The sequence below is a fragment of the Miscanthus floridulus genome, chromosome 3, assembly GCF_019320115.1.
Source record: "Miscanthus floridulus cultivar M001 chromosome 3, ASM1932011v1, whole genome shotgun sequence".
Lineage (NCBI taxonomy): Eukaryota > Viridiplantae > Streptophyta > Magnoliopsida > Poales > Poaceae > Miscanthus > Miscanthus floridulus.
In genome coordinates, this window is record NC_089582.1 from 104,562,042 (window position 1) to 104,634,130 (window position 72,089).

The window sequence follows — 72,089 nt, forward strand, 5'->3', positions numbered from 1 at the left end:
AAGGTAGGAGCTAAGGCTCATGGTGAGGGGAACTGTAAATTTGATTATGCTAGTGAACAAAGAACACCGTAGCCGTCGGGGCGTAGGTTCTGGCAATTCGTCCAGTTGTATTTAAAGTTTTACACCACACACCGTGGTTCCGTTTTTTAGACGTAAAGAGGGGTCATGCTAAGAGGGTGTTTTAAACAAACAGGCACCCTCAGCAACCCCAAGCAATGTCCGTGCCCCTATCGCTGCTGGGGTCGGAGGCTCGGTAAAGAATTTAACACTCAAAGTAAGTAAACAGGGGTGCTTATCTTTCAATTGGTCGTTCGTTCATTGTTTTGCCTGGGCCGCCCGATCGACCTAGGAGGCCCGTTGGGCTCCCCCTAGAGGGGGGTTCCCTCGTTGGGTTGTTCCGTGGTCCTGCCTAGGGAAGCGGAGAGTTGCCTACAGGTGAGTGTGCCCCGGTTCTCGCGCTCGGGGCGTATTAGTGGCGGGCCACGCCTGGGCGACATTTTGACTTACCAGGCGATGTCCCATCGACCAGAGCGTGCACCATCATTTCTAGTGCGTCCCCTCAGATTTTTGTCAGCATTGATTTCGCATTTGTATTGAATAGGGAAAGGCAGAGAGTTTTTTGTCCCAACCTTTTGCCTTTCCTCCACTACTGTGCCCCTTCTTTAAATAGGGAGGGGGAGAGGAGTTCTCGTCCCATTCCCTAGCCATCCTTTGAGCCGCTACCACTTCTTGTTCCTTTCCACCGAATGCGGTGGTTCCTGAGTAAGAGAGGGTGATGCGAGGGAGAGAACAACTCATAGATCTACTTGTGAATTCAGAGCGCGATGTCGAGCTAGAGGTTGTCCAACGTAGATGAGATGGTGTGAGCCACTCTTGCTGTGGAGGGACCACCGCCGCCGATGGAGGAGGGGCACTAGAGGATGCCGAGCGTCGTCGACCTTGTCGTCGTCTGTTGCGTCCTTCCTTCAGTGGGAAGCGCCCCTTGCCCAGACGCCATTGTTGGGGTCAGAGCTGATGACGATGGCATAGTCCCTGGTCGCCCCGATAGAGGGGCACCGCATTCGCCAGCCCGGTGCTCGACATTGTAGATGACAGCACCTTCGAAGATCCCGCGGAGCGGTGGGAGTTCGCCGATGGAGAGCGTGGTGCGGTGGCCATAGTAGACGAACTGGCCCGTGTACATGCCTAGATGTTGCCGATGGAGAGCGTGGCACAGCGATCACAGTAGATGAACTGGTCTGTGTACATGCCCGGACGTTGCCGATGGAGAGCGTGGTGCGGCGATCGTAGTAGTACTTGTAGTAAAGCTAAGTAGAGACTGTAATTGAATAAGTTTGTGGGGGAGCCCCCAAGTGAATAGTCCTTTGAATTTTTAGGAGTACATTAGTCCTTTGCGTGATGAAATCACTTTGTAAGTGGTGAATTTGTGCAAAAATGAACAAATTTTCCATCTTTTGTTACGGCAAACAGCTTTTCAGCTTCCACTCTTTGTAGAAGAGATTTTGATGCCTTCCCATGGCTCAAGGTGCAAAAAACTAGGAGTGTGGGTGAATTAGTTCTGATTATGCTGGTGAGCAAAGAGGTCATAGCCGCTAGGGCGTGGGTCTCTCGTAGTCCTACCAGTTGTACTCAGAATTTGTTCCCAAAAACTTAGTCCTTAGGACTTGTTATGAGAAGAACGAAAAACTTAGAGAAAGTTTGCAAAGATAACACAGGGAGTGTTTGCAAGATAAACGTACTTGTATTATTTGCATCAGCCCCCGAGTGAGGTCCAACCCCTCACAATTTGCAGGGGTTGGATGTCACTAAAGATCGGGGATTTGTAAAGACATAAACTGATAAGAAAAAGCATGTGTTTATTTAAGGGTAAAAACGACGTAGCTGCTCAATGTTCTAGGCGTTGGTGAAGATCTCGCCGTTGATGGTTTTCAACTTGTAGGCGCCTGGACGGAGTACTTCTGCGACGACATATAGCCCCTCCTAGGGCGGGGAGAGCTTGTGGCGGTCCTTATTGCTCTACACGAGGCAGAGGACAAGGTCCCCTACATTGAAGCCTCGGTCCCGCACCCGTCGGCTGTGGTACCATCGCAACGCCTACTGGTACTTGGCCAAACAGAGGAGGGCGATGCCGTGGGCTTTGTCTAGCTGGTCCATGGCATCTTGGCAGGATGTCTCAGCCCCCTGTTCGTCGTATGCTCTAATTCTTGGCGCTCCATAGTCAAGGTCCATTGGGAGAACGGCCTCGGAACCATAGACCATGAAGAAAGGTGTGTAGCCGATGGCCCGGCTTGGAGTTCCTTGGTGGTCCGTGGGCCCCTACATCCTAGTTTATGGACCAAAGACTCACAGGTGGTCTCGGATAGGAAGGCTCCTATTACATCAGCATCAGCGATGTTAGGGAGCTCGTTGCACTACCGGGAGAAGCACCGGATGTACCCGCGAAGGGTTTCATCGGCCTTCTAGCGATAGTTCTTGAGGTCCCATGGGTTCCCAGGGCGCTTGTACGTGCCCTGGAAGTTTCCCACAAAGATTTCCCTCAGATCCACCTAACTCTGAATGACGTTGGACGGTAGTTGCTCCAACCATGCTCACGCCGAATTGGCCAAGAATAGTGGGAGATTGCGAATAATGAAATCGTCATTATTCGCGCCACCGGCTTGACAAGCAAGCCAATAGTCTTTGAGCCAAAGCCCGAGGTTTGTTTCTCTAGAATATTTAAGGCTGTTGGTAGGTGGTCGATACCTTGGTGGGAAAGCAGCGCTGAGGATGTGCCGGCCGAAGGCCTAAGGGCCTAGCAGGCTAGGGCCTAGGCTCCGGTCCTCGCTGCTATAGTATCGTCCGTCGCGCCGAGGGTGGTAGCCGCGTTTGGCTTCTTCTCTTGAGTCATTGTAGGCGCATCTATGGGCGTCGATGGTGCTGCATGCATCGCGGTTGTGGCCGAGACGTTGATGCACCAGAACAGCGGTGTGCCGCCTACCGCCTGGCGGTGTCTGGTGAACCAACGCATCCTTGGCGGGGTGCACCGAGGGCATGCACTAGCTAGTGTCGAGCTCGCATCACCAAGACAACTAGTATAAATCATGAGTCTCCTTGCATAACCGTTGAGTTCCACTATTTGCCGAAGCCCGAACAACAGTCCCGGGTACCCCCGTGGCAGGCTATCGGTGATAAAACATCGATAGCTGGCGCGCTAGGTAGGGGATTTCGACAAATTTTTTCTCGAGAGCTCAGCGGACCTCGACCTCAAGATGACTTATTCAGTGGGAACAACCTTCATCTTCGGATCCTGGATCTATGAGGTAGGTGGCGACGGCAAGCTGCGTACCAGTCTCCAAGAAGAAAAAGAATTCGATGACAAGAACAATCCCATCGAGTAAGAACTCACCAAAAAAATGATGAAACTTTTGAATTCGAATCCAACTAGGAAAGGAGAAGAAAGCGGATACGAAACTAATTCTAAGAAGGAGATGGAGTATGACTCTGACTCGAACAAGGAGATGAAGCGCAATTCCGACTTAGACAAGAAGATGGGGCACAATTCTGACTCAGACAAGAAGATGGAGCATGACTCCAACTCGGATAAGGAGATGGAGCACAAACCCAATTCGGATGCAATTTTCAAAACAAAGGAGCCACACCTAATTGGACTCGAAGACACAACAATGATCATGAAGGAATACAACCCGTACAACTCCAAAAAGAACTTGGGAACATATGTACTATACAACACGGCATCAATCTACCAACACTTTACCCAAGACAAGATGAACTCAGCAAGAAAAATACTCCAAGAGGGAGCACAAGAAGGGATGATCATGACAGTTACCCCACAAGACTGTGTGGTGCATTGGCCGGGTTCTTTCACCTCAAGCAAAGCCCAGACTAGCACGTACATTGAAGAACTACCTTATCAAGAAGGAAAAGAACTCGGATCCAGCTCAGAAACTACTGACAGCTCAACCAAACAAAGGATGAAGTACCGTACAAGAAGAGCTCGGAAGAAGTACACTGTATACATGGTGGAGTAGTTAGAACAACCTTTGGAACCAGCATAGATACTAGATATAAAATCTTTAGACGAATTAGAAGGCAACATCTCACTGGATGAGAAAAGCGACAGTAACAAAAATGATGAGCAAAGGCTAGCAAGACTAAAGAAGAATAAATTGAAGGCTGGAAGAAGGAACAGGGCTAAACAAAGGAAGCAAATCTAGAAAAAATATAAGGCGGAACTAACGGAATACAACAGAAAGAAGGCAGAAAGAGAAGCCACAAAAAGTACAAAAAGGGAAAGAATTGAAGAATTAACAAAGGAGTTGCACACCCTCACAAATAATGGAAAAACAAAGGAAGATCAGAAGAAAGAAGCCGGGGGATCAGAAAAACAACCCGGTGAAGAAGTTCCACAGGAGCCACAAGGAGAGCAACCACCTAAAAATCAAGTTTTCAAAGGCTAGGACTAGTAGAGAGCGCTGATGTTAATGGAAGGTAGGAACATTACTTAAAGCAACAAGAAAGAGGCAAGCCAGAACTAAGTCAATGATACCTGGAAGCATCAAGAAGATTTGACAAAGAAGATGACTATGGAGAATCCGAGTTTAAAGAAGATAGATCTTATTACAGATGGGCAAGATCGCTAGACTATGGAAGAATGGAACCATACGACAGATTCCCTTGTTTTGCAAGAAGACTACAAACATTGAAGCTACCACACAAATTTAAACCAGCAAATCATTCCAAATACGATGGCAAAGTAGAACCAAGACAATGGCTAAGAGTTTATTCCCAATCTATTGAGTTAGCCGGAGGAGATGATGACATCAAGGCTCTAGTTTTCCCAATGGCCCTCGAAGCAATGCCACTACAATGGTTTGACAAATTGAGGCCAAGATCAATCAGATATTGGGAAGACTTGCAAGAAGCTTTCTGCAACAACTTTGCAGGCATTATTACCCATCCAATGACCGTAGCCGAGTTGAAAGGATTAAGGCAAAGGAGAGGAGAAAGTCTAAGGGAATACTATAGAAGATTCAGAGAATTCAGGGCTCAAGTCCACGACATTACCGATAGAGAAGTGATAGAAGCCTTTGCGGAAGGAATCTTAGCAAACTAGCAATACAAAGACTATTTCAATGAGAACCCAAGAACAAATGAAGATTTCAAGAGGGTTGTTGAAAAGCTGATTTCATCAGAAGAAAGAACCCAGCATCAGTTTGCTAGGGACAACCCAGAAAATAGAAGACCTGATTATAGACAGCAAGACAAAAGGCCAAGCAGGACAACATGGTGGCAACCACAGACAACAAGAGAAGATACAATGACAATAGCAACGGTGGCAATTACAATGGCAACTACAACAATAACAACAATAGTAACAACAGTGGGTACAACAGTAATAGCAACTATTGGAGCAACAACTACCAAGGAAAAGCACCAGAAAACATAGAGAACATGCCATGTCACATACACCCAGGAACCAGACACAAGTTAGTTGAATGCAGCACTTTTCAGTGGCAATTCATGAAGAGAGAAAACAGGAATCAAAACAACTCAGAGCAAAAGCAAGAAGAATCCAAGAAGGAGGAAAAGAAAGCTGAAGGGGATTATCAAGAACTCCAACGCCAATTAGCAGTAATATTCTCAGGTGTTCCTAACACACAAAGTAAAAGGCAAGAGAAATTAGCTCACAGAGCCATCATGGCAGCTGAACCAGCCACCCCAAGGTATTTAGATTGGTCAGAGTACCCCATCCACTTCACAAGAGAAGACCAATGGACCAGTGCAGCAAACGTAGGATGCTACCCATTGGTACTGGGTCCAACTATCGCAGGAGTGGCGGTAACTAAAGTACTCATCGATGGAGGAGCCAGGCTCAACATAATTTTCGTAGATACTCTCAGAAGGATGAATCTAGATTATGAAGGACTAATGACACCAACAAGCACACCATTCTATGGAATAGTACCTAGCAGAGCAGCTATGCCACTCGGACAGATAACCCTACCAGTCACCTTTGGAACACCAGACAAATACCGGACATAATTCATCAAGTTTGAAGTTGCAGACTTTGAATCATGCTACCACGCAATACTTGGGAGACCAGCTTTAACAAAATACATGGCAGTGCCACACTATCCATACCTACTACTCAAGATGCCAACAACAAAGGGCATATTATCATTGAAAGGAGATCTAAAGAAAGCACATGATTGCGACGTACAAGCAGTACAAATATCCGAAAGATTACAAGACATAAAGGAAGGAAAGGAGATTGCAATACTAGCCAACGAAATGAACCCGGATGAGATTCAAATACTGGCTAAGAAGCCAAGCAACTTTGCACCACCAAAAGAAGCCACTACCAAGACTATTGACTTGTTGACTGGTGACCCAAAGAAGACGGCAATCATCAGTGCAAATCTCGATCCCAAATAGGAACTCGCGCTCACCAACTTTCTTCGGGACAACAAAGATATCTTCGCTTGGAAGCCAGCCAACATGCCAGGGGTCCCAAGAAAGTTGGCTGAGCACATAATTGATGTGAACAAAGGGTCCAAACCCGTTAAGCAGAAGCTACAAAGATTCGCTCCAGACAGAAAAGCAGCAATAAAAAAAGAGATCACCAAGCTCATGACAGCAGGATTCATCAAAGAAATAATCAACCCGGATTGGCTTGCAAACCCGGTCCTAGTTGAGAAGAAGAATTCAAAAGAATGGTGCATATGCATTGACTACATAGACCTCAACAAACATTGCTCAAAAGATCCATATGTTCCACCAAGGATTGATCAAATCATCGACTCAATAGCAGGATCAGCTCTATTATCCTTTCTGGATTGCTATTCAGGCTATCATCAAATATCTCTAAGAGAAGAAGACCAAAGCAAGACATCGTTCATTACACCATTTGGGGCATATTGCTACAAATCAATGCCTTTTGGGCTAAAGAATGCAGGAGCAACATATCAAAGAGCAATTCAAACTTGTTTGGGGAATAAAGTCGGAAGAAACGCAGAAGCATACATTGACGATGTGGTAATCAAGACAAAAGAACCTAGATCATTGATAGAAGACCTCGAGGAGACTTTCAAGAATCTAAAAGCATGGTAGTGTAAGCTAAACCCCACAAAGTGTGTTTTTGGGGTCCCATCAGGACAACTACTCGGATTTCTAGTCAGCAACCGAGGAATTGAAGCAAGTACAAAGCAGGTTAAAGCCATCATGGATATGAAACCTCCAAAGAAAGTTAAAGACATACAGAAGCTTATAGGATGCATGGCGGCACTCAACAGATTCATCTCCCGACTAGGAGAAAAAGGGCTACCTTTTTTCAAATTATTGAAAAAGGCAGGAAATTTTGAATGGACAGAAGAGGCAAAAGAAGCATTCCAAAAGTTAAAAGAATACCTGGCATCATCACCAGTAATGACACCACCAAAAGGCAAAGAGGACATGATGCTATACATTACATCAACCAAGAACGTTGTCAACACAGCAATTGTGGTTGAAAGAGAAGAACCCGGACACGCTTACCAAGTGTAGAGACCAGTCTATTACATAAGCAAAGTACTAACAGAATCAAAAGTGAGATACCCACACATGCAAAAACTACTTTATGCGGTGTTGATATCATCAAGAAAACTGAGACATTATTTCCATGAACACAAGATTACAGTGGTAACCAATTTTCCACTTCAAGACATTCTACGCAACAAAGATGCAACAGGTCAGATATCAAAATGGGCAGTAGAACTCGGTGCTCTCAACCTAGACTTTAAACCAAAAACAGCAATCAAATCTCAAGCATTATCCGACTTCATTGTTGAATGGACAGAAATCAGTCTAAAAGAGCTCGAACCAATACTTGATCATTGGAAAATGTATTTTGATGGTTCCCTAAAGTTAGGAGGAGCTGGAGCAGGAGTGCTATTCATATCACCAGAAGGAAGACAATTAAAGTATGTGCTACAAATACTTTGGCAGGCAACTAACAATGAAGCAGAATATGAAGCATTAATACATGGTCTAAGAGTTGCAAGCTCACTTGGGATCAAAAGGCTACTTGTCTACGGTGATTCAGCTATAGTAATCAATCAAGTCAACAAGGATTGGGATTGTACAAAAGACAATATGGATGCATACTGTGTAGAAGTCAGAAAATTGGAGAAAATTTTCCAAGGGCTCAAAATCCATCATGTACTAAGGGATTCCAACGTTGCAGTAGATGTGTTAGCCATACTAGGATCAGATAGAGCAAAAGTACCACCTGGTATATTTGTAGAAGAACTCGCAGCCCCATCTATCAAACAACCTAGGAACACAGAAAAGGAGAAGGAGACAACGGATCTAATGGAAATAGATCAAGTAGAAGAACCAGACCAATCAAGACAAATCATGGTCCTACAAAATGATTGGAGACAAACATAAATTGATTTTATCAAAGAGAAGAAACTACCCAAAGACAAAGCAAAAGCAACCAGGGTTATATGAAGAAGCAAAAACTATGTTCTGGTGGGAGACAAACTATACAAAAGAGCAGCAGCATCTGGAGTACTGCTTAAATGTGTTCCAACAGATAAAGGAAAGGAAATCTTGGATGAAATCCACTCAGGATGTTGTGCAAATCATGCAGCCTCTAGGACACTGGTCGGCAAAGCATTCAGAACCGGGTCCTATTGGCCAACAGCACTCAAAGATGCAGAAGATCTTGTCAAAACATGCAAGAATTGTCAAATGTTTGCCAGACAATCACATGTGCCTGCTCATAATTTGATATGCATACCACCAGCTTGGCCGTTCTCATGCTGGGGGTTGGACCAAGTAGGACCACTAAAAAAAGCAAAAGGAGGCTTTGAATACATATTTGTGCCAATCGATAAATTTACAAAGTGGATTGAATATAAACCTTTGGTCAAATACAGTGTAGAAAAGGCAGTGGAATTCATACAAGACATCATGCATAGGTTTGGCATACCCAACAGAATAATCATGGACCTTGGTTCACCATTTACAGCAAGAGAATTTCAATATTGGGCAAAAGATTGTGGGATAGAAATCAACTTTGCATCAGTAGCACACCCACAGGCCAATGGACAAGTCAAAAGAGCAAATGGACTCATATTACAAGGCTTAAAACCAAGATTATACAAAGATTTGAAAGATTATGGTGGAAAATGGATCGACGAACTACCAAAAGTAGTATGGGGTTTAAGAACCCAGATCAGCAGAGCCACCGGCTACTCACCTTTCTTTCTGGTCTACGGATCAGAAGCAGTACTACCAGCCGACTTGATATGGCTATCTCCAAGAATAGAACAATACGAAGAAGGCGAAGCCAAAGAAACAAGGCAGTTAGAAATTGATTCAATAGAAGAAATAAGAGATAGTGCAATAATCCAAAATGCAAGATATCAGCAAGGACTATGAAGACATTATGATAAAAGTACTCAGCCCCGATCACTAAAGCCAGGGGACTTAGTATTACGACTAATCCAGAAAAAAGATGGACGACACAAACTACTCAGTCCGTGGGAAGGACCCTTCATCGTGAAAAACACAACAGGACCCGACACATACGAGTTGATGACTACAGATGAAATACCAGTGAAGAATACTTGGCATATCAGCCAACTCAAAAGATTCTACAATTAGTACAACATATTGTGCTCAAGCTTTAGAAGAAATAAAGCAGAAATTCTTCAAGAAGAACGACTTCATATATAAGCACTATCCAATGGACAGAACCAACCCGTAATTAGGTTGGGGAAAAAGGGGCTTCCCTGTTAACAGCCAACCTGGAAATGATTGTGCTACATGGGCAATTTTGTCACTCAACCATATGGAGATGGTTTGACTGACGGCCAACGGCCAAATAGCTTCTTGGGTAAGGAGACCCAAGCTAGCATTTGTCACTCTACCATAAAAAGAGATGGTACGACTAACAGCCCTGTCCAACGGACAGAACCAATCCGTAATTAGGTTGGGGAAAAAGGGGTAGCCCTACAGACAGCTCAACCCAGAAATGGTTGTTGCTAAACGGGCGCAATCGCTTACCCCAAGAGCCGGTACGATTGCTTACTTACCCTACAAACAGCCAACCCGGAAACGGTTGTGCTATACGGGTTCGATCGCTTACCCCAAGAGCTGGTACGATCGTTTACTACGCCCAACAAGCGGCGCTATCTACAAAAACAACTCGATCGCCTACCCCAAGAGCGGTACGATCGACTACTTCGCCCAAGGAGCGGCACAAGCAATACAACAACCCGGTCACCTACCCCAAAAGCGGTACGATCGACTACTTCGCCTAAGGAGCGGCACAAGCACTACAACAACCCGGTCGCCTACCCCAAGAGCGGTACGACCAACTACTTCACCCAAGGAGCGGCACAAGCACTACAACAACCCGGTCACCTACCCTAAGAGCGGTACAATCGACTACTTCACCCAAGGAGCGGCACAAGCACTCCAACAACTCGATCGCCTACCCCAAGAGTGGTACGACCGACTACTTCGCCCAAGGAGCGGCACAAGCACAAAAACAACTCAGTCGCCTACCCCAAGAGCGGTATGATCGACTACCTCGCCCAACAAGAAGGCATCTATAAATTTACAACTCGGTCGCCTACCCCAAGAGCAGTACGATCAACAAACTTCGCCCAACAAGCAGCATGATCAAAGTTAACTTGGCTACATATTCCAAGAACAGCATGACCAACTGCCTCGGCCTAAGAGCAGCCGAAACAATTGTACAATCTGGCAAGAATGGCCAACCAACTCGCCCCAAAAGCGGTAGGAAACAATCCTACAAGGATGGATATCTACTCAAGAAAGTAGTATGATCAAATCCCACACCCAAAAGGGTGGCAAAAACAACTCTACAAACCGGATATCAACATGCAGTCGATTATTGTTATCCGAAGAGCAACAAAACTAGCTTGTTCTTCGCCACCATCTCAGAAAAGCAAAGACAAGATTTGGATGGAAATAGCAGGGGATCAAAGGCACAACAGAGCTAGGGTTTTGGCTGAGATTGGGGAATTTTTTACAGCAAAGGCAAGTTAAGCCAATAGTAACAGAGCAGATATCTTTATACAAGGTAAATATGCAGCCCAAAGTACGCGGTCACTAATGGAAGGCCCTTCAAAGTTACTGTTATAGGAATAATTATAGTACGCACTAGAGAAGAGCAACGGTCCGTTCACACCACAACGGTTATCAATCCGTTCACAAGAAAGTTACTGAGAAAATAATATACAAGTTGGGTACGAGGCAACCGAAACAAAAAGAGCTCGGACACATCTCCAAACAAGTCGGACAACAACTCAGATAATATGATCTTTTATTCCTCTGATCAAGAAGATACTGGGATTACAACAGAGTACAAGATCTGATAAATTCAATAAAGAAAGCAAAGGAGATCATTCTAGAGTGGCAGCAAAGAACCCAGTGGAATTTGAGGTTGCAACCCTCCATAGGCAGATAGAGCAAGCATGGAAGCCACATCACAAGAACTCTTCTAACTACCAACGCGAAAGTTATCAAGTATACAAAAGCCCGACGGCTGCTCAACCTCACACAGCAGCATATCTATGAATGAGGAAAGAATTGAAGAAAGAATTTCCTACTCAAGGCGGAACCACAACCAGCAAAGAAGGAAAGCTACATCTGTACCATGAGATTAGGAAAAACACGCTCCTGAGAGCTACTTTACTCAGATAAGTCAAGAAACAACCTGGTTTGATCAAAAAAGAACCCCGATGAGGTACGACAAGAACCAAGACAAGCTTAGAAAGAACCCAGATTGATCAAAAAAGAACCTCGACAAGGTGCGGCAAGAACCAATACAAGCTTAGAAAGAACCCGGATTGATTAGAAAAGAACCCCAACAAGGAGAGATAGAGATCAAGTCAAGATTAGAAAGAACCCATATTGAAGAAAAACAACCCAGACAAGTTGGGAATAGAAATCAAGACAAAAAAGAACCTGGAGTGATAAGAAAACAACCTGGATGAGGTACATACAAGTTCAGAAAGAACCTGGACGAAGTGCAAACAACCTGGAAGAGGTACATCAAGAACCAGAGAAGTCTAGAAATGACCTAGATGAATAAAAACAACTCAGAAGAACATCATGGCTTTGTCAAACACTAAGCTCGGGGGTTTGGCATTCGCTTCAACTACGCCCGGGGGCTCAGATTTAAAGATGAAAGGACCAAGAATACAAGAACTCAAGACTACAACAAACGACAACACATCAAGACCCTTTATCCGATTTCTTTCCAAAAGAAAAGAACCTGGAGAAGGCTCGGGGGCTGCAAGTACCCACCATAGAAAAGTACATTTTTAATTTTTTGACCCTCCAGCTTTTTGTACCAAAAAACAAGAGGCTCGGGGGCTACACTCAATGAGTGCAATTTTTTGCAAAAATTGCACTCGCTGCACTCAAAGGAAAAGAACTTGGAGGACATCAAGATAGAAAGACCCTCTAGCTTTTTGTGCCAAACAGCTGATGCTCGAGGGCTGCACTCACTGAGTGCACTTTTTTCAGCAAAAAGTGCACATCAGTCAGAAGAAGAATCAAAGAAGACCATCTCAAGATTTCACTTCAAGAAGAACCCGGATCAAGTCTACAACAACTCGGCCCTTGAAGCTCAATCATGAAATGTTTTGAGGCTTGTCGATGGGGGACCCTATGGGCCCCCATAGACTGTACTATAGGGAAGTGGGCCATGGTAACAAGGCCCACAGCCCAATCGCCAAAAAGGGCACGGAGCAAAGCAACGTGCAAGACCAAAACTCCACTTCAGACTATACAAGGAAAGGTGCCCGAAGCATAGCTTAGGACTCTAACTTTGTATCCGAGTAGAACACAAACAACTCCTCTCAGCACCTAGACTATAAAGGGCTGGTGAGGATATCCCTTGTAAACGATGGAACACACCCAATACTCAAAGCAATATGATGCAAATAGGCTAACGCTGAACTAGACATAAGGTTATTACTTGACCAAGTCAAGGGCCTAAACCAGTATAAATCGTGAGTCTCTTTGCGTAACCGCCGAGTTCCACTATTCGTCGAAGCTCGAACAACTGTCTCGGGTACCCCCGTGGTAGGCTATCAGTGGTAAAACATCAACACTGTCGTTGGTGAGGATCCTCTGGTGTACATCATGGGCTGTGGTGCATGCATGCCCACCATCTCCATGATGCTTGATTTCCTCATCAATCTTTCGGTACTCCCGGACAAGCTGTTGTCCGACGTCATCGATCTCCAGCTTTCGTGCTCTCAGCTGCTCCATCCTTACATGAGATGGGGCCATTGCCTCCCCTCTGGTCCTGGCGTTAGGGTTGCCTGTCGGGGTTACCTCCTCCTCGGAGACGCTTTCAATGTGCCCCTCGGAGGTTTCCACCATGAAGCATTCCTAGGAAGGGTGATGGCTCCCCCTGCTAGAGTCATCGCTAGAGGACGGTCCTGGCCCCTCAGTGAGGAGCTTGTGGAGGGACTCTAGGTCATGTTCAATTACCCCCACGAACTCGCTATCCGTGGGTGGTTGAACCATGCGTAGTGCCACTAGGTGGCCAGCGGTTGCCGCAGCGTTGTGGAGACCGAACGGAAATGCTGTCGGGGCGCTCCGCATGTGGCGCTCCGGAGAGAGGTGCCCCTCTCTGGAAGGTCGTGCCACATCATCATTGAAAAGGGTGAGGCGACATTGGTTCTCCCTGGACTGCTAGGGTCCAAGGGAGATGCCGAGCTAGCGCCCAAGCCTCCTGTGGTCGAGGCCGATGGAGGGGAGAGATTGGATGGTGGTGTACGCCCATGCCAACTCTCCTCCCACTGTGATGATGAAATCTAGGCTCCCAAAGCACACATGTGCACCTAGGACCCAACTGACGTTGTGGTTAGCCATTCGTGGCCTGGTTTGGAACGCGCAAAGTCCCCTACCTGGTGCGCCAACTGTCAGTGTTTCGAACAAGCACCGGCTAGTAAATTTATATTTATGCACGTTAGGCCCGGATGGTGCACTAAAGGACACAAGATTTATACTGGTTCGGGCTAAATGTCCCTACGTCTAGTTTGTTGCTGCTCGTGTTATTAGCACCAAAAATGGTTCATAGTAGGGGGTACAAACGGTCAAGAGAGGGACTGGTCCTAGGTCTTTGATGTGTGTTGTGTTGTGTTGTCCATCAAAAGTCGGTCCCTTTAGTAGGGAGCCCTGCCCTCCCTTTTATAGGCCAAGGGGGGAGCAGGGGTTATAGATGGGAGAAAGAGAAAAATACCAAGAGTATAGAAGGTCCTTCGAAGGATTCGGGTATTCCTTTTTCCCCGCGCCTATTCTGCATAACATGGCAGACTATGTCAGGAGTGGTGTGTTGTTGATCTTCGTAGGCCATGCTCTAGCCTCATTTAGCAAGTGGGTGCATCCTGTCCTGCCCCTGTGGGTAGCGTGTCGGACGGGGTTGTTGATCTCTGACCCCACGGGGAGCGGATGGCATGGTGACTGCTCATTTGCCACTATAGAGGATGGGAGTCCCCTCTTGGAACGTAGTGGTTGTCGTATGTTCGTGTCGGGTTCTTCACCCAGAGGCTGAAGGCGGCGCCTACAACACTGTAGGGCAAAGGGCATGTGCCCACAACACTATTTAGGCTCTGCCATGCCTGGAAGGGTCTAAGCGCCCATCCCATCACGCCCTGATGGTACTTTCCTACAGGGGCGCAGGGCATGGTCCTCGATGCTTCGGTTGACCCAAATGTCTTGTCTTACCCTATGCCTATCATCATGAGGGAGCGGAGAGTGGTTGTTAGGCAGAGCCCAGCCCTTAGGGGTCAGGCGAGGCAGAGTCAATCCCTCGGGGGGTCGGGTGAGGTGGAGTCTAGCCCTTAGCCCTCGAGCTAGGCGGAGCTGAGCCCTCAGCCCTCGGGTGAGGCAGAGCCATCCTCTAGCCGTCGAGTGAGGTGGAGCTGGCCCATGGGCGTCAGGCGAGGTGGAACCAAATTCTCATCGTTCGGGCAAGAAGCACAGCAGTGCTCTTGTCCATTCGGGAGTTTTTAACGTTCGATGGTTATTAGTTCCACCTCTTTGGGTACCCCGGTATTAGGTCCCTAACAATAGTTATCTTCTCTATTCACTTTTATGCCTTTCATGTGTATGCTTAGTATAGTTATCATATCTTAGCACTGGATCTTCGCCTGCATTGAGTGCTCTAGTTATTATATGTGATTAGAGTAGTAATTAGTAGTGTAGACGTGGTGTCTAAACTATGAGTTACCTGAGATTGCACCCAATCCCGCGGATAGGTGTGGTAGCCCCAGGTGGTGACAGCCCTGATGGCTGATGTAGTCCACCACGTTTGGGTTGGTGTTTGTAGGACCATAGTCAGAGCTTCCTAGTCCCTTTCCCATCCCTTTGTGTGGCTAGTGTTACGATGCCCCAAAGTGCTATTATGTGTGATCGCTATATCTACCCATGCTTTAGTTATACCCTCTAGTTTAAACTAGAATAGAACCAAAGTAATAGAGAAGTATTTAGGAACCTTGAACTCAACCATTGTCCTCTCAATTTAGCTAGACTGCTCATTTATATACCATGGAATTCTCCTATGTGTGTTATTATTCATAACTCTTATCATCATCAACACCTACCCCCACTTTAGTTTAGTTGGTATACTAGTTAGTAGATACATGATGGTGAACTATCAACTTATTTAACCATTGTTTCCCTGTGGATAAATATGATACCTTGGAATACTCCCTGGTGAAAGCTACATCGGTATCCGTGCACTTGCGGATTTATCTATGTGTGTTTAAAATACCAACACCTGTATAAGTAGTGGGCGGTTAGGGTCTCTCCAGCCACGATGGTTGGCACCGCCGCCGCCATGAAGTTACACCGCCATCGCCCATGCCTCCCTCACTGTCCACGCCATCCATCGTCGAGCCCTTCTGTGTCTAGTGGCAAGCACCGGCATAGATCTAGGGAGGACACAGAGTACTAGCCCCAACTCGGTCATCGTTGACCAAGCCGGCGGCCAACGGCTCCCCTCCCCCTCTAGTGCAGCTTCAAGTGAAAGGGGGGACATGCCCATTCGGGGAGGAAGAGGTGCCACCACCATCGTTCATGCATGGGCTAGCGTGCCCATTCTCTAGTGCTCGAGCACGGCCATTCGAGTGAGGACTTGCCTACGCGTGTGCGGATGGGCCGTGTGGCACCGAGACCTAGGTACGCTAGAGGGTTGGGCTTCCAGCCATGTTGGCGATGTTGACGGCTGGAGGAGTGGATGGAGGCGATGGAGGCGGTGCAGCCAGGGCCAGGTCAAGGATCTCGCTGGCATCCCTGGAGAAGAGGCAGAGCGGTGGTGTAGCCCTATGAGCCACGATGGTCGCAAGGGGCCGTGGTGTTGCCTAAGATGGGGTCACGGCTGTAGCAGTTCCATTCGCCAATGGAGTCACGGCTATAGTAGCCAAACCTATTGTTGGTGGAGTCGATGCCGCCGGCACCGCGCTCGATGGAGGCGTAGTCAGGGTTGAAGACCCGATGATCGGTGGCATGGTAGCTAGTGCCACCAGTACCCAGTTGGAGGACCCTGCGATGTCTGGCCATGGTGGGTGGTATGGCGCCACCCCATGACTAGGACTCTAGGACGTGGGCACTCTGATCACAGGTTGAGGCAGCACCACCAGCAGAACCAACGCACGATGACCCTGTCGCTGGCAATGGTGTATGCCTAGCCCAGCACCATCGGCGCCTCCGACACCATGGGTTTCTCCGAGAAGATTCCGTAGTGTGTTCAGCAGGGAGTCACGGATGTTGTCGTTATCGAAGGGGACACCAATGCGATGAGCACGGTAGAACACCATGAAGACAAGACGAAGAATATGCTAAACAGATTGCTGAAATCCTTCAAAGTGATCTAGATCCAAAATCCATGGTAGAGTGCAAAAAGCGCTCAGACTGGAACAAGTGGAAGGATGCAATAGAAGCAGAGATAACCTCGCTTTCAAAAAGGGAAGTGTTTTCGGTCATATTGCCAATAACTCCTGGTGTCCATCCTGTTGGATACAAATGGGTTTTTGTCCAATAACAGAATGAAAATAATGAAGTAGTGAGATATAAAGCAACGCTAGTAGCACAGGGCTTCACGCAAAGGCCCGGCGTTGATTTCAATGAAACTTATTCTATAGTAGTGAGTGGCATAACATTCCAATATTTAATATCTTTGGTAGTACAAAATCATTTATCTATATAGTTGATGGACGTAGTGACCGCATATTTATATGGGTCATTGGATTATGAGATATACATGAAAGTTCCTGATGGAATCAGTATACCAAATCCTGAGGCAAATCACAACATGTTTTGTGTTAAGTTGCAGAAGTCATTGTGTGGCTTAAAACAATCGGGCCGAATGTGGTACAATCGGTTAAGTGAATTCCTTACGCATAAGGGATACACAAATAATGATGACTGCCCATGTGCCTTCATCAAGAAATCCCAAACAGGTTTTTGTATCGTGTCTATATATGTTGATGATATTAATATCATTGGTAACAAGCATGACATTAATGAAGCACGTCATCATTTGAAGGCAGAGTTTGAAATGAAAGATTTGGGTCAAACCAAATTTTGCTTAGGTTTGCAACTTGAGCATTTTTCATCTAGGATTTTTGTATACCAAGCCACCTATATCCAGAAAATGTTGGATAAATTCAATATGGATAAAGCATACCCATGTAAGACCCCCATGGTTGTTAGATCTTTGGATGTAGAGAAAGATCCTTTCAAACCAAGGGAGGAAGGTGAAAAGATTTTGGGACCTGAGGTTCCTTATCTTAGTGCCGTTGGAGCACTTATGTACCTTGCTAATAGTACCCGGCTGGATATTGCTTTTGCAGTTAATTTATTAGCAAGACATAGTGCAGCTCCCACCAAGCGTCGTTGGGTTGGAGTTAAGACCGTTTTTGGGTATTTTAACGGCACAAGAGATCTTGGATTATTTTATAGGAAAAATCAAGATCAAAATTTATTGGGTTATATAGACACCGGCTATCTATCATATCCCCATAATGGCAAATCCCAAACTGGTTTTGTATTTTTAAATGGTGGAACAACTATTTCTTGGAAATCATCCAAGCAGACTTTAGTGTCTACTTCCACCAACCATTCTGAAATAATTGCATTATATGAAGCATCACGTGAGTGTGTATGACTTCATAGAATGGTAGACCACATATTGAAATCATATCAAATTGGTGCACTTGATACACCAACAATTTTTTTTGAGGATAATGCTGCTTGTGTTGTGCAAATGGAGTCAAGTTATATCAAGAGTAACATAATGAAGCATATTACTCCAAAATTATTTTATCCCCATGAATTGCAAAAGAATGGGGAAATTGAGATTCTGCAAACTAAGTCATGTGACAATCTTGTTGATTTATTCACCATGTGTCTACCATATTCTATGTTTCATAAATATGTTGAAGGAATTGGTATGATAAGACTTAGGGACTTACAGAAATTAGGGGGAGTATCGCTTGATAAATAATCCATTTCACATCATATTGTACTCTTTTCTTTGTATGAGTTTTACTTTAACAGGTTTCTCATACAAAGTTTTTAATGAGGCAATATGTAACACCCTAAAATTTGCTTCTTTTTTAAATAGAGATGAAATGATTTAGTTACGTATTTTGTGCTCATGAAAACAGAGGTAAATAATAAATTTTTATTAAGTTAAAATTTATCATAAGGTGGCAACATTGTGGTGCATTCATGTTGGTGCATTTGTATTTTTTGTGATGAGTGGTTTTATCCAAAATTCAAAATAATTTCAAATGCTTTTAAAATGGTTTGAAAATGGATTTGAAAATAGAAAAAGGAATTTTATTTTCTTTTTCTCCCTTTCTCGGCATTTGGCCCGAGCAGCCCACATCTCCTCGTGGCCCACCCGCTCCCTTCCCTCACTGGCCTAGCGTGTAGCCAGCTCCCTCGCTCAGCTTTTCCCTTCCGTCGTAGGCCGTTCCTGCCCCTCTCCCCATCAGGCCGGCCCAATGTCGTCGCGTCGCTTTCCATCTCTCCCGCGTGTACCGCTGCCAGTCGGACCCCATCTGTCAACGCATCATCTTCTAACTCTGTCTGCACTAGACTCTCTCTGTCGTCGTGCCATGAATCCACGTCGGCCATGCCTTGTCCTTGTCGTGCCTCCCAAGTCTTCCTGGCCATAAATATCAGGCGCCCGCATCGTGCCACCTCCATCTCGAGCCTCGGACTCGCTGAGTCACCGCACCGAGCTCGAAACCCTAGCCGTCGTGCTTGTCGTCCGCCCCGCCAAGCTGCGCATCGCTTCCATCCGCTCCACGCCGCCGTTTTTTGCCGTGGTAAGTTCGCCTTTGCCTCCTCTTGCTCTTTGTATCTTTCTCGAGTCGAACCATGGCCCGTAGGCCGTTTTTCACGTGCACCGCTCGTCGCAGGCCATGGCACCGCCACCAAAGCTCACCGCAGGCAGCCTCTCTCCCTCGTTCTCTCTCTTTGCTGTAATCTAGACCGTCCGTATCAGATCCAACGACCGAGATCGACCGATACCCTTTCGTCGAGGCCTTTTTGCAAAAGAGTCCTTTAGTTTCTCGGTATTCGAACCCATTGTCCCTGCACTTTTTCTAAAGAACCCCTGTACTTCTTCTTTATCATGACCACCGTCCCTGGCTCAGTTTAAAATCTGATTTTATTAATTTAAATTCTAAAATCAAGTTCTAGCTATTTACAGAAGTGCCACTAATCTTGTTTTGGTCATAACTTCTTCGTTTTAACTCTGATTTGATCCGTTCAAGTTGCGTTAGATTCGTAATTGAGTAATCTACATGTTCAAGCTATTGTTAAATATATTTTCAATTTTGAAATTTGAGGTTATATTTAATCTATTATTTTATTAAAGAAAATCTTGTTTAATTCATAACTTCTTCGTTATACCTCCGATTGGAGTGCTTTTCGTGCCTGTGTGATCGTAGTAACATGTAGAACATCTTTAAAACCTTTTTACTTGTTGTTTAATATGTTTGGTGCATTGTTCTAATTTAGTTCTATTGTTTGCTTCATGTATGGTTGCATGGATGCTTGTGTGGTGCTTTATGATCATGTCTAGTCGGTGAGCTTTGCGTTGATGACATAGAAGAAGTTGGTGATCCAGAAGAAGTCCTTTGGAGGTTACAATTTAATAGAAGAAGGATATGAGTTTAAGACAAGTATAGCATGGGATCATCCTTGTTGTCCTATACACCTTTAATACTTTAATCATATGCATGTGTCTACCTTGACAACCGTAGTAATTTTCTTGGCTCTTTAATATCCTAGATTCCTTGTTACCTATGGGGTATTGCATTGGGTAGTATGATGCTAGTGCTCACCTAAAGTCAAGATCTTGTAACTTGACTAATGGTATATGCAATAAACACTAAAAGATGCTTTTTAGCAACATGGAATCAGGGGGCTAGAGCATTGGGTTGTTTTTATGCTGCTCTAGATTCCTCTTTCTAAGGACTTATCTATAAGTGATCATCCGAGACTTACAGTACAACTGTGAGGGCCACTTAGCTCTGGCTTTAGCTTAGTATGAGGACCTTTTCTAGCTTGTTAAAGGTTATCTTTATGGCATAAGAATGGCTTACCGAATTGGGTATAGGACAGCCTCTATCCCCTTGTGTATAGGCTGTGTGTCATTATGCCATCGGGAAGGGGGTTACTATATCTATTTGCTGAGTGAATATAATGGCCCTAACTTGTTAGACGAACCTTTGAAAGGCTTCATAGTGAACCCTGCCGACCTTCCTAGGTAGTGAGTCAAGAGGATGATCACCTCGGGCGAAAGGGTAAATCATGACTCAGTGAAAGTGTACAACCTCTGTAGAGTGTAAAACTGGTATATCAGCCATGCTCATGGTCATGAGTGGCCTTGGAACCCTTACGGAATAGATGATGAACACTGAAGATAAAGATGATAAAGATGCTCACTAATGATTACTATTTATGCTATTCATTATTCATGTTTACCTGATCATGTGTTTATATGGGCTTGTGATAAACTTGTTGCTACTCCTATGCTAAAATTGTGATAATTAAAAGCTAATCGTAGTTGAACCAGTGTAAGCCTTTTGAGCCTCATGAACCCCATGTTATATTTGTTGAGTATGACATGTACTTACGCTTGCTTTATTTTTCAATTATTTGGATAAAAATCCTAGATGGGTACCAAATTGCTAGAGTTTGGAGGAAATAGGCTTGTGATCAACCAATCAGTTGTCCCTATTGAATTGGAGTCTTCACTCGAAGATAGGAGTTGTCTTTCCACTGTTTGCTATCTAAGGTTATATCCTTTATACTAAGTATGTTATATATTGAGCATTGTCTTTCGATATTACCCTTATTTATAGCTATATGTGAGATTTGACTTCATAGGCTCACATATGGTGTGTATCTGGTTTTGTTCTTAAAACCAGGTGCTACACAATATCAGCATTTATATATGTCATATCATCTAATTTTTCCCCACAGGGGTTTTTAGGAGATGGCATATTAAGACATCATTATGTGATTATCATGGTGTTTCTCCTTTATTTTTCCATCGTGTTTTAAGGAGTTTTATCCTGATATATCAAGGCATTCCTAATTTTTTTCCCACAGGGTTTTTTGAATGGATTAATAATAACAACTATGATGAACATTAGAGCTTCCAGAAGATAATTGATCAAGGGGGAGTGTTGAGAATATTCTTATTCCTAAATGATCAATTAGTGGATACTTAGCAACTGCTAATAGCAGTTGTCCGCAAGGAGGAAATGTGGGAGCGGGGCTCTCCCGATGTGGGAGTGGGACTCTCCCGCATATCTTGTAAAGTGCCCCAAAAGGAGCTAGTATAAATATGTACTCCTGTTCATCAATAAAGTTTACACTTCACTTTTTCTGTTCCTCTCTACTTTTACTATTCCATATTTCAACAAATTTCATAGGAATAACTACCAGTCGCCGGTTTGTTTGAATTCCATCCATCATCATCATACGGCGAGATTAGTCAAATTCTTTGTGCTCCGTGGCTCAACAACTTGTCCAGGAAGATTGCCCGGTGGAACTATTGGTTTTTGTTAGGTCGAACATGTTCCACAAGAAGAGAGAATTGTTTGAGCCGGATAACACAAATTTTCTTACTTATATTTGTCAACTCAAATCGTTTGCGATTACTGTGGATTGTCATTGTTGTGGGCTTAGATGAGAATTGTATAAATCTTAGGTCCTGTTTGCTTCACTGACTGTTGAGGAGACCGTAAAGCCAAACTAGCCTAGCGAATGCAGCAGTCAATGGTCAATGGGGTAGAGTCTTTCTAGCCACGGTGACCGAATTTTTTTGTTTTTAGCTCTTTTTTTGAAAAAAATTCACAAATATGCCCTGGAGGTATGCTTTTGAAATCTGGACCCTTAGCTCGGCGCCATCATTGGTGGCACCAAGCTTACATGTCTCAGCACCATAGATTTTGGCGCCTAGGTCATGGGCTCAACACAGATGTGGTGGTGACTTGGCAGACACCTTTACGCCGTAGATCTTGGTGCCAAGCTTGGCGCCGTAGTTCTTGGCATGGTTGTTATTGGTGCCGAGCTTGGCATCGTGGTTATTGGCGCTGAGAACGGTGCCAAGATCTATGGTGCTGAGGTGGTGTTTTAACCCGATGCCCAACCTTCTTGCGTGAGCCTTCTTCCTCTTCTTTCTCCTCCCTCTCGGGTTTTTGCTCTCCCCACTTCGCCCTACCTCACGAATTGGCATATTGGACCTTAGAAACTTTGATTTGATCCATAGATCTTTGAGGGCAAGGTATCCTCGCTCCCTCCTAGTTTTTTTCAAATCGATTCGGTATATATTAGTTGGATTTTTCAACTTAAGAATCATCATTACTTAGGGTTTCATGCAATTTTAATATTTATATTATACAACCATAGGATGCTAAGGCGTGGAAAAGCTACCAAACCAAGGTAACATCAGTGCATGTTGTTATGATATGGGTTAATTACTTTTGGTTCTTAGAACAAAAATAGCTAAATTGTAGTTATGGCTGGATGACCGGAAATGCCTTCGACCCATTGCCTCTGCCTAGTGGTGTTCCAGTGCCCATGTGCTTTTGCGGCGATCCTTGCAAGGTAGCCAAGTCTGATGAAGAGGACACGTATAGGCAGAGGTATTGGATGTGTTCTAATTTTGCGTTTGAGCCTACACTTCGTCAGCGCCGCATTAACAAGATGGTGAGGAATTGATGTTTGTGTGATATGACATCTTGCATGATTTTTTTGTTTTGTAACAATTGCATTTTTTTGTAGACCCCTTCACCGCTCTGTGATTTCGAATAGTGGATCGACACTATGATCAAGCCTAAAGACAAGGAATAGATGCAGAAACTATTACGGTGGGAGGCAGAGGACAAGGAGATGATGGAGAAGAGACGTGGAGAGGAGACTACAAAAAAGGAGCATAAGGAAGAGGAGGAAAGGAGGCGTGTTGCTGCGTATAGGGAGTAGAGGGAGAAGAAGCTTGAGCATGCACGTCGAGTGAAAGCAGCGATGGAGGAGAATCCCAATGCCCTAAGGAAGGGAAAGTGTCCTTGTTGCACTCAGTAGTCTCCATTACTTGCTAGTTCTATGGTTTATTCATGAACAATGTTGTCTATTGTTGGACTTTTCATTGTGTTGTTATGTAATGCACTTTAAGTATGGGCATGCTTAGGTCATGTACTATGTTATTTAGTTTGTCAGCACGTACTTCTAGTATTATTATGTTGTTTAATGTATCATAGTATTGGAATTTTCATTATGTAGTTGTTTTCATTATTTGTGGTCATAATATTCAGTTTAACATTGTGGACGTAGTGAAATGTGATCACGTGCTGCAAACAAAACCTAACGAAGCAGGGCATGATATAATTCAACACACAAAACATATGAAATTGCATGTGAAAACATGTACCGAACTACGGTACAGAGGTCCTTAACTAAACCTAACATGCCTTAGATAATTGAAGTGAACAACAAGCATCAGAAATAGCATCTAAGAACATGTACCAAACAAGGATACATAGTTCCTTCGACTAAACCTAACATGCCTTAGGTAATTAAACCAAACAACAAACACATGGATGTGCCATGTGAATAAGATAGGGTTGTCCTAGTAGTGTGGCCATATAGCAAATTGTGTTGCACCTTCTCCACAATAGCCTCCCATTGTTGGTGGAGGTGGCAGCAGGGGTGACGGTGGAGGCCCCTTGTTCTTGTGATTAGGGCAAGTGCAATATGGATTATTGTAGAGTGCCTCCTATGAGCTTGCACCATTGTTGTTGTCGTCGTCTTCGTCTTCCTTGTACCCACTGCTAACTTCCCTTTGTAGATCGAAGATTTGGTCCTGCAGGTAGCAGATGTACTGCTGATGCGATAAATTCATCGAGGATCGACCCACCTAGTGAACCCACAGTTTTCTTCAGACTTGGAAGACTACAATAAGTATATCCTATGAGTTGTAAGGGTATTCGAGAAACATATTTAACAAACAAAATGTAATAGCAATTACCCATGCTCGTGGGCATTTAAAGAAGCGATGACCTCCGTCGATCTCCTTGGTGAACATCTGCACTAAGCAGTCCTCACTATGCATGCATTTGGCCAATCTTCCTTCCTGTTATCATATCCTCTGAGAGGGCACTCTTTAGTGAAATCACTCTTCCTCACCATGCATGCATTTTGACCATCACGAGACAATTGAAATAGCAAAACACTTACTTATGTAAGTCAACGCCAGTCAAGAATAGAACCATTGGCCAAAGCTATCTCACTCTAAATTGGCGTGCAACTCTATCTGGCAGGTGGAACTCGACAGCATAGAAACAGATTAGAGGGTACCTCATCCTATAGAAGTCATCGTCGGACCCACACATGTTGCTCAACTGAAAAGGAAGTGCCCCCTCTCCATCGTACGGCTCCCACGACACCTGCAACAAGATGTTAGATGCTATACTAAACCATTTCAAACCAGCATGGGAAATAAAATTTACTTACACTAGACGCCGTGAGCATGTCTAGCTAGTTTGTGAATTCAATGTACGCTCGCTCTAACCTCACGTGCGAAACCCTAACCTGGTCCCAAAGGTACACCCACATCAGCTGTCGACGTGGAGGCTGACCTGGGAACCACTCACAACTAGCCAGAACCTCAGGACGACCAACTGGTAGGCGAGCCCACATCCACAACTAGAGCAGGTACATGCATCCACCAAGCGACAATGAGGATGAAGTCCGACGACACGCCTCGCAAAGCTACCGGTAAAGAAAACCTAACACTGCATAGCCCCAGCTATACTAACCCACCTGGTCCTAGTCAGTGAGGCAGTGAACCCACATCCACAACGCAGTGTCACCCATGGCGTCGGGGAAGAGAATGCAGGCAAACAGGTGTAGGATCCACGCCCTACAGTAGTATCCAACTACCTCCTCATCTGCCTCCTCGGGGCACTGTGCGAGCTCTTATTGGAGCCAGGAGATTAGAACTCCAGAACTATGAGCCCCTTGCTCACCAACCTCACACCCAAGGAAGGCCTCTACTCGTGCTCTCCAACCTTCTGACCTGCACTGCCCAATCATTGCGTTGCCGTGAATCCTCAAACCTAGCAGCTTCTGACAGTCCTAGAGCATGACTGTCATCTCTCCGAAAGGCAAGTGAAAGTTGTGAGTCTTTGGCAGCCACCTACATTTTAGACAAAGCAAGATTACATGTCAAAAAGGCAAGCACATGAACAAATGGCCATGAATGGAGGCAATGATTGAAGATAATACATGTCAACCAATGCAGTTATGGCCGCTGAGTTGAACTTGGGCAACCCACAATGAACCTTAAAAGAGATGACATCTAGGCTAGCTCTTTGTAGGAAAGGAGTGTACCTATTGTCGTACTGCATGTCCAAGAACCCATTGTGGGTTCTAGGACAAAGGAGCGGAAGGTCCTACATGGAATAAAATATAGTCTCCCGTTACTTCACGAACACATGTACGCTCACAAAAATTTGAACAAGACGTATAGATTATGACATGCCCCTCCGCTATGAGACGTCCTCGGTGGGTCTCTTCGTATGCCAGGTCGAGCAGGTGGAATTGCACCATCCTACAAAAAAGTCAATGAAATAGAAATTCAATATACAATGAAACAGAAACTTAGAAATGTACAAGTAATTAACATAATTACAAGCATAAATTGAGACATGCATAATTAATTGAATGAATATAACAAATATGAAATAATAAAAACAACCAATAGTCGCACCTCACTAATCTGTCAATGACAATTGCTTGAATTGTGGCCCAGTCTACCACACTTGCCACACTCGAACTGCTCGGGGTTAGTAAGAAATGGGGTTCCTCTCCCACGCCTCGTTCTTCCAGGTATCTGATGCATAACCATCATGTGCCTTGTCCTCTTCCTTGATCCACTCTTGTTCCAACGGTAAGCTGGATCCACAATGTACTTTGGCCCATCATGTGGAGGCCACTCTCTAGGGTCCCAGAAAGGCACAAAGCGAGGGCTCCATGTGTGCACAAGCGTGTCGACACTGAACTCGTGAGGTATCCTACTCTCGATATTAAAGTTGTGATGCCTAGCTACTGCCATCAAATGAGAACATAGAAAGTGGTACTGCCTTGGTCTACCATAAGTGCATGTGAAATCTTGGAGGATTACCACATGCATCCTCGACTCTTGGACCTCACCATTGGACGTTGTACTGCCCCTATGCTCAACCTGATAAGTCCCTATGGCATGGTCAAAACACGTAACCTCATGTGTGCCAGCCCTTTCATTTGCCTTCTCTAGGTGTGCCTTTGGTTTCGAAGCCCATATCTCTTCATCACTCCGCAACTTCAATGCATGGGCGTGTCTATCGTTGAACCAGGTAACAAGCTTGTAGAAGGTGAATTGAACGATTGCATTCACAAGCATACCACATATTCCCAATAGCAACTTATTGAATGACTCCATCATGTTGCTGCACTAAAACTCGTATCTCTATCCACCGGCATCGTGAGCTCTTTTCTATTTCTCTAAATACCACATCAAACCTATAAGCCATTGTCTACCTTTTTGCATTTGATGTGGTTCTGACATGCTCCAACTTTTTCTGAAAGTACTTGTCATCAAGCTGTCGAGCAGCCTCCTAGAACAGATCAAAGTTATCCTTCACACCATCCTTCCAGAGTAGTTTCTCGGCAAGGTGCCGAGTACACCAATGATGGTGCAAAGGTGCATACCTCTCTATCTGCTCTCGCACGACATTAAGTATGCCCTAGTGCCTATCAGATATGACGCCAACCTCCCTGCCAAGCCTAACCACATATATCTGGACTAGCCTCAAGAAACATCTCCAACTGTCATTGTTCTCCTTTTCAACCAAAGCAAATGCCAAAGGAACCAACTTGTTGTTCGCGTCATAGGATATGGCTATAAGAAGTGTGCCCTAGTATTTGCCAATCAAGAACGTACCATCAATGGAGAAGATGGGATGACAGTGCCTAAAGGCCTCGACACACTGAGGGAAGCACCAGAAAGCACGGAAGAATATCTGCCTCCCATCTTTCTATGCATTTGGTTTTGGGATGTACTCATAATGCATGTCTGGATTCACCGCTTTGATTGCATTAAAAAGTACTGGTAGCTGCTCATACCCGTCCTCTCAGTTCCCATATATCATCTTCCACGCTCACTGCTTAGCCCTCCAAGTTTTACCATAAGTTATCACAAAACCTCCATACAACACCTCAATGGTCCTAATAATTGTCCTAACCTTCATGTTGGGTTCTCCCTATAATATTCCCATCAACCGCTTGGCAATGAGGGTAGATGTCAACTGCCGATGCTTCAGTGTCAGCACATGGTCAGCACAATTGTGTGGCCTGACAGCTTTTGTGATCTTCCACTTTTTGGTGACCTTTTGCTTCCTTACAGAAACCTCCATGGGCAGTGTTCCTTGTCACACACAATTGTGTAACGGTGCTCCGCATATGAATACAAGACCTCGTAAGGTCTCTTTCATATCACTGCAAACGCCTGCAACCACCTCTTCAATGCAGGGAGGTCCTTGAATACCCTACCCTTCTCAATTACCATGTTAGGGCCGGCCTCAGGAGCTTCTAAGAGCTCACCATCACGTCCTTCTACACATGCCTGATCGGAATGAGCAAGATCGCTGAACTCGTGAACTCTTGGATCACAGCAGCCTAGAAAGATACGCCTCAGCATCTTAACATCACTCTCTGTCAGCTCTCCAACAGGACGATCATCATCAGAATCAAGAGCCCTTGCCATCTCATATGGCTCTGAATCATTCATAATTTCAACACTATTGGAGCCATGGATTCCATCTCCATAGTTTACTTGCGTAGCAACAGTGGGCACATCCACATTGTCAGGAATGTATCCTGCAACATAAGTAGAAAAATGATTCCATCTCAAAGGGATCTCATGAGGGGGATCTGCCAATAATCATGCGGATAATACACTTACTTGGATGATTCTGTGTCGAAGGGATCTCATGAGAAGGATCTGCCACAACATCATGAGTCTGACAAGCATCTCCAACTAGCTCATTGGGGGCAGATTTAGCATCGGGAACCGTAGGTGTAACCTCCACATCCATATCAGGTTCCAGGACGGAAGGGTCAAAGTGTGCCTGCTGACCCATTGGTGGGAAAAACCCATGAGGGATGGGATCAACTAACACCCGACGCACAACCACGTCCAAACTTTGGAACTAGCACTTCATAGCCGATCTCACATAGTTCTCCCACTGGTCTGCACACCCAGTTGGGAGAGGAACCTAGGTGAAGTACACCCTCCACTGCGATGCCATCATCATCATCAGCTCCATGGCAATGTATCTCTTCCCGAGCCCTTGCAACCAACTCACTAAATGAAGGCTTCTCATTGAATAACACAGGCACGCTTTGCATCTCAGCAAACTCAACATATCCATTGCGAGCTCTTTCCACAGTGCCTCCATGATATATGCTCACTAGGTTGTCCATCTAGTAGTTCAAACAAAAATTAAAATACAGTTTGTTTAGTCCAAAGTAGCTGCTATATAGTACCTCTCTAATAGATACTAACCAACTACACCCTAAATAACAATGTCACTAGCTATCTAACTATATTTATCTAACTATATTTATCTCACTAACTAAATCAACTAGCTATCTAATAACTATATCTATGTACCTATGTCACTAGCTATCTAACTATATTTATCTAACTATAGCTATCTCACTAACTAAATCAACTACCTACATCATCAAATTTACTAGAAACTACCAAATAATCAAAGTCGCACTATAATTCAAGCTAACTAAGTACCTACATTGCATATTCAAAAATTTTACCCGTCCAAGTCAATGCAACAATGCGACGCGGACGCCGGGACCGGAGCAGGACGTGGACGTGGAGGACGGGATCGACGGCGAGGTCGTGGCGCGCTGGGAGTAGGGGCCATGTCGCAGCCAGTCTCACCGGAGGGAGCGCCTATGCGCATGGCGGACGCGGCGAGCCGGGACGAGGCGGTGCGCGGCGGGCGCGGTACGGTCGGCGCGGGCGGCCGGCGCAGCGGGGCCGACGCGGGCACGGGCTGGGGCCGCGGATGGCTAGGGCTAGGCGCGGTGGCGGGCGCGGCGGTGCGACAGCGCTGGCGGCGCCCTGGCTCGGGAGCGGTAGAGAGAGAGGAAGAGAGAAAGGGGGGGCCTTATGTAAGACAGAGCTCGGCGCCAATAACCACGGCGTCAAGCTCGGCGCCAAGATCTATGGCGCCAAGCTTGGTGCCGAGATCTACAGCGCCAAGATGTCTGCCAAGTCACCGTCATATCTACGTTGAGCCCAAGACCTAGGCGCCAAAATCTATGGCGCCGAAACGTGTAAGCTCGGCGCCACCAACGATGGCGCCGAGCTAAAGGTCTAGATTTTAAAAGCTGACCTCCGGGGATATATTTATGAAAATTTTTCAAAAAAGGGCTAAAAACAAATAAATTCGGCCACGGTAAGGATTGTCCGAACCTGACACTGTCGAATTAGCGTGGTGACTGCCAACGGCTGAATATAATAAGTTGGTCTGATGTTGGATTCTTGATCCACAAGGGTTACAAAGTGTCAACAGTAAAACGTTTTTCAGTCACCCCATAAATAATAATAGAACCTCCCTAAACAATATTTGCATGTTTTTCACCAACAAACGTTGAAGTCAAATTACACTGTACTGTAATCACACAACAACAACCAAACCCTTACGGTGCTACGACGACCTCACCTCTCGATTTCGACAGGCTTTGTGCCGCTAACCACGTGTCCAAAGCCACGTTTTGCGGCCTCGACATCGTCCTCATCGTCGCGATCATCATCTCCGATGCTGAACCGGCTATCACTGTCACCGCCGCCGCCGCTGCCTCCCTTCACCAGCGGCAAATACTGCGGCTCCTCGGGGTAGAGCTTCGCCATCTGGAGGTAGAACAGGACGACGAACACCACCGTCCCGGTGAGGTACCAGCTGAACTGCAGGTTGACGAGCGACTTGGCGCGGTCGAGCGCCTCGTCAGTGCGGCACCGGACAACGTCGTGTCCTTCCTCGAAGTTGAGGAAGCAGCCCTTGGGTATGAGCGCCGGCGTCCACAGCATGACGCCCATGACGACGAACCAGACGCCCTGGAACACGAGGCTGGCCGACCGGACCAGGCTCACCACGAGGCTCCGCGGGTAGGGGATCCCGAGCAGCGTGGTGGCGAGCGTGACGGCGATGACCGTCTGCAGCAGCCAGTGGAACTGCCCCTCTACGCCCATGTGGTCCGCCGAGTGGAGGTGGAAGATGAGCAGCTGCTGCGCGAACGCCGCGGCGGCGACGAGCTGGGACACCGCGTCACGCAGGGGCGCCCGGACCCGGTCCATGTGGATGGTGACCGCGGCGAAGATGAGCAGCGCCAGCGAGATGGACGCGTGCTCGAAGTTGTGGAGGTGGTCGGATGGGATGGTGCCGTCGTCGTCGAATGGCTGATGCTTCGCGGGGCCGATGACGAGCTCCATCAGGATGGACATCACCGAGCCGATGATTATGAGTATGAGCTCAAGGTGGCGCACGCCCGGCGCCGGGAACCAGACCGGAGCAGAGTACGAGCTCGGCCGCAGCAAGAACAGGCGGATGTGGCTGAACAGCTGCCACAGGCCGATGAGGAGGAAGCCCGCGCCCGGCGCGACGTGCCCGACGAGGGTGCCCATGGCGTGCCGCCGCGCGCGCTGTGGCTTTTGCGTGCACCTGCGGAAGTGGACAGACAGCCTAGCAGGGAAGAAGTTGGTGGTGGTGGCGTGTGGAGAGGGGAGGTTTGAAGGTTGAAGGGATGATGGGGGGATATTGGGGGGTTTAAGGTCTGCAGGGTGTCTGGAGTGTTCGGAAGGTTTGAAGAGTACATTTGGATTTGAACGTCTTTGCATGCAAGATGCATGTGTGTTCATCAGCAGTGATGTGGTGGTGTTGAAAGCTGGTCACCAGAGTGATTTGTTCTTAGTTTTGTTTTGCTTGCTTGTCATGGCTTCTCTGGTTGAATATGTAGCTCGCAATTTCTTATCCTTCCATTGATATGCAAGGTCTTTTTTTTAAAGATTGTCGTAATTTCTACTGTTATGTTGGATATCACTAACTACTACTGCTCCAGTTATTATATTCTTTATTGTTTGGGAACATTCTGCATATTCATTCATTTCGATGTCAACCTTATACTTATCTTCATCGAACCATACAAGCCACAATTCCAAAAAAAAAATCGCACAAAGCAAGTTCCTTTTGATACCTAATTGTGTTTAAACGCATATATACTCAAATAGTCCCATATATGCACAAATATCTACCTTTATAAACTTATTATACATATAGCCTATCTCAAAAGATCAGAGTATTAGATTTTGAGATTAGTGAGGTCGGTATAGATATCTTATTATCGACGAATAGTCACCTACCACTAAAAGAACAGTGTTTACTTTTCTAATCACCGCTTATACTTGTAAAATATACCACCGTCTATCCTAAATTATAGGTCATTTTGTATTTTAATGGTACATATTTTTTGCTATAGGATATGTCTAGATATATATAATAACGAGAATGTCTATATCACACTTGGGTGTTTTTTGGGCAACTAGCACACGAATTTTATAGAACACCACAGAATACATAATAGAACATCACACAATACATAATAGAACATCACATAATACATAATAGAACATCAGAGCGTCTATTCGTTAATCGGGTATTATTTGTGTGTGTTTTGGCCAACTAGCACCTGAATTTGTATAACATCACTTGTGCACCATACGAACATCACAAAAAACATCATAAAACATCATTGACCGAGTATCATAGAACATCACATGCATACTATACGAACATCACATGTATACTATAGGAACATCGGAAAAATTCTTGTGTATGAGATGGGTGTAAAACACATGGATGTTGTTTAGCATTCTCAATAAAAAAAGATATATATCTAAAAAAGCTAAAATAGCCTATAAATTAGAACGGATGAAGTAAAAGGCATGTTTTTAACTGTTTTTGTCAAAGGTTGACCTTTCGCTGCTACCCAAATGATCATGCCGTTTGATGCTTCTCCTTTTCTTTCCTATAAAAAAAAGTGGTGTTATGTAGTTATCACCAGTAGGGGTAACGTGAGACGAGGCTATATAAAGAGCTGTCTGATGAAAGATACGGCAAGGACTAAGGACAAAAGATATAGTAGATATTTTAACACAAGTAGTAATTTGTATGTAAACATCCGGTGTTAAGAAAATTATATCTGTTATTAGTATTAAACTTGTTCTCTGGTTGCCGCGAGCAATGATCGTCTTGTTTGCTTGACTTATAAGCCGTACTTTTTCAACCAACAAACAATATTTTTCTCTCACAATAAATCAGTTAACTATATTTTCAGTCATGGGTTATCGGTCAAGCGAACATGACGGATAAACGTAGTAGTAGGAGTATACTCCCTATGTTACTGCGGGGCCCAGCTCTGAGGAAAGACCAACCCAGTTGACCAGACGCGCCTTAGCCTCCGCATAATCCTTGGGTTAAACCCTTCTGGAACATGTCACGCACGGTTGACTATAATGCCCTCGACCGAATCCATCCCGCTGGACCGGTGTCGCGTAGTGAAACAACCAAGGTGCTGTTTAGTTCGTCTTATTTTGCAAAATTTTTTAAAATTTCTCGTCACATTGAATCTTTGGACGCATGCATGAAGCATTAAATATAAATAAAAAATAAAACTAATTACACAGTTTAGACAAAATTCACGAGACGAATCTTTTAAGCCTAATTAGATTATGATTGGACACTAATTATCAAATAACAACGAAAATGCTACAGTACCATTCCATCAAAAATTCCGCCAACTAAACAAAGCCCAAGTATAACAAATCACTTTGGTAGTAAACGGAAGGGCAGACACGGAACTCTCGGCCACGCCCGCGGCGGCGCAAGCGGCCGCGGCCCCGCGGCCGTCGGTTTCCGCCTCGTGCTTTGCCCCGCGCGCCTGGCACTGTGGCCGAAAAGCCCACCTGTGAGAGCCTGTGACGTGAGACGGAAACCGACGGCTGCTCGGGGCTCGGCGGATTTTGCCATTTGTAACTGCCCCGTGGCGTCAGCGTCACGTCACGTCACGTGATCCTCCGACCTTGAGCCACAGGTGAACGTCGACGTGCATAGTTGCGGCCGGCAGAGAGAGTCCGGTCGTTTCGTCGCGCCGCCGGGCCGGGACTTTTCGTACTCGCACTCGCACTCGCACTCGCACTCGCGCGCGCTCCCACGGCCGGCGGAAAGGGACGCTGGCCTGGCCGCTGCACGGGCACGTACGCCGTGATTGTGGCCAGGCCCGTACCAGTCACAGTACAAACGGTGTTCTAGAAGGGCGTCTGGTCTGTGTGGTAGACATGGAGTGGAGCACTGGAGCCCCGCGTGCTATCCGGGTCCGGGCGTATGACCTTCATCCGGAGCTCGATCGCTGACGAAGCACTAGTGGGTGCAGGTTCCTTGCGTTGCAAGGATGGTAGCGAGCGAGCAACGCAACCGGGCACGAGCCAGAAACGCATGTGCTTGTTTAGTTTCTAAAAAGTTTTCTAAAAAGTGCTATAGTAGCCATCACATCGAATCTTGTGATACGTGTATGAAGCATTAAATATAGACAAAAAAAATTTTAATTGCACAGTTTGGTTGAAAATTACGAGACGAACGTTTTAAGCCTAATTAGTCCATAATTAAACACTAATTACCAAATAAAAACGAAAGTGCTACAGTACCAAATTGCTAAAATTCGCGAACTAAACCCGCACCAACTCGGGAAGTCAACACCGGAGGAATGCCACGGAATCGTCTTAAGTTCACATCACCCAGCTAAGCTCAGGTTCAGGTTGCTTGTTTTGACTAACCGGCCGGCTAGCTAGGCGGATTAGAACTAACTAACCCGCGGCTCACGCTGTGTCCACCTCAGCGATGATGTTAGCGCGCGCGCACGGGCACGGGCACGAGCATGCATCCGTCCGCTCATGTCACGTCTGTCTGAACTTTCCGGTGCGAAACCGTTGAAACCCCAAAAGGAACGCCGAATACGGACTAGAAAAACCAAAGTGGAACGAAGCTGAGTCTCTAGAAAAGGCCAGGGGATCGATCGAAGTACTATATGGTAGTGTCCACGTGCGTTATTACGGGACAACTAAACTTTTATACTAAAACACACGGATCGCACGATAAGATAATAATACTGTAAAAATTATATATCAACGTTAAAGTGACATTTAATCCAAAAAAACAAAGTTTATCTTCTTGAATGTCTAACAGAATTACCGAAAGAAGTCAGACAACAGCAACTCAATTGTCAGAAATGCTGCCCAAAGTTAAGACGGTAATTGCACCAAACCTTCATTGCAAAAATTTTGAAAATTTGTGAGCATACTATGGCCTCCAAACCTACAGGTTTGTAAACTACTGATTTCTGATTTGAAGCCATTCTTATCAGATAAAACCAGTAAGGATAAATACTTTAGCAACTTAGCTGAAATCACCTGATCACAGATTTCCACCCCTAAAAAAAATTCATATCCGGAGTTCCAGAGCTCCTCTAAAGATCTATTTTGCCAATCTAGAATATATATTTCATTGTTGCAAGTACAATATGCTTCAAAGAAATTGCAGGGTGCACTTTGAAAGGAAAATAAACTGCATGCAGGAACATGATACAGGCAGAAGTTTACTTCTCTAACATCAGATGTGTGATCTTCCTCAAAGAAATAGTGTGGGTATATGAAATCACATTACTTGTCTTGTGTCAAGTTACACGTCTCTCCACTTCAACAACACTCTGTACAAACCAGCAGAAGCACTTGCTAACGCTACGGCCACCATTACGTTGCTACGGGAGCAAAATTTCAATGCAATAATCTCTCTATATATACACCTAAAAAGACTATAAAGTCATCATCTATCCAGTGATACCAAATCTTATCCCTCACACGTCCGTGTCCGATACAAATAATACTCTACTCGGAGCTCACACATCCGCGTCCTACCCGATTAGGGTACGTTGATTGGACCCACGGTCTGCATCCGATACGAAGTTCTCGGAGCTTACGCATTCGCGTCCGATTACTAAGGTTCAATACAAAAAAAATTATGACCCCAGTGCAACGCATGGACATATATTTAGTAATATAAAAAATATACTGTGTCAACATGAATAGCTAAATAAATTTAAATTTAGCTTAATAACATACTATTCTGAGCCACGTTCAAATAAATAAGAATCAATTTCCAATAAAAATCATCAATTCATCATATACATTCCTCCATATCTACTCTTCACAACAATTTGAATTTGTCTTGGCACACAATTTAACAACATAATCTATTTCCCAATCCATGGTACTCCTTCACCTAGCCCTCCAGTTGTGTTTCCAACACCGGAAATTTAAAACCTTCAGTTCAGCCCCCCGCCGCGCTAACCTTAGGGCTACTAAGCCGCTTCCTCACTGAAATTGCAAATAATCGATGCATCGATGGGCTTCTGAACAATACATGATATTACATCTTTATTCACTTATACATGAGGTGTAAATGGTTGAGAGCATAGCCCATGTATTATTATCTCGTGGAATTTGCTATAGCATTGATGTTCTGCATTGCCATTGAGAAACAATACTTTGCAACGATTGTTCCTCCGTGGCTATGTACTTCTTGCAATTCATCCTTCTGCAATATACTAAGACCAGCTCTCAAAGTTTCCTTTTTCTAAAAAAAGAACCCAAAATCCCATTAAGAAGTTGAAGTCGTACTTGCATTGATCATGCTAATTCGACGGTATCCACCAACTCAAGTACAGAAGCAGGTCTATTGAGAGAAAAAAAAAAAGATGGAAGGACACAATAAAATGCATGACATGAAAGATCGCTCTAAGAGCCTATTCCCAACTAACATTGCTCTATATTGATATGGTAACAACATTGTATACTGATATGCACATGTAATATCTTCGTCGCTAAAAGAATGTATCACTCCAAAGGGTGTGAGCAGGCTCATGCACACGGTATCATGTTGCTGTTGAATATGCACTTCATACCACCAAAGACAGACCCATATAACAGGGATCTTCTAGTTCAAAATAACCAGCCCAATCTCAAATGGTTCAAACAGGCATGCATCAGTCCTTCATGAGTCCGAGTTTCTATTCCATGCATCTCTGCAGTACAAAAAATAATTAACCTGTAGGCAATAACCTAGAAGAACAAAACAAAATCATGACAGCTAGGAAACTGGATCAGGAAACAGAGACATAGGTTGCAGATCACGGTGAACTGTATTGCATTCTATGGCAATTCAATTCACTAAAAAGTAAAACACAGCAGGTAGAGTGAGCAACATTAGCCCGCCGCATACTCTTCTGACAATCAGCAATCCCACGAAGGCGTCGCCAAGAAGCCTCGGCGTGGTTTGCTCCATGTAGCTCAGTAGCTGTGCAGGATTCAAGCACACTGCATAAACCTGAACTTGTGCGTCGCACTTGATTGTGCAATCTTACCAAAATGCAAAGTCTGCTCCAGAGGGTGCGTCGACATAAACAGCATGGGGCATAATAGATATCCAACAAAACAAATGTCTTAACTTAAACCTTTGGCATCATCTAGATGAAAGAATGAATGCTGAAAGCTGTAGCATTTAACTAACATGATGAAGCCTCAGTAAAAAAAAGATATATAGTCACTTTCTAAGTTTCTATACCAATCAACTATTGTCTAACTACGGTTCTATACTGAAAAAGCAACTGTAGAACTCTGGAGAAATTCTAAAACTTGTTAATATCAATAACCTAAACTACTGTAGATCTCTTGTATGAATGTTGCAATAACCATAAAATCAAAAGTGAAAATGACTTTGGAACTAACATTAAATTGGAAGAGCATCCATTTTCAGGGGGAGACGGCTTCATGCAACATACAATAAGCAAAGTATATTAATGGTCCATATTAAACATGAATACATATGCAGTTGCTATCTTTCAGATGGGACATACACATATTTTTGAAAAAAAAAATACATATGCTGATAGAGTTAGTTAGATCCTGGAGTGGAGTTTGATCCATAGTTTGTTTTGGTGGCTCAGTCTGCCAATAAGAAAGTGAACAAGTAGTTTACATCATAAGCAACCACATGGTGCAAGAATGAACATAGAATTTCGTGGGCTGTAGGATAGAATTAAAAAAGAGTAAAGTTGTTTACATTCGAAGTGTTGTGCTGACTTCTTATTTGTTGGCATACAAAAAATTAGTTTGGGCCAAACATATAATTTCTTTACGTTCAATGCAGCAAGGTAGTTTTTCCTCACCTTTTCGCTTAGTGTTTGATGTGTTATCCGACTTTACTTCCTTGTAAGTTAGATCTTCAATTCTGCAAAAAGAAGCAAGGTCAACATTTCAAATTTTTGTTCAACATTATAGGTGGATTGGCACAAGTTTATGAACCATAGCAACTGTTTCTCTAACCAAAATGCATCAGTTTCACTCTTCATAGTTGCTATGTGATAGTACTATTGCTATATTGCCCCTTCATCAGTTTTACACTTCACTGTTCATACCTTGAGGTATTCCACTAACATCAGGAACAGGTCCTTAGAAGGCATCTCTATAGAGAATATATTGTTTATCACTGAACAAAATGCTTCAATTCTGTAAGATATGATTTCAGTGAACGAAATACTAAAATGGTGTAGGTCGTCATGATCAAGATTGAGAAGGTAGGTAGGGGATAACTGAACATGCAAGTAGGACCATATACTGATATACACTCTAATTTTAACTATAGTTTCACGTCACAATAATTCAACTTTTTTTGGTAAATACACTACAATCTCTTGCAGGCTACATCGTTATTCAGGTTGGCTGCAATATCATAATTCAGTTTTCCTGTGAATGACTGCAATCTGGACACCACTCAATCCAGGCTCCAATCTGGACACACCTTTTTTACTCTCAGCAAACACCTAGAGAGCATCATCACCAACCAATACGGAGGAGATTGAGAGAAGCTGAAAGACAACGCACCTTTCTAGGAGGACCACACACGGGCACAAGGACGGGGTTCCGGGGCTGAGCGGCCGTTGGGCGCAGGCCACCAGGTCTGTGCTGTCGATAAGCAGGGGTGAGACTCCGAGTCTACAAGAGAGGAAGGGAGGGGGAGGAGGAGGCACTGTCGCGCTTGCGCCGATGCGGTAGGCCGGCCGCCGCCGGCTGGGGCTGGGGCACCGAGAGACACTGAGGCCGAGCACCTGAGACCTTGATTCAGGACACGCTCGGCGGCGACGGCGGTGCTCAGCGGCAGCAGTAGTGTTGGGGTGCTCGGCGGCGATGATGGCGATAGTCTTGCAGGGCTCGTTGGGGGCGCTGGGCGACGGCGGCGGCGGGGGCGAGGCGGCGCGGGGAGTCGTGTTTTTTTCGTTATGAAATCACAGGGGTGGGGATCGCACGGCACGGTAGCGCATGCAAAGGGGCGGATGGAGGACATCAATTGCGTGATTTCTGTGACCCCCTTTCCTTTTGGCTGCGATTGGTGTGTGTGTGTGTGTGTGTGGGTGGGTGGTGGGGGGGGGGGGGGGGGGGGGGGGATGGGGGAACACACGGTATCGTACGAAGCGGAGCGAAGACAACCAAAAAAAAAGGGAGAAATTGGTTGGCGGACACCCACAGTGTGATCATTTGCTGGCGGACACCTAAAGTGGAGTTGTATGCTAGAAGACACTCTGATTTGTTGTAATTATGCCAGAGGACACCGCGGGCCGGTTTCCACCGGTCGAGGAGAGAGAAAAAATCAGTTTGGACATCCGGCGCCCCTGAGCCACGCTTAGGTCTGGTTGGACCAGCTAATAACCGACCCGAGCCTGGTCTGGTTAACCGGCCTGTCTCGCCTGTTAGGGTTTTAGCGGCCGTCACTTTCCCCAATCCCACTCCCGCCGCCACCCACTCCACTCCGGTGCCTGCCGCGACGCCATCCACTCTGGTGCCCGCCACTGACACCTCCAGCCTCGGCCGTCATCCACCATGGGGGCTGAGGATCTGCAGCACCCCCGCGACCCAAAGATGAAGTCCACTAATAGGAAGAACACGCAATGCACTAGTTGTCCGCCTAGGGTGCCTAATTTGAAATGGATTCCAAAAGGGTGAGATTTCTTGAACTCGTACTCTTTCGATTTGTGTGACTGCGGATGCGTTAGAAAGGTTGCGGTTTGAAATTGTTTAGTTTGGATGTGGTCTTTTTTTTAATTAGGATGGATCTGGCGTCCGCCTGTAGATTGGCAATTAGAGTACCTACCTATGTAGAGCAAAGACCAGATGGGCTCGATGATTATCATGTAACTGCTAACTTCATGCGTGTGGTGGACAAGGATATCTTTAGTTGGATGGGTTTTTATGATTGTCTTGTTGAGGACATAGTTCATGGTAAAGATCAAGCACTAGAGGTTACTTTATTTGACAAAACCAAGGATGAGACAGTGCGCATAGATTCTGATTATGCTCTGCTACATGCATTTGATGTGTATTGGAACAGTAGAAGGGTGCCACTGAAATGAGATGCTTAAGGCATGCCCAAAGGCAACAACCTGGCCGATGGATAATCACAAACAGCTATGGGCAAGGTCAAATTTCAGCACAACAAGCAAATGTGACTATGTCACCAACAACATAGCTGAGACCTTCAACAGTTGGATCAGGGAAGAGAAGTCCTTACCTGTTCTAGATCTCATGGACAAGATAAGGCAATTGATCATGGAGAGGTTTTGCACAAGGAGGCAGCTGGCCTCAAAGTTGTCTAGGTTTAAGGTTTTGCCTCATGTCATGAAGGAACTACACAACAAAAGCAGAAATCTGAAGTACACCATTCACAGGAGTGGCCCAATGGTTGGAGAAGTAGGAGTGAATAAGGACCTAGTCCCATGGAGGTTCATTGTTGATCTGGAAAAGAAAGAATGCACTTGTAGAGGTTGGCAGTTAACTGGTTAGCCTTGTGTGCATGCCATAGCTTACATTGGCACAAGAAGAGTAGAATTGGAGGACTTTGTGGACCCTTACTACTCTGTATAAATGTTCAAAGCAGCTTATGCAACTGCTGTGGCTCCTATGCTAGGCAAAGAAGAATGGGAAAAGGTGGACATTGGCTTCACTCTCCTTCCTCCTAAATGCAATAGAGCAGCAGGAAGGCCAAGGAAAAGAAGGCTGGTTGGTGCTAAGGAAGATGGGTCAAGTAGCAGGGGGAAGAGAAGGTGTGGTGGATTTGGCCACCTCTAGAAAACCTACAATGAAACTGTCCTAGACCCTGATGCACCACCACCTACACCACCAAAGAAGAGGAAGACTTATAAGCCAAAAGTGGTTGAGATTATAGAGACCATAGATGACCCATCTAAGAAGAAGAGGAAGAGGAAGGCCTTCTCCAAGGGGAAACAACCTAAGAAGAAGAAGGCAACTCGTGCTGAGCCTACACCTCCTGAACAAGCTACATAGTACGTGATCCATCTCTTGCCTTCATTTCAGTTAGTTTACTACATCTTAACCACATGTTTCATCTTGCAGGGTTCCAAACTCCCCAGTCACTAGGACCCAGGCCAAACACCAAGTGGCAGATAGCCTAAGGCCCCTGACTAGGAGTCAGGCTTCCTCACAGCTACCAGGCAGCCCAAGCGCTTGCACTAGGAGCAAGAGGGCCCTGAAGGACTTGTAGGCACTGCAAGCAACACAGAAAGAGAAGAAAGATTATGTGCTTTTCTATGCTTTTGTGGCTTCTGTGGCATATGAACATTGCCAGAACAAACTGCAACAGCTGAAGGGTATTGTAGTTGGTATTGTATTGAACTACGTATTATAGTGAACTGGGTATTGTAGTGAACTTGGTATTGTATTGCACTGAACTTGGTATTGTATTCTAGTCAACTTAGTATGGTTGCTGTGCCACCTACCTTTTAATGGTAATATTGCTTGTTGTATTCAAGTTGGTAATGATTAAAATGTATTAAACTTGGCAACAAAGCTCAGAACTCCTACAAAGCACATGGCAACATTCACAAACATTACAAAGCAAAGTAAAGTTCATGCATTGTTCAGTCAGATAACTGCATTCCATTCATTTCACAAACATTACAAAGCAAAGTTCATGCATTGTCCATCCACATGGCAACAAAGCTCAGAACTCCTACAAATACACTAGCCACATTCATCCACCTATTCACTCTCTGCTCTCCAGCTATTCTACTCATAGCAGCCCTCTGACCAGAAACAACATTGGTCAGGTTCAATAGAGACTTCTCCAAAGCCTTCAAGCCTAATATCACTGCTGCAGCATCCACGCCATCTCCTGTGCTCGGTGGCTTCCACATGAAGAAACCACACTGGCTGTTGCCCTGCTCACACCGAAGAACACAAGATTGGGATGAACCCTAGATCAGGATTTCAAAAGGCCAAAATGGACCATAAAGAAATGAAATGAAAATAACTCACCCAGTCCCGATTTCTGCAAGTATAGAACTCCTTGTCTGGGTTGTTTTGGGTTCTCGACGTCTGCTCCACAATAGTCGCCGTCCTACAGAAAGGGAACAGTGGCTGCGCCTCTGTCACTCCACACGAACCTATCGAGGATGAAGCGCCTGAGCCTATCGCCATCTTGCACCGGCCTCTGCTTGCCCGTTCCTATCGACGATGCCCGCCCGTAGCCGCCCACCAACGCCGTGCCCGCCCGCAGCCGTCGTCGCCACCGCTTCCTTTGTCGTGGAGACGGGGGAGACTGAGATAGATGGAGATGAGCTGGTTAACCAGACCAGGCTCGGGTCGGTAATTAGCTAGTCAACCAGACCCAAACGTGGCTTAGGGGCACCGGATGTCCAAAGTGAATTTTTCTCTCTCCTCAACCGGTGGAAATCGTCTTGCGGTGTCCTCTGGCATAATTACAACAAACCAAAGTGTCTTCTAGCATATAGCTCCACTTTAGGTGTCCACCAGCAAACGGCCACCACTGTGGGTGTCCGCCAGCCAATTTCCCCCAAAAAAAGTCATACGAAAAATTAGTCTTACTTTTATTCTTTTTAGTTGTAGGAGATTAGGGTCACAACGCACTAACATGCATGCAGCATCATTTCAGCATCCTAGGTGCGGGCGCTCTAAAAGACTCTTTTCGTCACTCGTCTGCGAAGACGATGACCCCTTTCTGCAATTCACGTGCATTTCTGGAATTGGCGTTTGCCTTTTGGTTTTAGCTTCCTTGGAAAGAGACGGTCGGGACTCGGCACAAACGGGTCTGAAAATATGGAGTTTCTTCACAGCAACAGCCCTACAGCAGCCGGCCAGTCGTGTGTGGTTACTTGTCCAAATAAGATTACTGCGTGGAAGACGGATAATTATTCTGCCGCTGCCCCTGGAAGAAGGAAAAAGGTGACGACCGCTACGGCGACTGACAGTGGATTGGCCGTTTGAAGCCAAAAGCAAATTCCATTAATTCGGAGCACTTGCATTCGGTTTACGTGATTGCGGAAGACGACCGTGAGCTAGAGCACCAATTTACGCAGCCTCATCAGACTATAAAACACCACAACTGCTTTACCGGCCAAACTGAGCTCTGTTTATATAACATGGAAAATAAGTTACCGTCCTCGTCAAGCCAAGGCGCCCTAGACATCTTTGGCAACTCAGCACATAAACAAATGAGAAAATTCATTGGATAGCAGACGATCTTTCTCACACACAAATGTCTCTATGTAGTTTTCTCGTGGACCGCCCTCACCTTCTTCATTATCTAAGTTTCTAGCCAAAACGTCGTGGACCTCGTTCCCTTGTTCACCGTATATGGCCTCTCAACACGCTGAAGGGTCACAAAAGACAATAGACCCTAGTGTACGATGTAGTAAATTTAGGATCAACTAGGAGTAGATCTAGCTGGTTGACTTCACTAATTTGGCATAAACATCATATAGTTCATCGATGTGAAACCTAGAGAGAGAGAGAGGCACATACCTTTGGCTTGGTAGAGGAGGTAGAGGAGGAAGAAGTCGCTATGGCAGTGTGTAAGTGCAATCAAGCCCTATTATGGGTTTTGGCATTGATGACCACCAAATTAGAGGACTAATGAGATTTATCAAGATGATAAGCAGGGAATCGAAGAATGAGGATGATGAACAGGTTGCAGGTGTCCAAATTATAAAAGGTGGCCAGACCTAGCTCAAAGGAGGTTTAAATTCTTTTATGTGTTGAATTTGAGTTTAGAAAAAGCCGTACTATTAAGAGGTATTTTAGGATAGTTGGTCAACTGTTGAATCAGATGCTCAAATTCACAGATTTACATCCTCTCACCTACTCAAAATAGCTAGCCAAATTTGATATCATATTACATGTTTTGGCTAGGGCAGTAGTGCTGGCCTATTAAGAGCGGCAGTGCCACACTTAACTGACCGTTGGGCTCGAGGGGTATTTATACCCTCTAGGCCCGGCCCACAACGATCATCTTCTCCACTGAATCATTCTGCTCGAAACTAGACAGAACCAAAGCTCACCTCTCTCCTCCATTGTTGCTCCTCCATCCCTCAAGGTAATCCTTGATTCCAACCATCAAAACTTGAGAGAAAAGGAAGCAAAACTCAATTGGAGAGAAGATCCACTGATTCCCAAAGTCTAAGAGCATTTGGTTCATGTTTGGCCAGTGGTTCTAGGGTTTGTTACTCTTGGAGCTTGCTCCTAGATGGCTAGGCGTCGCCCTTATGCTTGCCAACTCATGTGGCAGCCTTGGGAGGTTTGTAACCTTATTCGAAAGCTAAGAAATTACCCCTCACTTCAAGAGTTCACTCTCTTGACTTGAGAGCGAGGGTAAGGCAAGCCTTTATGGCAAGCTCAAGCCTTTTGTGGCTTCCTCAACAACGTGGACTTAGGCAAACCTTAGTGGTGAGCTGAACCACAGGATAAATCTTGTGTCTTGCGTGCTTCATCTTTACTATACTTGTTGTTTATCTTATTGCTAGCTGTTGTTAGGGTTTAGTTGCTCGATTTATATTTGTATGAAGTTTCTTTGGTTTCCAGTCTTCGAACTAGATCTTGAAGTTATATTGTAGGATTAAGCATCTAGTGGGGTCAGGTTCATCTCTGTTAAATCTCAACTGTGTTAGATTACTTATCATAGAGCAGTAGTGCCGCCCTGTAAGGCTAGCAGTGCCGCCCTCTGTTCTAACAGAGTTTTGAGTTGAATTTTTATAGGCCTATTCACCCCCTCTAGGCCTTCTTTATCTTTCTATAGATCCTACAAGTGGTATCAGAGCGAGGTTGCTTTGTATACGCTTCACCATGTGAAGTATGGAAGACAGAGAAGGTTAGAAGACCGTTCGTGTTGTGGACGCAAGTGGTGTGCACGTCGAGGATGTTGGCAGCAGTAGCGAGCTGTCCATGTCCACAGCAAGTGATGCCACCATCAAAGAACCCAAGACCACCGATGCCGAAAGAAGAAAGGAAAGAAAAGAAAGAAAAGCCACAAAGATCACAACAAGAGAAGCTAGAGAAAAGAAGGAAGAGTAGCGGCTCAAAGACAAGAAGAAGAGAAAAGAAGCTAGAAGAATCACAAGAGAGGCAAGAGCTAAGAGAAGGGCAGCAAGAGCTCAAGAGCAAGAGAAGAATGAGTATGATGCATCATCTAGTGAGCTCTCTAGTAGCTTGGATGATGGAGATGATGATGTGTCATACCATACTTCAAAAGATAGCAAGGAGGTGAAGAGCAAGGACAAAAAGAAGGATAGCAAGGACAAGGGCAGCAACAACAACAAGAATAAATATGCCGCCGTATCCTTTAATTATTCTTATTTGTCTAACCATAACAAAAGGTCTTTTGTCAATGTGCCCGCGGGCAAGTTGCCTCATTTTGATGGGACAAATTTTGCCAAGTGGAAGCACTTGATGAGTGCCTATCTTGTAGGTCTTCACCCCCGGTCTTTAGGAGATTGTGGGGAATGGATTGCAGTCATCGGAAGATCCCAAAGCACCAACAAATGAAGAACTTGCTGTTGTCCATCTAAATGGCCAAGCCACAAGTATTCTTCTTAGTGCCTTGGATGGGAATGAGTACAACCAAGTGATGAATGTCAATGTTACAAAACAGATTTAGGACACTTTGCATCTAGCACATAAAGGTGTTGATAAAGTAAGGAAGGCAAAGATTGATTTGTTGATAGCCAAGCTCAATAGGTTCATGATTGTAGATGGAGAGGGGCCACAAGAGATGTTTGATAGATTGATGACCTTGGTGGGCAAGATTAGAGGCTATGGATGTGATGAGCTTGATGATCAGTGGTGAAGGTTATGTTGGAAGCCTACTCACCAAGAAATGAGACCGTAGTCACCTTGATTAGGGATAAGAAGAAGTTTGAGCACTTCACACCTAATGATGTGCTTGGAAGATTGTTGACATTTGACATGTAAAGAGAAGAAGCTAATGAGAGAAGAAGACTTGGTGAGTTGCAAGCCAAGCTAGAAGGCATGAAAATCAAGGAAGTAGCTCTCAAGGCCAATAAATCAAGCAATCAAGGCATCTCCAACAAGGCAAAGGGCAGCAAGCAAGCATCGACAAGTCAACCCAAGAAAATCAAGTCAACTCCACAAAATGATGATCCAAGTTCATCCTCAAGTGAAGATGAAGATGATGGGGCTGATTATATGAATATTGATGACATGGCTTTGTTCATGAAGAGCTATCACAAGGGGTTGAAAAAGAATGAGTATAAAATAGTGCAAAGAAGGTTCACCAACAAGAAGAAGAGGACTTGCTATAATTGTGGCAGCACGGAGCACTTCATTGCTAAGTGTCCCTATGACAAGAAAAAAACAAATACAAGAGGGACAACAATAAAGGCAAGCACAAACACAAAAAGAGACAAACAAATGGGAGAGGCACACATTGGGTATGAGTGGGACTCAACTAAGGAGTCAAGTGAAGAGGATGTGAAAGTTGCAACCGTGGCTATTCAAAAGCCATCCTCTACATCAAGGCTCTTCAACAACATGTCCGATGATGATGACCACCGCTCTACTCACGTCTGTCTTATGGCAAAGGGTGAGAAGGTAAAACGAAGAGCCAAATCTCCTCCACCTCCTAGTGACATCTCTAGTAGTGAACTTAGTGATTCTAGTGATGATGTTACTAGTGATGTTGAGAAATATGCTAAATTGACTAAAAAGTTAGATTTTAAGACCAATCTCTTTATCATGAATTTAATGGAGGAATTAGAAAGTGTCAAAGCCGAGCTAGCCGATAGAGATGATTATCTTGAGGAAACCGAAAAGATGTATATTGGCTGCAAGGAAGCTCTTGAGTTAGAGAGAAGTGAGGTGGACTCTTTGAACAAGGCCTTGGCCCAAGAACAAAGAGAACATGCTCTCACAAAGAAGGCAAATATTGCACTCAATGACAAGTATTGTGTCTTAGTTGAAAAGCACAACAAACTTGATAAGTAATATAACCTTCTATGTGAGAGCACCCCACTTCCCTCCAACACAAATGACACTTCTATTCCATCCACTAGCCAAGGATGTGGAAATTGCTATAATCTTGACTTAAATGTTTATTCCACTAACCTTGCAAACTTGGAGGTTATGAAAAAGGAGATTGCTAGGCTCAATGCTATGTTAGGAAAAAGGTGCATGGAAGGTAAGAAACCTGCTGGTGGCAAAGGTGAAAAACCAAAGAGGCCACAATACAAAGATGGAAAAAATCCACGCATCAAAAATGGGCTTGGACACACTCATGGAGGTAAAACCAATGGGAGAAAGGTAATCAATGGATATGAGTGTGTTCAGTTCATGAACAAAGGGCAGGAAGGTATAGATAGGTCTGCACAGATGGTGGCATAAGGTTAGCCTAGAGTAGCACCGTAGCCTATGGGCGGCAGTGCCGCTATGAAGGGCGGTAGTGCCGCCCCCACAGAAAAGGGAAGACCACCTCCTACTCATCTGCTCATGTCAAGCCCAAGAAGAAGGTGTCTCATCTAGGGCAGATTGTCCAGAAACCAAAGAAATCTATCTGGGTCACTCCAAATAGATATGCTTACCAACCAAAGGCAAAAACACATCCACAATGTTTGGATTCTAACTTTGTTTTGTAGCACAACAGCAAGGGGGAGGTGTTTGCTAAGTTTGTTGGCAATGGTAGAAATGTTTATCATAATGCTTTCATTTGGGTTCCTAAAGTTCTTGTGACTAACATGCAAGGCCCCAAGAATATTTGGGGACCTAAAACTAGGAACTAAACTTGTGTTGCAGGCATACTCCTCCGGTGGGTCAAGTTGGGTGCTTGATAGTGGCTATACAAATCATATGACCGGATAAAGGAGTATGTTCTCATCATACTCCCCAACTACAAATTCAGATGAGAATATCATATTTGGTGACAATTCAAAAGGGGGTGTGATTGGACTTGGTAAAGTAGCTATTACACTTGATCATTCAATTACAAATGTCTTACATATTGATTCCTTAAAGTACAATCTGTTGTCCTTCTCTCAATTGTGTGAGATGGGTTACAATTGTCTCTTCACGGATAAGGGTGTGAAAGTCTCTAAGAGAGAGGATTCCTCTATTGTCTTTATGGGTCACCTCAAGAGCAAGCTTTACCTAGTTGATTTTAGCAAAGGGAAAGCTAAGCTTGAGACTTGTTTAGTGGCAAAATCTAGCATGGGTTGGCTATGGCATCGCCGACTAGCTTATGTGAGGATGAGGAACTTGGCCAAACTCCTAAAAGACAACCACATCCTTGGACTAACCAATATTCAATTTGAGAAAGATATGATTTGTAGTGCTTGCCAAGCCAGAAAGCAAGTAGGTGTACCTCACCCACCAAAGAGCATCATGACCACCACACAACCATTGGAGTTGATTCACATGGATCTCTTTGGACCGGTCGCCTACCTAAGCATCAGGGGTAACAAATATGGTCTAGTTATTGTTGATGATTATTCCCGTTTCACTTGGGTGTTCTTTGTTTATGATAAGTCCCAGGTGCAAGAGAAAGTCAAGATATTTGTGAGAAGGGCACAAAGGGAGTTCGGTCTTTCTATCAAGAAGATAAGAAGTGATAATAGGACCGTATTCAAGAACACTCTAGTTGAAGAGTTTCTTGATAATGAGGGCATTAAGCATGAGTTTTCAACTCCTTACACCCCTCAACAAAATGGTGTAGTAGAGAGGAAGAATCGTACACTTCTTGATATGGCAAGGACAATGCTAGATGAGTACAAGACGTCGGACTTCTTTTGGAGTGACGCCATCAACACCGCTTGCCATGCCATCAACCGTCTCTACTTACACAAGAAACTCAAGAAGACATCATATGAGCTTTTAACCAGTAACAAACCAAAGGTGTCATACTTTAGAGTGTTTGGGTGTAAGTGCTTTATACTTAACAAAAGACCCAAAACCTCTAAATTTACACCTAAAGTTGATGAAGGCATTCTTCTTGGTTATGGATTAAATGAGCATGCCTATCGTGCCTTCAACAAAACCATGGGTAGAGTTGAAGTCACGGTAGATGTGACATTTGATGAATATAATGGCTCTCAAGTAGAGCAAGTTGATTCAAGTGTTGTAGGGAAGGAGGATCCACCATATGAGGCAATCAAGCAAATAGCTATAGGCGACATTAGGCCATAAGAAGATCAAGCCATTGATGATGAGGATCCCCAGGCTATTGCTGCATAAATTTTCGCTGACGTACTCCATCGATGTGGGCAGCACTCACCTGCTGAACATCAGCAGGGTGGTAGTGCCGCTCATAAGGGCGGTAGTGCCGCCCCATCTACCTCAGCAGTAGTTCCTTCAACTCCTACTCCACCACCTCAAGGACTCAACCTAGAGCCTATCTTTGAACAAGAAGAGGCTAAAGGTCCAGAAGAGGAATAAGGAGGTGTTGAGCATCCAAGGCTATGTCAAACTATACAACGGGATCACCCCGTTGACAACATTCTTGGGAGCATTCGAAAGGGGGTAACAACTCGTTCACATTTAGCAATTTTTTGTCAATATTACTCGTTTGTTTCCTCTTTGGAACCTCTCAAGGTAGAACAAGCACTTGGAGATCCGGATTGGGTCATGGCCATGCAAGAAGAGCTCAACAACTTTGAGAGAAATCAAGTGTGGAAATTGGTGGAAAGGCCCAACACCAATGTCATTGGTACCAAGTGGGTCTTCCGCAACAAGCAAGATGAAAATGGCATGGTAACTAGGAACAAGGCAAGATTGGTGGCCCAAGGCTTTACTCAAGTAGAGGGCTTGGACTTTGAAGAAACATATGCACCCATGGCAAGACTTGAAGCAATCCGAATGCTTCTAGCCTTTGCTGCCCATCATGATTCAAGTTGTACTAAATGGATGTTAAGAGTGCATTCCTCAACAGCCCAATACAAGAGTTGGTGTATGTGGAGCAGCCACCGGGATTTGAAGATCCCAAGTTCCTCGACCACGTCTATAAACTCCAAAAGGCGCTCTATGGGCTTAAGCAAGCACCAAGAGCATGGTATGAATGCCTTAAGGAATTCTTGCTCAAACAAGGCTTTGAAATAGGCAAAGCCGACCCTACACTCTTTACTCACAAAGTTGGAAATGATATATTTGTATGCCAAATATATGTCAATGACATAATATTTGGTAGTACTAATCATGTGTATTGTGATGAGTTTAGTAGGATTATGACTAAGAGATTTGAGATGTCCATGATGAGTGAGCTAAAGTTCTTCCTTGGATTTCAAATCAAGCAAATGAAGGAAGGGACATTCATTAGCCAAACCAAGTACACCCATGATATGCTTAAAAAGTTCGACATGGTAAATGCCAAGCCTATCAAAACTCCTATGCCAACCAATGGACATCTTGATCTAAATGAAGAAGGGAAAGCCGTGGATATCAAGGTATATCGCTCCATGATCGGCTCTCTACTTTACTTATATGCATCTAGGCCAGACATAATGCTTAGTGTGTGCATGTGTGCTAGATTTCAAGCCAACCCAAAAGAGTGCCATTTAGTGGCTGTTAAAAGAATCTTGAGATATTTAGTACACACTCCTAACCTTGGCTTGTGGTATCCCAAGGGCTCCAAGTTCAATCTACTTGGCTATTCGGATTCCGATTATGCCAGTTGCAAGGTAGATAGAAAAAGCACTTTGGGGACATGTCAATTCCTTAGATGGTCCCTAGTGTCTTGGAGTTCTAAGAAGCAAAATTGTGTAGCCCTTTCCACCACCAAGGCCGAGTATGTTGCAGCTGGTGCATGTTGTGCTCAACTACTTTGGATGAGGCAAACCATTCGTGATTTCGGATGTCAATTTACCAAAATTCCACTCTTGTGTGACAATGAAAGTGCTATAAAACTTGTAAACAATCCCGTAAGCCACTCAAGAACCAAACATATAGATATCCAAAATCATTACTTGAGAGACCACAAAATCAAAGGAGATATCGAAATTCGTCATGTGAGCACCGAAAAACAACTAGCCGATATCTTCACTAAGCCTCTTGATGAGTCAAGGTTTTGTGCTTTGCGTAGTGAGCTAAATATACTTGATTCTCGTAACATGGTTTGAAATATGGCACACCTCTGGTTGACAACATAGTGAAATAGGAAAATAATTTAAAAAGATAATTTAAAAAGATATTATATTGTGTTTCAAAATCATTTCAAAAGGCCAACTAAGTGTCATGACCATTGTCTGTATTGTTGATTACTTACTGGTCATGATATTTAGAGTATATATATCCATATCTGAGGTGAAGGAGGTCATAAAGTTTTAGTGTAATCTCTGCAAGATTGGTAGGGTGGCAGTGCCACCCATTATGGCCAGCAGTGCCGCTCTCTGAAAACTGGGCCGTTTTCAGCCAATTTTGGCTGGGTTGCAGGGCCCATTTTCTTCTACTTATTCCTTCTTTGGCCCTCGACCCAACTCTCTCCTTCTCTCCCAGCCGATGCTGATGCTCGTGCTCCTCCCTTCCTCACTCTCAAGCACGCGCCGCTACCGTTTCTTGCGACCTACCACCCCGGCAGTGCCGCCCCTGCTGCCAGCCAAGTCTCTTCATCGCTGGTCACTGCAGGAGGCTCCTGATCGAGACGTTTCTTCTCTTCTCTCTCCACTCCAACGGTTTGGAAGCAAGGTGAAACCCTAACCCCTTTCGATCTATGCAATGTGAAGCTTTTAGTCATAGATTTTAGTTTCTAGGAGGAGTATGAAGGGTTTAGAAAGGTTTTTAATAGTTGAATTGAGTTGATTTTGGATTTCATCGGTTGGATGATTTTGGGGAGAGCAGTAATGCTGCCCTTGGGACCATTAATGGCACCCCTAGCAGATTCTAACTGCTATACTCAAGCTCATAAATTCGATGAATTTGAGAATGGATTGGATTTATTTATCAAAAATTGTTTCTGAAGTTTTTCATACTCATTCTTTCAAATTCATGGCTAGGGTTTCATGTATTCCTTGCTTAGACTATGATTCTGAAATTGTGATGATGAATAGACACTGTTGGAAATAGGATTTAACCAGAACGAGAAAATTGAAAATGAAATAGTGAAGCAACTGAGGGTGGCAGTGCCGGCCTCAGGGGGCGACAGTGCCACCCTACCATGCTGAATTCAAATCCAGCAAAGCTTCCTATGTCATTTTCAAAATTATTTTTCTTGTTAAAACCTGCTTACAGCTATGTCTAACTCATTATCTTATACAGTTTCTTATCAAGTCTCACTTTAACTTTATAGATGGACCGAGGTAAAAGGAAGGTGTTGACAACCAAGCAAAAGGTCAAGAGAGGCAGGGGACATGCGAGCTATACTTCCAGAGATAGAAATCTTGATGAAGACCTTGCTGAAGAGGAAAACATTCAGAGGATGGGAAGAACTATTCATGTGTGGCCTGATTCTCCTTTGCACATTTCAGAGTTTGATAGCAGCTACATGAGAGATAACACTGATAGGTTCAATCTCATTCCTCCCCAAAACAGTGATGATCATAGAGTTGTTGATTATTCCATGAGTTGGAAGAAGATAGGTGAAGCCAAAGAGATTGATCCCTACTCCTCTGACAGATCAAATGGCATTGATTATAGATTTTGGAATGCTTTCCAATCTAATTTTTATGCTATAGCCATTCTGTCTAAGTCAAAGGGCAAGATTAGCAAGATACAGTACATTGACTTTGGTGACTTAGAGAGCAGGGATGATCATCAGTTTGCTATAGCAATCAAGACCTGTGACCGCTTTGAGATGACAGACATCATGAGTTTCAGGTATGATTGGAACAGGGAGATTCTTGCTTAGTTTCATGCTACTTACTATTGGAACAGGGAAGTGGATGAGCTTCATTGGATGACTGATGGGCGACATTATCGCATTGATTTTGTCATCTTCTATCGTATTCTTGGTTTTGGACACATCCATAGGGGATATGAGAGGATTCATAATGAGCGTCGTCTTGAGCCAATGGAAGTCAGCTTCATGTGGGAGGATCAAAATCTTGTAGTTCCTAATTGGTCAAGGACCAAGCTCAAGAGTTTCTATTACATCATGAACAATCTTTTCAGGATCACTCTCAACCCTAAAGACAATGCAATAGATTTGAATGGCTATATCACTAATGTGTTGTCTAGGTTTCCCAGCTGTGAAAAGTTTAATGTTCCAAGATTCATTTGGGTTGAGCTAGCATATGCCATGGATGATGGGAGGAGATCTTTGCCCTATGCTCCTTACCTCATGTTTATGATTGAGAGAGTGACTAGCATGTGGTTCCCTAAGGATTGTGAGCACACTGTTTACAAGATCAAGAAGACCCATGGTGGTTTAGGGGGACTTGGATCAGCTACTCAGCACACTAGTTCTGGAGGACCTAGAGATAGTGGGGCAGTAGGCTTTCACCCTTCTGGAGCTGCATAGAGAGATATTCCTGAGCCATCCATGGCTAGGAAACAAAAGAAGAAGTTAAAGTGGGGAAAGATGAGTGCATGGATAAAGGCAATCTTTACACACTATGCATATGCTTCATAGACTGCTTATGAGGATCGCATGGAGAATAGGGAAGCAGTGAGGCATGCTAGGGAGATAGCAGGGCTGCCACCACTTCCACCAGTGCAGCCACCACCTTAGTTTCCTAACTTGCCTCGCCTTTCTTCTTCTGATGAGGAGCAGGATCAGGCAGATGAGCACCATGATGAACAGCCAAATGATTAGTAGTATGGGCACTCATATGAGCCATTCAGTCAGAACTATGGGTACCCATAGGGATAGCATTTTGAGGAGCCCCCAAGTCAGCAAGACCTTGGTGCAGAGATCCACCCTACAGAGGCCGATTCACAGGTTCAAGCAGCTTTGTTTCGCACATATTCTAGGAGACCGCGTCCTTCGACGGATCAGCCAGGGACTTCTACTTCAGCTAGGGCAGCACCTCTGCGACGTTCAGCACACTTTACTTCACACACCCACATCGCCGAACGTGCCCACGTCGACTCCAACAGTGATGAGTGATTTCTCTTCTTTTTCTTCTCTTTTTGGTACTTGATGCCAAAGGGGGAGAAAATGAGAGGGGTCAATAGTTTTTTGATGCCATATGTTCTTTGCTGTTGTGCTTGATGTTCAGATCCGATGAGAATAGTTAGGTTGTGAGTTTGAGAGTCGCTTAAAACTCTATGTTATGAACTTATGCTACTTTGTGACTTAATTTGCATCGGACATGGACATGTATTCATGGTTACTGTTTTAGCTTGTCATATTCTGATTTTAGATTATTTTATATTCACATGATATGCTGTAGAAATTTGATTGCTACCTGACTAATATAGTCAGGACAGCAGTGCCGCCCTCTAGGGTCGACAGTGCCGCCCTATCCTATATCAGCCAGGATCTTATATGCTTGAACTGATAAAACCTGTCATGTGCATCAAGTTTATTCCTGTGACACCTTGTTTAGCACCCCACAGTAGGCATGGATGTAGGGGAAGGTTCCCATCACACCTAAAATGTGAATTGTGGCCTTTCAAGCAAAATTGAGAATTCAAATCTCTATTCACATATTTAGGGGGAGGCTCCTACACCCATGGTTTGAAAATCTCAGTTTAGATTTCATATCATATGTAAGCTCTAATTGGGTTGTCATCAATTACCAAAAAGGGGGAGATTGTAAGTGTAATCAAGCCCTATTGTGGGTTTTGGCATTAATGACCACCAAATTAGAGGACTAATGAGATTTATCAAGATGATAAGCAGGGAATCGATGAATGAGGATGATGAACAGGTTGTAGGTGTTCTAATTACAAAAGGTGGCCAGACCTAGCTCAAAGGAGGTTTAAATTCTTTTATGTGTTGAATTTGAGTTTAGGGAAAGCCATACTATTAAGAGGGATTTTAGGACAGTTGGTCAACTGTTGAATCAGATGCTCAAATTCATAGATTTACATCCTCTCACCTAGTCAAAATAGCCAGCCAAATTTGATATCATATTACCTATTTTGGCTAGGGCGGCAGTGCCACCCTTAACTGACCGTTGGGCTCGGGGGGGTATTTATACCCTCCATGCTCGGCCCACAACGGTCATCTTCTCCACTGAATCATTCTGCTCGAAACTAGATAGAACCAAAGCTCACCTCTCTCCTCCATTGTTGCTCATCTATCCCTTAAGCTAATCCTTGATTCCAACCATCAAAACTTGAGAGAAAAGGCAACAAAACTCGATTGGAGAGAAGATCCACTGATTCCCAAAGTCTAAGAGCATTTGGTTCATGTTTGACCAGCGGTTCTAGGGTTTGTTACTCTTGAAGCTTGCTCCTAGCCGGTTAGGTGTTGCCCTTGTGCTTGCCAACTCATGTGGCAGCTTTGGGAGGTTTGTAACCTCATTCGAAAGCTAAGAAATCACCCCTCACTTCAAGAGTTCACTCTCTTAACTTGAGAACAAGGGTAAGGCAAGCCTTTTATGGCTTCCTCAACAATGTGGACTTAGACAAACCTTAGTGGTGAGCTGAACTACGGGATAAATCTTGTGTCTTGCGTGCTTTATCTTTTCTATACTTGTTGTTTATCTTATTGCTAGCTGTTGTTAGGGTTTAGTTGCTCGATTCACATTTGTGTGAAGTTTCTGTGGTTTCTAGTCTTCGAACTAGATCTTGAAGTTATATTATAGGATTAAGGAGCTAGTGGGGTCAGGTTCATCTCTGTTAAATCTCAACTATGTTAGATTACTTATCATAGAGCGTCAGTGCCGTCCTATAAGGCCAGCAGTGCTGCCCTCTGTTCTAATAGAGTTTTGAGTTGAATTTTTATAGGCCTATTTACCCCCCCCCCCCCTCTAGGTCTTTTTTATCTTCCTGTAGATCCTACAAGTGGTATCAGAGCGAGGTTGCTTCGTATACGCTTCACCGCATGAAGTATGGAAGACGGAGAAGGTTAGAAGACTGTTCGTGTTGCAAACGCAAGTGGTGTGCACGTCGAGGATGTTGGCAGCAGCAGCGAGCTGTCCATGTCCACAGCAAGTGATGCCACCATCAAAGAACCCAAGACCACCGATGCCGAAAGAAGAAAGGCAAGAAAAGAAAGAAAGGCCACAAAGATCGCAACAAGAGAAGCTACAGAAAAGAAGAAGGAAGAGCAGTGGCTCAAAGACAAGAAGAAGGGAAAAGAAGCTAGAAGAATCACAAGAGAGACAAGTGCTAAGAGAAGGGCAGCAAGAGCTCAAGAGCAAGAGAAGAATGAGTATGATGCATCATCTAGTGAGCTCTCTAGTAGCTCGGACGATGGAGATGATAATGTGTCATACCATACTTCAAAAGATAGCAATGAGGTGAAGAGCAAGGACAAAAAGAAGGATAGCAAAGACAAGGGTAGCAACAACAACAAGAATAAATATGCCACCGTAACCTTTAATTATTTTTATTTGTCTAACCATAACAAAAGGTCTTTTGTCAATGTGCCCACGGGCAAGTTGCCTCATTTTGATGGGACAAATTTTGCCAAGTGGAAGCACTTGATGAGTGCCTATCTTGTAGGTCTTCACCCCAGTCTTTGGGAGATTGTGGGGAATGGATTGCAGCCACCGGAAGATCCTGAAGCACCAACAAATGAAGAACTAGCTGTTGTCCATTTAAATGGCCACATTCATCCACCTATTCACTCACTGCTCTTCAGCTATTCTACTCATAGCAGCCCTCTGACCAGAAACAACATTGGTCAGGTTCAATAGAGACTTCTCCAAAGCCTTCATGCCTGATATCACTGCTACAGCATCCACGCCATCTCCTGTGCTCGGTGGCTTCCACATGAAGAAACCACACTGGCTGTTACCCTGTTCACGTCGAAGAACACAAGATTGGGATGAACCTTAGATCAAGATTTCAAAAGGCCAAAATGGACCATAAAGAAATGAAATGAAAATAACTCACCCAGTCCCGATTTCTGCAAGTATAGAACTGCTTGTCTGGGTTGTTTTGGGTTCTCGACGTCTGCTCCAAAACAGTCGCCATCTTGTAGAAAGGGCACAGTGGTTGTGCCTCTCTCACTCCATGCGAACCTATCAAGGACAAAGTGCCCGAGCCTATCGCCATCTTGCATCGACCTCTGCTTGCCCTTTCCTATCGACGACGCCCGCCCGCAGCCACCCGCCAATGCCGTGCCCACCCGCAGCCGTCGTCGCCACCGCTTCCTTTATCATGGAGACAGGAGAGACTGAGACAGATGGAGATGAGCTGGTTAACCAGACCAGGCTCGGGTCGGTTATTAGTTGGTCCAACCAGACCCAAACATGGCCCAGGGGCACCGAATGTCCAAACTGAATTTTTCTCTCCCCTCAACCGGTGGAAACTGGCTCGCGGTGTCCTCTGGCATAATTACAACAAACCAAAGTGTCTTCTAGCATATAACTCTACTTTGGGTGTCCACCAGCAAACGACCACCACTGTGGGTGTCCACTAGCCAATTTCCCCCCAAAAAAAGTCGTACGAAAAAATAGTCTTACTTTTATTCTTTTTCATTGTAGGAGATTAGGGTCACAACGCACTAACATGCATGCAACATCATTTCAGCATCCTAGGTGCGGGCGCTCCAAAAGACTCTTTTCATCGCTCGTCTACAAAGACGACGACCCCTTTTTGCAATTCCCGTGCATTTCTAGAATTGGCGTTTACCTTTTGGTTTCAGCTTCCTTGGAAAGAGACGGTTGGGACTCAGCACAGATGGGTCTGAAAATCTAGAGTTTCTTCGCAGCAACAATGCTACAGCAGCCGGCCAGTTGTGTGCAATTACTTGTCCAAATAAGATTACTGCGCGGAAGACGGATAATTATTCTGCCGCTACCCCTGGAAGAAGGAAAAAGGCGACGACCGCTACAGTGACTGATAGTGGATTGGCCGTTTGAAGCCAAAAGCAAATTCCATTAATTCAGAGCACTTGCATTCGGTTTACGTGATTGCGGAAGACGACCGTGAGCTAGAGCACCAATTTACATAGCCTCATCAGACTATAAAACACCACAACTGCTTTACCGGCCAAACTAAGCTCTGTTTATATAACATGGAAAATAAGTGACTGTCCTCGTCAAGCCAAGGCGCCATAGGCATCTTTGGCAACTCAGCACACAAACAAATGAGAAAATTCATTGGATAGCAGACGATCTTTCTCACACACAAATGTGTCTCTATGTAGTTTTCTCTTGGACCGCCCTCACCTTCTTCATTATCTAAGTTTCTAGCCAAAACATCATGGACCTCGTTCCCTTGTTCACCGTATATGGCCTCTCAACACGCCGAAGGGTCACAAAAGACAATAGGCCCTAGTGTACGATGTAGTAAATTTAGGATCAACTAGGAGTAGCTCTAGCGGGTTGACTTCACTAATTTGGCATAAACATCATATAGTTCATCGATGTGAAACCTAGAGAGAGAGAGGCACATACCTTTGGCTTGGTAGAGGAGGTAGAGGAGAAAGAAGTTGCTATGGCAGTGTGTAAGTGCAATCAAGCCCTATTGTGGGTTTTGGCATTGATAACCACCAAATTAGAGAACTAATGAGATTTATTAAGATGATAAGCAGGGAATCAAAGAATGAGGATGATGAACAGGTTGCAGGTGTCCTAATTACAAAAGGTGGCCAGGCCTAGCTCAAAGAAGGTTTAAATTCTTTTATGTGTTGAATTTGAGTTTAGGGAAAGTCGTACTATTAAGAGGGATTTTAGGACAGTTGGTCAACTGTTGAATCAGATGCTCAAATTCATAGATTTACATCCTCTTACCTAGTCAAAACAGCCAGCCAAATTTGATGTCATATTATATGTTTTGGCTAGAGCAGCAGTGCTGCCCTGTTAAGAGCGGTAGTGCCGCCCTTAACTGACCGTTGGGCTCGGGGGGTATTTATACCCTCCAGGTCTGGCCCACAACGATTATCTTCTCCACTAAATCATTCTGCTTGAAACTAGACAGAACCAAAGCTCACCTCTCTCCTCCATTGTTACTCCTCCATCCCTCAAGCTAATCCGTGATTCCAACCATTAAAACTTGAGAGAAAAGGAAGCAAAACTCGATTGGAGAGAAGATCCACTGATTCCCAAAGTCTAAGAGCATTTGGTTTATGTTTGGCCAGCAGTTCTAGGGTTTGTTACTCTTGGAGCTTGCTCCTAGCCGGCTAGGCGTCGCCCTTGTGCTTACCAACTCATGTGGTAGCCTTGGGAGGTTTGTAACCTCATTCGAAATCTAAGAAATCACCCCTCACTTCAAGAGTTCACTCTCTTGACTTGAGAACGAGGGTAAGGCAAGCCTTTGTGGTAAGTTCAAGCCTTTTGTGGCTTCCTCAACAACGTAGACTTAGGCAAACCTTAGTGGTGAGCTGAACCACAGGATAAATCTTGTGCCTTGCGTGCTTCATCTTTACTATACTTGTTGTTTATCTTATTGCTAGCTATTGTTAGGGTTTAGTTGCTCGATTCACATTTGTGTGAAGTTTCTATGGTTTCTAGTCTTTGAACTGGATCTTGAAGTTATATTGCAGGATTAAGTAGCTAGTGGGGTCAGGTTCATCTCTATTAAATCCCAACTGTGTTAGATTACTTATCATAGAGCGGCAGTGCCGCCCTGTAAGGCTAGCAGTGCCACCCTCTGTTCTAATAGAGTTTTGAGTTGAATTTTTACAGGCCTATTCACCCCCTTCTAGGCCTTCTTTATCTTCCTATAGATCCTACACAGTAGCAACACAATGTGGAGCAGTGGAATCTAGAGGACGATGGCGCGGCCGATGGTACTTCCCATCACTGTAGCGCGCCCGCGATCAGATGGGGCCTTCTAGGGTTTTGTTAGTGGGTTAGTGGCATCAACCAACCTCATTCCCCCACCTTTCTCTTTTATAGCATTGTGTGACAGGGGCCCGCCGATGAGGAGTCGATTGAGCACCCCCTTCAAGACGCGGTCAAGGGGTCTGACTCGATCATTGGATCAAGTCAGATGAGATCAATCCTAACTTCTCCACTTTGATCTCATCTTATACTTTAAGCTTAGTCTTAAACTTAGAATACTTAACTTGGCATTCATTTCATTACAGATTAGTGTATAGAGCATGCCTCGCCTTAATAGTCAGCACTATCAGATTAACAGGCTACAATACACCTTTCTATTTTGAAATAGATCTTTAACTTATTCTAGGCCCTTAGTATCCAGAAATCATAGGCTTTCTTATAAACCCATGTTGACTGTGTGTTCTTTGAACGCACTGGGTGGTAAGCTTTGGTAAGTAGATCCACAAGTACTTGCTCGGTACATATATGCTCAATGCTTTTAAAATAATTCTGGATTTTCTCCTTTACAACATATAACTTAATGTCAATGTGTTTGGCAGCACACTTGACCTGTTGTCATAGGAGTGAACTACTTTAAATGGTTATTGTTGTTGTCTACCATTGTTAATTTCGGGTACAAATTTCCATAACCACTTTTGCCTATCCCTGAAGCTTCATAACAAGCTATACTATGGGTATGCATCATTGATGATACCACAACTGCTTTTTTAGAGCTTTTCTACAATAAAACTCCAACTGCGAGTGTTAGAAACTACTGTGGATTTCACTACACATCTCGTCGCAGTTTCTTCACTAACATAGATTTCATAGTTATCAGTAAAAGCTGGTTTTCTAATTCTTTGAGACCTTCTGGAGCCTCAGCTACTAGTACTTTCATATGGGGCTATTGTTGCTCTTAATTGTCAAGAGACAATTGATTCTATAGGCTCCTGTATTACAAGATCCTTGTTTATATTATTCATCTTCTTCGAAGAGCTAATAACAAGTGTTGTGTAAGTCATACAACATCAACAGGTATTGAGAAATTTGTTGTTTTTGAATCACTGGAGTGGGCACGTGGTCCTGTTTCTTTTCAAGTCTTAGGTCTCTACATACCATGCTCCCCCAGATTATCCCATCTTCTGTAAAGATACTGTATCTTCAAATTTTTTATTTGGATTTAATCTATTAAAACCTCATATGGCGCTTTAAGCACTGCCTTAATATCTTTGAGGCTCTTCTAGTATGAATTTTGGCTAACTACGCTATCTTCCTATTTGAATTGTAAAAGATTCAGGAATTTAGCTATTTTCTGCTTATGGGTATCGTTATTATGACCGTTGTACTCCTCCGACGGTCACATTCATCTTAATTGATTTTTATCTCACTCTTAATGAAGAATATTTTCTTAATTGATCTTTATCTTATCTTTCTTAATTGATCTTTATCTCACTCTTAATGGAGAGTATCTTTCTTAATTGATCTTTATCTTATCTTTCTTAATTGATCTTTATCTCATCTTTCTTAATTAATCTTTATCTCACTCTTAATTGATCTCACAATTCTCCTCCTCGAAATGTGGTATAAACTTTACTGCCATAATTTCGAGAACTATTCAGAACTCCTGTGAACGAGGAGACACTTATGACTTACTTCATTCGCATGATTATGTCATGCAAACAAAGTTATTTTTTAATTCGTATAGAAGTATACTTTCCTCATTCTACTTTAAGAACTCAACAAGGTCTTTTATTAGCGGTACTTCTGCAAGTCACGCTCGCATGTTTTTCTTATCCTTTGGTTAGTATTGACCATGATAGTGTATTTTAATTCTAGGATAGCATAAGAGCTACCCCAAACTTCTCTCACTATGCAAGATACACAAAAACACATGAGTCATCACAAAACTTCTTCCGCCATGCAGGATTGACTACCATAAGTACTATGTCAAACTTCTCCCCATGCGGAATAATTCCCTAAATGGGACGTAAATGTCAGAATTACCTCTCAGGACACAAGAAGTGTTTGAACATTCAAGACATTAAATTCAGAAATAAATCCGAATACTCTGTAACACACATGTTTAATCTTGTTACTCTTATCATAATGATGGAAAAATATACTATTTATAGTAACGAAAACTTAGTCATGACGACTAAAACATTCACTTATACTTCATTTTTCAATTAAATCTTCCCATGGGTTCTAATTTAATCAAAAAATTAATAAACTAAGCAATAGAGGAAACTCATTTTGACCCAAAACAGCCCTAAATTGGCTCAACTCATTTTGGGCCAGCTGAGTTCCCTTTTCACATTTGTTGTACCGACCAAAAAGTAGAACGGCGCAAAAACTTTTCCTTCGCATAGCCTAGCAGAGCAGCCCGTTGGCTCATAGCTGAGTGATCTCGTCGGTTAAAATTAAAATATACAAGGTGCTTCTGCATTAATTCTACATCACCCTTGGGCAAAAAATATAATTAATACATAAAACTCATAAATAAAAGATATAATATTGCTATCATCAACTTTGGTAAGAAAAATAGCAATATCATAAATATAATATTCTTCTACATTAATTCAACATCGCCGTTGGGCAGAAATGGAATTATTGCATGGAAAAAAACTCATGAATAAACCTATAATATTGTTCTTAACTTGAAAAATATATAACTACTCTTCAAAATTAAATTCTCCCATTGGTTCAAATTTAATTAGAAGATAATCAACATCATTACAGCGGAAACATGAAAATAATCTTAAAATTAATATTATCATAAGCATTTCTATGTACTTAACTACTCTCTGAACAAATTCTCTCATTGGTTCAAAATTTGAGCAAAGATTGAATTTCAAACGCAACATAGAATTATCAAACAAATGCTTCTAAAAATATAAAACAAATTCTAAAATTACTGTGCATTCGGCCCAAAGCCTGCTCGGCCCAGAGGCCTCCTTGCACGCACGTGGCCCAGCAGTAGAAATGGACAGTGGCCCACCAGCGCGCGTGGCTCGCCCCCGTGTCCAAGCCACAACATGGGCCTAGGCCAGGAATCTATCTTCCTGCCTAGGTCGCTTCCAGCCCGAGCGATTTATGCCGTTCATTTTATTTGACGGTCGTCCATCATCCTCACGGGAACAAAACAACGTCTGGCCGCCTGCTCCCCCGAAACCCTAGTCATTTCCCCCTCTGCCTTCTCTCTCAGCCCCGCAATTGGTGTGAGATGTAGCCACCCGTGGCAACTGGAGAAAGGTGGTGGCACCGCTGTAGGCCCCCTCGCTGGCGTGCGTGTTCTCCCAAGGCTGAGTGCATCACCATCGAGCGGCCTTGTGGTGGTGCTCTGAGCCCGCATGCACAACACTCGGCTCAGGATTACCTCCCGCACGACGGCGGTGATGGAGCGCCAGTGAGCCGGCGTCTCGCGGTTTCTTCCCGCGCGACGACATTATTCTCAGAGGCGAATTATGTTTGGGTGAGTCTTTAGGGTTAGGGATAGGGTTTTGTGATTTGAAAACTTTGAATCACCTCCTTCTAATTGCTTCCTCGATCTAGATCTATACCATAACCTGGCTCTGATACCATTGTAGTAAATTTAGGATGAACTAGGAGTAGATCTAGCGGGTTGACTTCACTAATTTGACATAAACATCATATAGTTCATTGATGTGAAATATAGAGAGAGAGAGAGGCCCATACCTTCAGCTTGGCAGAGGAGGTAGAGGAGAAAGAAGTCGCCATGGCAGTGGTGACGCAATGTGGAGCGGTGGAATCCAGAGGATGGTGGTGCGGTCGGCGATACTTCCCGTCACTGCAGCGCGCCCACGATCAGATGGGGCCTTCTAGGTTTTGTCAGTGGGTTAGTGGCGTCAACCAACCTCATCCCCCCCCCACCTTTCTCTTTTATAGCATTGTGTGATAGAGGGCCCACCAACCAGGAGTTGGTTGAGCGCCCCTGATCAGGACACGGTCAAGGGGTCCGACTCGATTGTTGGATCAAGTCGGATAAGATCAATCCTAACATACGACACTTGGTATGCACAAGCACCAATAGCCTAGAGGTAGGTAAACCTCACTAAACACTAAACCTAAACCTAGGGCAAGCACTAACGACAACATCTAACTTCACAAAGCACTCTTGCTAATGGTGTAATCGTTCTATAAGCACTTTGGTGGCTAGACCACTCATTAATAGGTCTCAACTCATTAGCAACTTCCATCAGCTCCAACATGACCTCAAATGGTCGGTTTTGTGAAGAGCGTATATATAGGCGCCTCGACACAACAAACTAGCTCCGGTGGCAATGGACTACACACTCATAGAGTTATAGTGGTCATGCCATGTCAACTAGTCGTTGAACTCGACTGTTGCTGGTTGTGAACTCCGATGGTGAGCTCCGGTGTAGTCGTTGGACTCGACCGTTGCAGGTTGTAAACTCCGATGGTGAGCTCCGGTGTACCACCAGAGAGCAACGGTATGTGTATCATCTCCACCGAGTCCTCCAACACCCTATTTGTACCAACCTTCCTGTGTAAGGTGAGGGCTTCTTCTATTCAGCCTTAGATTAAGCCTGATCGAAAAGCTTTGGTGCTCACTATCGGAGCACCCGATGCTTTTTGTTTCTTCTCTTGTTCGTGTCTTTTCTTTTCATCTAGGCTTCTTCTACTTAATGTCTTGGACTTCTTGTTTGTCTTATAAAGTCTTCATGATAACTCCTAATCATTTGTTTGAGATGTTCATCATTTGATCTTCCCTATCGCCTCGCCCAAGTTCATTGTTGCACCGATAGAACTATTAAAACCTTGTATACTACACCCTCCATATTCTTTTATAAGGTGCACACATATATTAAGATTCAAACTTTAAAAGCTTTGATAAATAATTTAGCTAACAATTTTAGACAATTATAATAATAAAAATATACATTTAAATTTATGAACAGATGTATTATCCAATTATCATAAGTTTATAAACATATAAAATATAAAATAAAATAAATAAATGATCAAAGTGTAATTTAGAAGACCATATCATGTCAAGCCATGCCTTATAAAATAAAATGGAGGTAGTACCAAATCCAATTGATTATGCTGTCACTCAATCACCAAAATCACTTAATGCCCTAACTAGGTGACATTTTTCTTACAATCTTCTCCTTTTTAGTGACTTATGACAACACACCAAAACAAACTATAAATAGATACCAAATTGAAATCTACCTACCTACTTGGATGAAATGTAAGAACAAGGTACCAATTGAAGCTAAAAGATATATGTATGATACTAACTGAATGCATGTTTACATTTGTATCTTTTATGTGGCATTGTGGACATAAGCCCCCCCCCCTAATCCATAATATATTTCTCCCTTCTATACTAAATGTCCCCCATCTTACTTGTAATCACCACAAAATATGAAAAACTTGATTTGTTGATTTTGATAATTATTGTTGTATGGGCTTGGTTTGGTCCACACTCTCCCCTTGAAATCAAATACCGGAAAGGAAGACGTTAGTAGCACAAGGCAGAGTCAATTATGTGATCCTTTGGATGTGGAGTGGAATGAATCACAATACTTGATACTACATTTCATAGACTAAAATCCTCTTAGTGTATGCATACATGTGGTGGAAAGCAAAGCATATGCACAACTTGCCAATTAAAGTACAAATAGGGAGTCTAATCTATAGTGCATAAAGCATGGAGATAGCATATATATTTATTAAAAGAGAAGATATCAATTGAACATATTAAATTGATACCGAATTAAAGACTTTGAATCCTTACTTTATCTCAGGGGACTTCATTTTGCTTACAATAAGACTACATACATGATAGACTTGAGAAGGTGTTAGTCTCAAAATCACAGACACAAACCATAGAGTAACCCCTCTAAAAATGTGTATACTTGTAGGAGACATGCACTTAGAATTTTTGTGGTTATTAAATTATTATTACTACTTAAAGATGATAGCAATCAAAAGTATCTCGCTGGTGAGTGGTAATTAGAGAATGTGCACGTATAATTTAGAATGGAGGGAGTACATCATGGCTAGCTAGAACACCGAGCGATGCAATCACTCTAGGTTACTTTGGGAATTAGCATGCCCCAATTACTGAAGGAAGATCGAAGTCGAATCATAATAATTCAAGACGATAGGCTCGAATGGGCCCAAAGAGTATCTCCATGGGCTAAGAACCAACTGTTCACCGGTATGATGGGCCGACCGCGATATCTCTCTCTGTCGAACTGGGCCGTTGATGCGCCACGTAGCCTGCTGACGAGACCTACTCCAACGTGCGTATAGTAGCCATCACCCGCACCGCACCCCATGCATGGCGCGGACGAGGCTATGGCTAGCTGCACTGTTACCATACACTGCACCTGCTCGTACTGGCGCGAACACGAACACGCACACGCACACGCACACGCAGCCCAACGCATCTCCACGCCCAGCTCATGCTCGTCAGCGGCAGTGCCATTGCGCCCGCGTAGGCCGACGACGACGGTGGTGTGCACAGTGCACGCACGCATGGTCCCGGCGGACGGCAACCCCGAGAAAACCGTGCCCTTGGGCCCTGGCCCTCCTTGCAATGGCTGCAGCCAGCCAGGCGGGCAGTACATCATCGACTGATCTGATCCCTGACTCTGAGCTATATTACGCCAAGCCTTCTGGGCGGCTTCTGCCGCATGCTTGCTGTGGGCTCCAACCAATGCATCATGCCGGTTCAGCAAACAGAGGTGCGACAACGTAATTGCGGCCAGGGACACGCATGCATGATGCCGCCCGCCGCCGGACGGGGACGTATTAGCCCACTCGTATTTTTTCGGAGAACGAATAATATTTTTTTCTCACAACGAATCAACCAACACTAGGCATTCATGTTGACCTTCAGATGATGATGCAACTAGCTACGAGTGAGTAGCTCGCTGTTGATGTCTTGATGAGGTGGTCCTCTGCTGCTCATCTGCCTCGAAACAGAGGAGTAGCGCGAGAAGTCAGTGCCTAGAAATAAGTAAAGATGAGGACGTGGTGGCCTGACGTGCTGCAGATCGAGTGGCAACCCGGCAAGCGACGCATGCGGTGGTAGCAGCAGTGCTGACGAGGTCGTGCCGTCCAACGTACGGCTGTTACTCACTCGTCAGGGCCCCCCATGTACCTAGCGGCGGTAGCGGCTAGCTCCTCCTCTGCTTGGTTCGGTTTCGCCATCAGACAGACAGAGCAACAAGCTGCAGCTACCAGCTAGGCTTCGCATGCGGCACGATGCATGTGAAGCTACAGTGCAAACCGGGCGGCGTACGTGCCTCGCTCACATGCGCGACAGACGGAGCTAGTTGTCGAGTTCCCGGCCGCGCCACGTTTTCGCCCCGCGTCCCAGTTTGGCGCCGAGGAGACACGCGCGTATGCGGCCGGGGAACGCCCGGCCGGACCGATATCGCGGGCGCATGCAAACGGCCAATCCTCCAGTCCAGCGTCCAGCCCGCGCGGCCTCTTCTTCTTCCGCTGGACCTCGACCTCGACCTCGACCAGCCGGACGGGCAAGTCCAGAGACAGACCGCGACGTGCTTCTTCACTGGCCAACCAATCGGGTGGACGGATCGTGCCATCCATCCGTCTGTGGTCTGTTCCATCCATCTATCGCCGTCGCGGTAATATCCGACTACGATCGGACGAGGCAGTGGCCACGACACACAGCCACACAGGTCCATCGATGCACGGATCGATCCATCAGCGAGAGATGCATGGTCAGATGGATGAATCGAATGATGTGGTTGCGCCCGCCTATCGACCCGAGAGAGACGCCGGACAGAAAAGCTTGTGTGTTCTTGGGCCAACTGCCGTGACAGCCACCAACGGGGATGAATGGCCGTGGCGATCGAAGCCGGGGACAGCGCCACGCAACGAGACGCCTGCCACACCGTACCAAGCGAACGAACGGTGTCCAGGAAACCTTGGTCCCGCGTGCATGCGTGCCACCATATAAACGGCAAAACGTTTATCCTCAGAGTTCAGGCACATGTGCACGCAAAAAAACAGCGCCCTCCTCGATCGGCAACGTTGGCAACAGCCAGATATTCAACTGTGCACGGCCTGTACGTACCTCGACCGTGCAGCGTTTTCTACGCTACGTACTGTACGTATACTGTACGTATACTGGGTCCGATTTGGCGCTTTCGGACGAAAATGCAAGAAGCTATTGTAAAGAAAATTAACAAAGCTGTGAAACGAAGCACATAAATTTTACAGATTATTCACACAGACATCTGTGTTTAGTTTCCTGTAAAGAGTGTGGACGGTTATGATTCGTTCATAACATTCACAGATAATTACTCTCATTATGGCTATATTTATCCAATTAAAGAAATAACAGAAGTATTTGATAAATTTAAGATATTTAAGGCAGAAGTTGAAAACCAACGCAATTTAAAGATTAAGATAGTCGGGTCCGACCGTGGAGGGAGTACTACGGTCGGCATACCCCATATGGTCAAGTTTCTGGACCTTTTGCAAGGTTCTTACAGGAGAATGGCATAGTAACCCAGTATTCTACACCGGGCGAACCTTAACAGAATAGAGTAGCTAAAAGACGCAATCGTACCTTGATGGATATGGTGCACAGTATACCATTGAGCCTATGGATGGAGGCGTTAAAAAACCGACATTTATATTCTCAATAGAATACCAAGTAAGTCGGTGCCCAAAACACCGTATGAGTTGTGGACAGAAAGAGTAAGCAACAATGGTATCGGAGCCAGGTTTACCAGTGTGTAGATCTAGTATGGGGTAAAGCATTGAAAAGAAATAAAAGAAAGAACAAGGGTTCGATCCGTTTCGGATTGAAACCCTAACCCTAACCGGATAAAAGAAAAGAGAAAAGAGAACAGGAGGGTGGCGGACGTCACTGAACTCTCGGTCACCACCGCCACCGCGCGAGGAAAGGTGCCACACCGCCGTCTTCGCCAGCGTACGGCAAGAAAAGAATAGACCTCCTTTCATATCTGAGCAGACAGAAGGGGTTCCCTAACTCTAACCCTAACTGGTGAAGGAAAGAACAAAAGAAGAGGGATTCGGCCGAACAAAGGAAGAGGGATTCGGCCTAGAAGAGAATCAAAGCCGAACCCTAACCCACAAAGCACTCACTGGGGAAGAAGAACAGTGACTCCAGTGAGTCAAACCCTAACCCTAACCCCAACCCCAAATCGGTTCAACTCCAAAAGGAAAAGAAAGAAGATCCAAAAGAGAAGAAGGGAAAGAGGGGAAGGGGCTTATCTCGCCGATCTCGAATCAAAACTAAGAGAGAAACTGAATCGGGTTCAACCGAACCCTAACCCTAACTCACGACGAGGAAGAGGAAGAGAGCGATTTGGTACAAATAGAAAAGAAAACAAATCAAATAAAAGAGATAAACCGAATCGAATCGGGAAAAGAAACCCTAACCCTAGATCTGAACCCTAATCCCCAACACCGATTCGGATAAGAGAAGTAGAATCCAAATCCAAAAGAAGAAGGGGAAGGGGAAGAAGAAAGGGAAGGGCAAAGGCCTACCTTGCCACTGCTGACACTGCTGTCGTGCGGGATGAATAGGCGCCGGCACGATAGGGCACCGTCGCCAGGTAGCTCGATGGCGGCACGCTCACCTGTTGGGGAGCATGCGCGCCGACGAGGGGGCCGGCGATGGCGCCCTGGCTGTTCGCTCTCTGTGCTCGCTCTCTGGGCTGTGGGGGAGCCAAAGAGGACCGGCGGCGGCACTGCTGCGCTGCTCCATCTCTCCTCTGACTGCGCCGCTGAAGAGGAAAGAAAAGGGAACGAAGCTAATGAACTAGGGTTTTGGGGATGAGCCGCGGCGCGGTTTTTATTCGGGCGAGACGTGCGGACGTCCGTTGGATCGGATCCAACAGCGTAGATCAACCGGGCCGCTCTCGACCCAGGCGGGCGAGCGCGCCGGGCTGCTTTGCCGGCCCAAGCCTAGGTTGCGGCCTAGGTCAGCGCAATGCACGCGCGCGCGAGTGAAAGACCAGAGCTGAGGCGGGCCATTGTGCCAGTTCCGGCCCAAGATTAGTTTTTTCCTTTTTATTTTCCTGTAATTGCTCATTTCTAGATAATGAAAAATAGCTTAAAGAAAATAGAAAAATAATTTTTCCCTATGGGTAAAATTTAAGAAATTGAGTATACGTTTTCCGCTACTAAAGAAATTGTTTATTCTCCAGTTATTTTAAACCAACGTGATATTTAATTGGAGAAAAAGAAAATATTTCTGCTGCTAAAAAAATGTTTATTCCCTAGTTATTTTGAACCAACGTGATATTTAATTGAAGAAAAATAGATTTTGACATGATTATGATGTTGTTATTTTCTGACCAACGTTGTTAATAACAATATCATAATTTTAATGATTTTATGCATTAATTCTATTTCTGTCCAACGGTGATGTAGAATTAGTGTATAAGAACAGTTGTAAATTTTAATAATTTATGCATTAATTCTATTTCTGCCCAACGATGATGTAGAATTAATGTATAAGAACAGTTGTATGTTTTAATTTTGACCAATGTTATAATCAAGGCATGCAATTGTTGTTATTTTTATGTTAAGGAAAAGATTGACCTGGTTCTCATCTTGACTGAGGTGGATTGGGTAGTCACCTCACCATATTCCACTGAGCCTGTGGCACCGGTGAGGAAGACAAACGAGGATGATGTCGCTTGGGCAACTAAAGAGAGGAATTTTAAATCCTAAAAGATGTCCTATGACCTTAAACATAGGAAGTGAGTCACTGATAACAAGAAATGTTTGACTGTGATAAAGAACATGATTGAGCCTGCAATTATGGGCTCAATCCCAGAGTGTGACACGGTCACCGAATATCTCGATAAAATAAAGAGTCAGTTCACTGGCTCTTCAAAGACATATGCTACCCAGCTGATAAAGCAGCTCATGACAGAGAGTTACTCTAGAAATAGTGGCATAAGAGAGCTCACGATGCATCATCAAAATTATGGCATTGTCGTTTAGGGCATATTTCAAGGGGGGCAATAGAAAGGCTAGTTAAGAATAATATTCTTCCTCTATTAGAGCTCTCAGATTTAGAACAATGCAGAGAATGCATAAAAGGAAAGTATGTAAAGAAAATTAACAAAGCTGCCAAACAAAGCGCATGAATTTTACAGATTATTCACATAGACATCTGTGTTCAGTTTTCTGTAAAGAGTGTGGATGGTTATGATTCGTTCGTAACATTTACAGATGATTACTCCCATTATGGCTATATTTATTCAATCAAAGAAAGAACAAAAGCATTGATAAATTTAAGATATTTAAGACAGAAGTTGAAAACCAACGCAATTTAAAGATTAAGATAGTCAGGTCCGATCATGGGGGGAGTACTACGGTCGGCATACCCTATATAACTAAGTTTCTGGACCTTTTGCAAGGTTCTTACATGAGAATGACATAGTAACCCAGTATTCTACACCAGACGAACCTCAGCAGAATAGAGTAGCTAAAAGACGCAATCGTATCCTGATAGATATGGTGCGCAGTATACCATTGAGCCTGTGGATGGAGGCATTAAAAAACCGCCATTCATATTCTCAATAGAGTACCAAGTAAGTCGGTGTCCAAAACACTGTATGAGTTGTGGACAGAAAGAGTACCCTCACTAAACCACTTACGTGTGGGGGAGTCCTGCTGAAGCTAAAGTATTTAACCAAAAAAATTGGGAAGCTAGACCCCAAAACAGTAAGTTGTCATTTCATTGGCTATCCAGAAAAGTCAAAAAGTTTTCGTTTTTACTGTCCAGACAGACATACAAAGTTTATGAAAACGTGACACGCTGTCTTTCTAGAGGATGAAATGATGAGAGGGAGCATGGTAGCTCGAGAAATTGACCTTGAAGAGAAACGGGTGTATGCGCCCACTCCGATAATTCATGAGCCATTTTTTTGACTACCTGTTGTCGCTGTACCAACAGTGCAAGATATTGTGGTGCCAGCACCTGTTGTTATTCCGCCTGTGGCAACAATGAATCACGGTAAGGAACATGTTCTTCAGGATCTTGTAGAACCTATTGCCACACATGAAGGGTAGCAACAACAGTCTCAAACAGAAGATATGCCAAATGTGGAAGCCCCTAGAAGGTCTCAAAGAGTTAAAAAAATCAGCTATTTCTG

General features: G+C 44.4%; 1 protein-coding gene and 2 pseudogenes across 1 annotated transcript; 1 reads left to right on the forward strand and 2 right to left on the reverse strand.

The window, feature by feature from the left end:
- Positions 1-16,058: 16,058 nt before the first annotated feature.
- Positions 16,059-19,182, reverse strand: LOC136544155 (uncharacterized; annotated as a pseudogene).
- Positions 19,183-22,978: 3,796 nt separating this feature from the next.
- LOC136546328 (uncharacterized) lies at positions 22,979-23,649 on the forward strand (annotated as a pseudogene).
- A 6,519-nt stretch (positions 23,650-30,168) lies between these two features.
- Positions 30,169-31,376, reverse strand: LOC136546329 (uncharacterized). Its single transcript, XM_066538304.1, has one exon. It carries the CDS (start codon positions 31,310-31,312, stop codon positions 30,350-30,352), a length of 963 nt encoding a protein of 320 aa, XP_066394401.1. The 5' UTR covers positions 31,313-31,376; the 3' UTR covers positions 30,169-30,349.
- Between the last annotated feature and the right edge of the window lie 40,713 nt (positions 31,377-72,089).

What these genes read in the sequence shown, in the direction of transcription:
- LOC136546329 (XM_066538304.1), bottom strand. Translation starts at nt 31,312, where the DNA reads ATGGGCACCCTCGTCGGGCACGTCGCGCCGGGCGCGGGCTTCCTCCTC.